The following is a 70,875-nucleotide window of genomic DNA, read 5'->3' as shown; positions in this document are numbered from 1 at the left end:
ATGAGGTATTGGATTGGACGTATTATTTTTTTAATGCTGGATTGTAATAAGGGCAACAATTGATCAAGGTTTTTTTTTTTGTTTTTTTTTTAACGGTGTGCAGTTGCCTTCTGGTATTCATTTTGAATATGTGAATCTCTCACCAGTAACTATGAAGTAACTATTTTGGAGGTGATATCGTCTTAAAATAAAATCACCAAATTTTTCACATGAATCCACTTTTAATTAATTTTGATAAAAGCAACTGATATATCCCCCCCTCCTTATTTGTGGCATTTGCTTCTTTCTTCTCGATACCAAAACAAATGTTCAAACTTTTTTTCCCTACAATTTTTGAGAAGTAAATATTATATTTTTTTAGATGTGAATGAAATGCTTTCTTTCAAAAAAAAAAAAAAAACACGTGCTTAACCATGGACATACATATTTTATATATATATATATATATTAATGTTCAACAATTTACCATCATAAAATGAACGGTCAAACTGCACGTCTCCATGCTTCTGATTGTCGCAAGCTGCAGAACATAATTACAGTTGCCTTGTGTCGACTGGTTTTGTGTGAAGAAACGGAGACGTGACAATATGTTTGCTTCATCTGAGGCCGGGCTTCACCTGGAAGGGTTAAACATCTCTCACCAGCGGCTTCAGGCACACGCACACGCGCAATTATTTCCCAATCCGGGTCATGGGTTCAGATTAAGTCCATAAGACATGGATAAGCTTTATTTATGTGTTGAACCATAGCTGAACACCGCAGGACTCCACTTACAGTAGACTCAAGCTGACAACAGCACGGAGTCCATTTGGCTTCAAAGCATATAGATTGTATTTTTTTTGCAATGTAATTTGATTTTAATTACTTTGACTTAACAGTTAAAGACAAGTTAACATTTGTTTTTTTTTTGAGGAGTGGCTATTAAAGTAGTAAGATAAAAATTTCACAATTCCCAAGGAAAACGTATATATTTATAAATGAAATGTCTAACATACTTGAGATACTGAAAGGCTGAAATAGTAAATCAGCTCTTGGTCAAGGCATGTCTCAATGTAATGCCACACAGTAAGTGAGAGTCCAGATTCCAGAGCGTCCACAGAACGTATTGGAAAGCAGTAAGTGACAGGGGCCGTGGTGAGCAGCAGAACGGTGTTTCAGCCGTGAAAAAGCTCAACAATGTCTCCCTAAATCTCGCTTAACTTGCCATTGTGGGGCTGGATAAGCGGCAGTGGCAGCTATGCCGATGGGAACGGTCTGCCAAAAAAGCAGCACCAGGCAGCGCCTTTGTTCTGGGCATAAATAAATGATTGCTTCATTTGGGCTGGCAGCTTCAATGGACTCTGTGAGAATGAGCATGATAATCAACAGTTCAACGGGAATAAACAGGAACATTTAAACGAGATGAGGACCTGTCTGTCTCGGCCTCTGTGAATAGTACGCCTCTTCAGATGTACCCGGCGCGGACACACAGCACAAGAAAACGACTCGCGCTTTTTTTTTTAAACTCGATTCTTTCCCACACAATGGGATAAAAGACACAGCAGACCACACTTCAGCACAACAAGTCGTGAACTCTCTCACACAAGCTCTCCGTCTATTGCGGGGACCTCGTGGCCCCGGGGTGGCCCTTCTTAAGCCTAGCAAGTTGGATTTTGAAGGACAGGCTCCACACTGAGAGAAAGACAAACACCGGGGGACAGTAGGGCTCGAAAGACTTTACACAGCCTGTCACTCTGCCACCGCCTTCTCCCGTTTAGTCCTTAAATTCACTTTGGGGTCCAATGCGCTAAGAATTATTTTTCATCCACTATGTCCTATTCCATTTACATTTTTTTTTCCAGGTCTCTGTCGTAATTCAACAATAGAAGCTTTTGCATTCGACAACAGTGCAAACCAACAAAATACCTAACGCTTTAAACTTGAAATAAATCAGGAGACTGGATGTACAGTATATACATTGTTGTGGAGATATTCTTAATAGCTGAAAAATATTCGTGAAAAAAAAATCGCATCCCTTAAGCTCTTTTGTCTCTTTTGTAGGTGGAGGTAATGGTCATGGGTGGTCTTGTGGGACAAGAAAAGACCTTTGGTATTTTTTTTTAACACCGATTTACTGCATAGATGCACACCTGTCAATCATCCATTTATAGTGTTCTTTTTTTATGAGCTGGGTTGAGAACTGTCAATTTATAGAGCACCTGCTCAGCTCCATCGTCCTAATGGGGCATCATATTTTTCTAAACCACATTAGCATGCCATTACTGTCAAATGGATACTTGTGTAGAATGTAACCAGAACCCCCTTGACTGGAAGGATGTCTGAAGTCGCTTGCACTAAGGTGTCAAGGTTGAATTTCTGCAGCTATTTAAATAGAAAAGAAAAAAACAAATCACTGGAGGTGGGAGAAAATAAGAATCGGAAGGAGGAGGAATATACATTTTGAGAATGTGCCAGTATTTCCAGGCACTAACAAGCTCTTGCGTCAAGACAGGATGGCAATCTTGCAAGACTTCTTGTTAAAGCGGAATTTGAGTAACTTAACATTACTGCTGCATGAAAATTGGGAATGCGTTCCATAATGTCGGCTCAAATAGGACGATATTTCACTTTCCTTTACAGCTACTGCGCTATGTTGCGTCAACCAAAGTGCAAGGCGAAACCAACCCCCATGTGTATGGCTAATGCCACAGCAGCCTGAATTAACACCTCACATCACATATTGAACATTTCTGAACTGGTTAAAAACACCGATAAGCAGAAGCGTTTTGACCAATTTTTTAATGTTGAATCAAAATTGCATAGGTCAATGAAATTTTACATTTGCATTGATCTATTCTTAAGGTGCCAAATTAGAGCTTTCAACTGGCGGTCCGAAAGAGAAAAATAAAACCACTTTAGTGATTGAATATTATGCTTGCTTAATTCTGGACTTCTCGATTTTGGACATACAAATGGGAAATTTCATCTCAGAATAAAATGTCAAGAGCCCAATGAAATTGAAAACGTCTGCAGTGCGGCACTTCAGAATGATCTACACGTCAAGTAGTGACTTAAATATATTCAGAACTGTATTTGTATCAAACATACAGAGTAGATTGCTCTACAATATACAATTAATTTCCTGAGACCTTATGCTTTTGTTGTCCCGTCTTTTTTGGGCGGAGCTGACTAAAAATATTTCATATAATCTAAATGCCACAGACTATTGGTAGTTATTTTGCGTACCCATAAAATGCTATTCCCTGTGCATAAATCAGACAAAAATACTCTCATTGGGATTTTTGTATCAGTAAATGTTTCTCAAAACTCCCATATGACTCAATTGAGCTGATCTTATTTTGCTGATTGGAGAAACACAATCCACCTAAATCGCCACCATAGAAAGTACATGGAAGTGAAATCCTGTCCCATCCACCGGGAAGCATAAAATCCTACGGCAGATGGATGGCTTGACCGTGGTGACGTATTCCCAAAGACAGAATTCCCCCATTTGCAGCCAGCCGCCATTATAGAGGCACTTAGCCTTTTAGCTTGAAGTCTCTTGCACTCTTTCGCTCCGGTTGTGAAGACTATTGTGGCAGAGGGGTGATAAAAAAAAAAAAAAAAATCAATGTCTTCATTGTGGAACACAGAGAAAGAGATTCGCAGCTAGTTAGCAGTAGTGAAGGATGGCAGCTGGCATCATTAACCTCGCCGCCTCTCTGACAAACACACACACGCGCACATACGCAGGGGAAGTAGCGGGATAGTTAGCAAGGCTCATCAGTGAAACAAAAGCACCGCTCTGTAAAACAAGTTGCATGAATGCTAAATAAATGGGGCTTAGCAATTTAATCAGGGGGAATGATCCATTTCGCCTCTGAAATCATAAAACGATTTAATAGACGGTATTTACAATTCATGCACTGAATACAGTAGGTGTGGCCCGATAATTTGAAGACATCTCACATTATGAAGACGAGGCATGAAATAACACATATATAGAGATACTGTACTTTTGATTTTTCACCAGGAGTTGAATTCGTAATCGTGGTGGAGCGGCACAACAATAACCTGTCACCACATCCGCCTCGGAAAGTGATTACTTCAGCTGCCATCAGTGGCTTTCAGTTCCAAAAAGACACCCGAAATGCTCGACAGCAATTTGTCAGTAGTTGTTTCACTCTTATGTTTCTAAAGGAAGGTGTGTGTGTGTGTGTGTGTGTGGGGGGGGGGGGTCAAAATGCATACAAGAATATGAAATGATCAATTGTTGGTCGAGGATTTCTTCTTGGGGGGGGTTAGTAGCCACGTCTTAATGAAAGCTATCTTTTCTTCTCTGGTGTGTTTGAAGAAGGCATTTCTTCCAGAAGGCTGATTCCATTAAAAAGTCACCTTACTACAAATAAAGACTTTGTGGATAATATTGTTCAAATAAAACTCAATGTTTGTGAAACTCAATGTCAGAGAAAATTATCTTGTGTTCTCAAGTTCTCATGACGAAAAACCATCATGACAATATATAAACATATCGAATGGGTAATGTACTGTAATTTAAATACCTTTTTTTTTCCTTTTTTACTTTCACTGGCGAACATACACTTGAAGTACAAGGGTTTAGATGGTGGCGGCAGACTTCATAACAAACTGCAGCTAGGTAACAATTAAAAAAAAAAAGGGTCCAAGCATGTGCTTCAGGCTCTAAATTGACACTCTCTGTTGTGATTCACTGTCAAACTAAACAAAACGAAGACAATGACACAATGCGACTTCAACCTGGGCGGCCCGGTGGTGCAGTGGTTAGTTACCACGTCAACCTTACAGTGCAGAGGTACCGGGTTCAATTCCAGCTCCCGCCTCCCTGTGTGGAGTTTGCATGTTCTCCCTGGGCCTGCGTGCATTTTCTCCGGGTACTCCGGTTTCCTCCCACATTCCAAAAACATGCATGGCAGACTGAGTGACCACTCTAAATTGTCCCTGGGTGTGAGTGTGAGCGGGGATGGTTGTTCATCTCTGTGTGCCCTGCGATTGGCTGGCAACCGGTTCAGGGTGTCCCCCGCCTACTGCCCGAAGACAGCTGGGATAGGCTGCGGCACGCCCCGCGACCCTTATGAGGATAAAGCGGATTGGAAAATGGATGGATTGATGGAAATAATATTACTTCAGCTTGTGACATTCTTTTTCATTTTTACATCATCAAATCTCTGTAATATGACCGTATGTATGCAAGTGGTTCCTGTGTTAAATGAAATGGCTTCATTCCTTAAATTATATTCACTTATATTATTTCTGTATTATTTTACTTACAATATCTTGCTAGTATTTTTTATTCATTCCAATGGGGAAAGATGATTTGAGGTATGAGTGTTACGAGGCTGGCCACAGAACGGATTAAACTTGTGAGTCAAGACGCCAGTGCAGTAAATTTCTTGTCACTTCTGACAAATGGTGCTCACAATTGATCAACAAGACCGCAATGTCCCCCACCATACGTCCAATTGTGTTTGAAAAAAACCAACGAATATTTCAGTAACACAAGATTACCTCAAATGAAGCGTAATCAAAACTGACTTAAGATATACCATTCGAAATCATGCTAAATGACTATATGTAGACACAACATGAGTTGTTGTGTAGCTCTTGCCCTCAGATGGGTATCCCTGAATGTCTTGCTGGGCTCCCAGCAGGACTACAATGTCTGGTCTGAACAGAGCTGAGGAGGAATTCTAGCAGGGTTCAAGTTGCGGCTCGGTCGTTTCCACAGTGCTGTCTCTATGGCTGGAGGGCCACAGAGTGTCTGTTACAAGGATACTTCGTCATGCGGGTCAAAGGGAGTTCATTAACAGATGCTCCTCACAGACTCCAGTCAGCCATGTTTGGACATGCCATTGGGGAATTAGCCGCGTTCATTTGCCGAGTGAAGTCTTGGACAAAGTGAAGAAACAAAGCGCGTAAAATACAGCGACATGCAATCCGGAGGACCCTGTCAGACTGACGCTCAGGTTTTGTGACTTCTCCTCCAAATCAACTGAAGTCGCGAAAGCATCGCTCCCTTTCAAACAAACGGGCCTCGCCTGCAGTACAGTCTCGTGTCTCGAAAGAAAGAATGCTTTTTTTTCCTTTGGTGTAAACAAATACTTCCTGCACAAACTGTAATTAGTGACTACTAATTAGCCACACACTTTTCATCTCCGGGGACTAACAAAGGAAGAAGTGCAAGATGATATTGCGGGTCTTTGATTGCACGCCACTCTCACAACACCAACATTTGGGTAGTAGTTGTTGCTCAGGCGGCGCTTGCGTGACCGTCCTCTACGCTTCTCATTCAAGAAGAATCATTAACGCTTCAGCGACTGCACGCATTCATCCATGCGTGCCTCTGGCAGCGGTAACATGTCGCTGGAAGACAACCGTAACATGACAAGGGGAGATCACCTGCTCTTTGATATTCAATGCCTGACTACGAGTATCTGTACAGCATATGCGCCTCCATGCATCCAGTTGCCTAGACAGTGTGATAACAGTTTCAGTTCGGGGTAAGATGTACAGGTAGTAAAATACAATCTGGTACAAAGGAGGTCTTACTTGAAAGTTGATTTTTGATTCTTTAATTGGAGTATAATTGGTTAAAGAATTAAACGTGATGGAAGCAATTTATCTGAAGAGGCAATATCAAACTTATCTTGAGCAACAATACACACAGCAGTTGTTTTGCCCATGAAAATTTTGGGGGAGATCCTCACGTATGCGCCTTCATTTTGAAGGCAAATTGTTTCTCATACTGTAACAAGAATGCGATCATTTTCAAAATGTCTCACTTTGAGAGTCGCTTTCTGAAGTTTGCATTTTCAGTCTCTAAAATTTTGCTGTCATAAAAACGAAGGGCTAAAACTACACCCGCCCTTCCATCTTTTGGGTTGCGAATGGTCCTGTTTAAACAGCATTTTGTTTGTTGTACACATACTGTAAAGTGACTTCCCATTTTGATTGTTCATTCTTTTAATTTTTGTGTTTTTCCAACCATGCAAACGCATTTAAAAATTTGAAGCAGTTTTACAAATAGTTCTGCTAATTGAGACTGATACTTAATCATGATATTTTATATCTACATACTTTTTTAAATATACATAATTTTGACTAATTCCGGACCCGTGTCCACAGACACACGCACACACGCATTTTGTGGTGTCTTTTTTGCATGACTGTGTGGACCTTTGTCCATCCACATTTTTGGGTTGAATGTTACTAATGTCTTTTTTGAAATCACAAGGTGTGATATTCAGAAATAGCTGCAGTGATTAGTGACTTCCATTTGCAGTGTTGTGTGACTTTGTACAGGCTTTGAGTGGGCTAACACGGACGGCCGTGCGGTAAGGCTTGACAGCTTGCAAATGTGTTATGTGGACAAATATATTTCCTAACGCTACTGATGTAGTCAGCAAGTCAAAAAAAACAATATCTGAATGGAAAAATCGTCAGCCTTTTTTGCTGGGCAAAGCATCTCTGTTTTCTCTAAGGATGAATGACGGATGATTTCATAGTGTTTGCAGAGGACATCACAATGCTTCATGACACAAATCAATACAGAGATGAAGACAACACCACAGTTCCTGGCAAACCCGGCAATTTGTCGACTATGAATTGGTTGTGGCCGCATTGTTGAGTCCCCCCCCCGTGCTTCACATGCGTAATCACATCTGAGCTCTTGAGCCCTTTTGTTTCCCTTCAGCAGGTGCGTAACACGACAATGTGAAACATTGCAGGCTGTTGCTTTACAGTTTTCAACAAACCTGCTCAGACGCTGTAATTACACCTCACCCTCCCCAATACCCTGCGGCGGCTATCCAATTTCGCAGGGCTCTGTGATACAAGCAAACAATGCCAACACAATGCACGTACCTCCATGGCGAGCGCGGCTGTCTGCTGGTCGTAGTGGTTCAGGAGGTTGGGCATAAAGGTGGTGTTGTAAGGCAGATCCTGGCACATTCGCAGTCGGATGGGCTCGCAGCTGAACTCGCTGTGGCTCTCGATGGCCTCCATGTGTATGGTCCCAGCCGGAGGAGCCGGGAATAAGAAGAGCAGGAAGAGCGGGATGGGGAAACGGGGAAAACAGACAGTTTGCCTGCAGGACATCGATGCAGTCTTGTAGTCTCTCATACATTCTTTTTCAAATGATTCCGGCATTGTTATGCAGCAGAGAGGCCAGACTACCAACTATCGCCTTGAGCGTCGCTGATAATTGGTTTAAGGCTTCTTTGCATTGGAGGCAACGAAGTCCACTCTCAGTGGGGATTTAAAAAGAAGAATCCCACCTCTTAATAAGAGGCACATTATGGAGGAAAATGGAGGCCCCACTGATTGGCGCACCAAGACAAAGCAGCGCGAAAGAAGCCGCCTCTTGTTCGCCACTATTTACTTTCAGCCTTCAGAGAGAGCCGTCGCTTGCTCCTTGCTTGCAGAGCATCTTGCAGCATTCTCCACCTCCTGGTTTATTCCATGGTGACAGCGAGGGAGAGAGAACAGCTCTTCTGGGTTGTCAGTCCCTCTTTTGTCTGCTCACCCTCGCCTCCAGCAACACCTCAACAAAACACACAAAGTCGCGATATCCATCTCCTCCTCCTCTGAGTGATTTTTCTCTATCTTCAAGGTCTCCTGCATTCTGGCTTCTTCAAGCAGGTCCTGCAGGTTTAGAAGCACGCACGCACGCACACACACAAACAAAGGTTGAATGATCAAACAAGCTGAATGGGCTTTGTCTCAGGTTGCATTCCATTGGAAAATGAACCTCTTGCCAATATTAGGGCTGAACAATTAATCAAATTCAAATCGAGAGCGCAATGCAGTTGTTTGTAATTTTCAAATTACAAAGGCTGCAATTTGGGAAAACAGAAACTGAATTTTGTTGGGTTGGTATGCTTTTTTTTTTTAATCTATTATACATACAGTCGTGGAAAAAAATTAGGAGACCGCCATACTGTATTCAATTTCTTGTTCATTTTAAAGTTTGGTGCCACGAGAACTGTATAAAATGACTCACCAACACAAATGCCTAAAAGCATCATTATATATAGCTATTTATGTAAGACCTTGTGAAATGATGTTGGTTATTGTCAGGAAAATATCGCAATCTGCACTTAATTCAACTCTTATGAGCTATTTTTGTTGTCAATAATACACTGGTCCAAAAAAAGTGTACCTTCAGGTGTACTAGGCATTGAAATTGAACAAGAAACTGAAGAAATAAAGGTGGCCGTTGATTTTTTTTTCCCATGATTGTATCTATATTGTATGCATTTGTTAGTGTCTTCAATTTAGTGCTCAAGCACAGTCCTTGCATTCATTTACCATTGTTTCATGAAACTTGAAGTGATAAATCCAGATTTGTTTCTACTGCTGTTTATGCCAGCCACATTCGGATGGCAGGATGCTCTGGAAGTTAACAATTCTAATTGAACGTGAACGCGCACGCCCCCACTGAGGTGGACACACACGGAGGGAAGTCGACTCGACCGATGCTGTTTCTCTAATTCATTGTTCATTTCACTTGACTTTACCGCAAGCCAAACCTATCAGACCAAAATATTTATGGATAGTAAATCCGATATTGTTAATTCGAATACTATTTATTCCTGTTTTGTGAAACAAAATACATGGGAAGACGATTTTATCAAACAATAATCGTATATTAAATAGCAATTAGACTGTTTTTCAAAATCGTTTATCCCTTGTGATTTACAAACTCCTTTTCAAAATAAGACGTAATCTCGCAGACAATTTGGTGACAAGCGTGATCATGGGTTAAGTCAAAACAGGCTGTTGACAAACACCTCTACACTGGAGGAGCAGAAATATGTTCAAAACGACTTGAAGCAGACGTAAATCACGTTTTAATTGCATTTTATTTTAAACTCACAAGGTTCCGTCTAATTACGTGGACACCCCCTCCAACACATTCGTGTTTGTGTGATGTCGGCCAGTCGACACAAACACTCCTCACGGATCCGTTTAGGTCATTTTAGCTTTCTTCCTTCCGATCATTTGTACAACGCTCACGAACCGTGTAGTAAATTCGAGGGCACCTGCACCCAACAGGCTTCCGTAGCCATTTCAGAGCGAAGCAACTTGTCCGGATAGTTAGCTACCTTTATGCTAATGATAAGAACACCTTTGAAAAAAAGCGCTACCTGTCGTCCACGTACGTAGGGTCAGCATGTCTATTTCGAAAGATGCGAATGCGGCGCCGCTTTCCCACTCGATGGTTTGAGGAGGCACGCTCTCCGCGTAGACTCACATCAATCGTGTGTGTGTGTGTGTGTGTGTGTGTGGGGGGGGGGGTCGCGCACGCAGGAAACCAATTTAAAAGGCATTTAGGGCGCCTAAGTAGACGGAAATAATCGCCAATAGACGCACTTTACCTCGCAACGATGGGCTGAGAGAAAGGTCCGGGTGCTCCGGTGTCTACATTCGCTGCATGCGGTGCTCCAGTCGTTGTCCGCCGCTGTTTGCCTGCTTGCAGCGAGAGCGCGCAATCAACGTGAACGCGCACTCCCCCACTGAAGTGGACACACGCGGAGGGAAGTCGACTCGGCCGATACGTCTTAATTTATCTTTAGCGCTACATTATCGACGTTATTTTATGACCGTTTCATTTTCTCAGTATTAAAAAGGGCGGGGGTTAGACAAGGGTGGAACCCTCAGGGTCAGCAAACTATTCTATGCTAGCCTAAAGACTATCAGAAGAAGAATTTACAACAATAAATATAATATTTATTTTTGGTATGAATGCTTTCTCAACAGTCTGTATCAGGGATGGGCAACTTAGGTGCTGATGAGGCCACCATTTTTCATCATCTCGACTGGGCGCCGCAGGGGATCACACACTTCCTAACCATATGTATGAAAAAAGTGCCACTTTAGAAATTTTAACAAATTACATGCTCTTAATTGATTTCATTTTCCTAATACATTTCTCACTGCATGTATAAAAGATCCTCTATCTGAACCCACATTTTCATAATACATTTCTCACTGTATATATAAACTATCTGAATCCAACAACAAAGGCCTGAAGCAAAGAAAAAAACAACCACATAGTGTGCAAAGGGCTGTCTTGCACAAAAATGACCATTCAATGATGACATAAAACTGCTGAACAGCAAACCAACATTTAGTCCAAGAACTAATTTTCGATGAAATGCAATTAAGACATGTATGATATCTCGTGATAAATGGTGATATTTCAACCTAAAACTACAGTTGCGTTTGCATACTCACTGTTCGGCAACCATGGATTCGCATAGTCACAGATTTATTTTATTTTTTAAAATATTTTGTTTTGTTCTGGTTATTCAGGGATTTCCCCCATTTTCAAAAAAGAAATGTAAATTTAATATTTTTCAGTGTTTTTTTGTTGGTTTTTTTTTTAAATATTCACTCAGAGTGTGGTCTGTATTCTTGCAGCTGCACTGGTAGGAAAATATATAAACATCAATATGCAATACTTCTACATATATCTCTAAGTGTTTACCATTCCAAATAATGATCTCTGTTAAATTAAATTAAAATTAAATTCTTACAAAATCACAATGTCCCAGTCTAGGAAATCACAATGTCCCATCATTCCCTGCGGGCACCATATTGGTGACCTTGCACTCGTTGTACAGTACACTTAAGAAAATATCAATACGATATGGCGCAAGATGGCACACTCTGCCATACTCTCTGGTTTTCATTTGATTGTTTTTCTAATTACGGCCTACAAGTATTTTCTCTCAACTGCATTTATAAGTTTCCTCTTGCTTTAGCACAACTTAGTGATAAACTATGACAAGTACTGACATACAAATTTGTGTTATACTGTATTACTGGTATAGGAACTGAATTATTGGATCTAATTCTAAAATGTGTATTAATATTGTGGACGATTAATTTTGTCTGTTCATAAATACATTGTTCTTTTGCAAGCAAGTAAAAACAGTTAAACGTAAATACTTGTGGACTCCTATGTTTCATCTAGTGCACAGAGACCACAGGGTTCTATAATAACACAAGCAATGGTGGGTAAAAAAATGCTTACAATGTTTTTTTTTTTTTTTTAATTGAAATGATACAATAGGAGCTGCCCTTGGCCTGGAAGCAACAATGTAAATGTCTTGATACAAATAAAAATATCTTGACATATTTCTCTTTGCTTGTCAACAACTTGAAATCAGGTCAGCGGAGCAAATCAATTTCGAAATTAATGGACAGTACATAATACATTTTGGATTTGCCTGCTAACTTGGTCATTGCAGGTTATTAAAAAAAAACATTTCAAACACGAAGGAAATGCGAATTTTCAGGAGCTGAAATTGATGGAAAATATTTACAAGGCACCGGTCATATTGGAGCCATTCGTCCTGATAGTACAAGGACCACATCCTCATTAGTGCTTGTGTTTTCATGGAGAAACAGCTATGTGGTGACCCCAAATTGAGCCTGATGGCACGGGCCTCACAGACTGATCACTGAGTGATTGTATCAGGCAGCACAATGTCAATATTTATCCCTCACACAGTCAGGATTAGTGCTGCGTGCTATGATTCCCTTCCACACGATTGAGCACAGCACTAGATTAACCGTTTCATGGCTGATGTGATGTGATCCTCTCTGTCACTGGGATGTATGTGTGTGTGTGTGTGTGTGTGTGTGTGTGTGTGTGTGTGTGTGTGTGTGTGTGTGTGTGTGTGTGTGGTCTGTGAATGCTAAGACTGCTGGCCCACATTCTGGTTGAACCTCTTAACATGAAAAATAGTGTTCAGCGAGTACTCAAATGTCTTCGACGTCATAACACTATATTTGCTCATGGACAAATTCAACTCTTTGCAGGCTAAAGAGAAATCTTTTTACTTGTATTTGACCATCCAAATGTCAGAGCTCCAATATGTAACCCTGTCTTTCAGTGTATTTCTTTCCCTTTGCTTTTAAACAGACCCAGCAATTTTGTGGTCAACACCCCTCGGGTTACATATTGAACAATAACATGAGTTTCTCTTTAACTTAACTTCCAAGGGAATTATGTATTTCCAATCACTGCATCTTAATGGGTGCAAGCTATTTTTAAGGGGACGTCAACTCCAAAATTGTCTTTGCAATAATGCGTCGCATGGAACCCAACTAGTCTAAATATGGCATTCTGATTAATAATGGGGTTGAGGATATGAGTTAAGCAGGAACATTTGCTCGTTTTTGTCCATCTCAGGGGACCAGCCATTTTGCCACTTGCTGTCAACTGAAATGACATCACAGTTGCTCAGGGTTCAGGTAACAACCAATCACAGCTCACCCGTTTTCAGACGCTGAGCCATGATTGGCTGTAACCTGTGAGCTGTGAGGTAATTTTCCACCAATCGAAAATGGCAAATGGCCGCCTCCTAAGATGGCGAAAAACGGGTTGATTTTCCTGCTTAATTCATATTCCACAAATGCTATATTAATCAGAATGCCATGTTTAAACTAGTGGAGGTTCATAGAACATATGATTGGGAAGAAAATATTTGAGTTGACTTGCCCTTTATCACAAAAATTGTGTCAGTGTGGTCCATAAAGGAATGAAACATTAGTCAGTAAAACATAATATACTGCATTATAAAAGAAATACACTAAGTCATACATGAGGTATACAATCCTCAATGGCATTGTATTTAAGGGGTGTTTCAAAATGTCCACCAAAAATACAACAGCATGGTCTAAACATATATATCTAAATGTCAAAATTCGAACAAGGCTAATAAAAGAATATTTAAACATGAATAAAAAAGTACAATAGGATAAGCGGCTCGGAAAATGGATGGATGGAGGGCTGGATAGTTTCCTTCATACTGAACAGGCCTTTCAGCACAAAAATGATATTGACAAGTCAAAGCAAACGTGCTACACACTTAAAAGTGGTCCTACTGTGACTCCATCAACACTGTGGCTCAAAAACTTTGAATGCATTTACTCTTGGTCAGGTTGAACGAAATGAATCAGGCCACTCAACTAAAAACTCTCTAACTACTTCAAGATTTAAGGACATGAAAGAATGGAGTGTCGTACTTCCAGCATTTTTCTTCCCTCAGGCATCAGGGTTGACATTCTGGCCAATCAAGCGTGTGCTGTGCGGCGAGCTCTCCACCCCTTCCTCCAACTGCGAGAGAGGAACGATGAGGAAGTGTAAAGGTGTGAGAAAACCAATAACCACACACACACACACACACACACACACCTGTTCTTTGTAGTAGGTCTTTCCACAGGCCAGCAGGCCCCTGAGAGTCAGTCCTACGATGAAACACCACACAGACAGGCCACACTCTGCTGCTGCCAACACAGCACTGGGGAACCATATCGCCAGGGTGGTGTCCTTATGATATATTGCAAAAAATTAATAATAACAACAACAATGGTGAAAAACAGCAACAAATATAAGGACACTTGCCAGAGTTTATATTAGGCTATAATGTCTTCTTTGTGTGTTTTAAATATTATACTACCCCCAGGTGGCCATGTCGCACAAATCGGAAGGTGAGTCGTGTTATATTGGTGATATTGCTTGTATGAAATTTGTCTGCGCATTATTCATTATTTGAAGAAATATGACTCCTGGAAGTCGAAGATAATTTCCCATTGGCATATCGATGGGATTTTACTTTGACTCAAGCATTAGCACTGGCGATGTTTCACAAAAAAAAAAAAACAAAAAAAAAAAAAAAAAAACATTTTGGTTAAATATACAATGTGTGTATTTCGATTGGTTGTGTGTTTAGATTTAGCATAAACTCAAACTGGGGTGTCATTAAACATTAAAAAACAACTGTATCAAAACTTAGAGAGAAAATAGATAGATTAATGCAACAAGTATTCAAGGATTCTTGAAAATGTCCAGGAAATGCTCACTGTAGCTGATTAACCCTTTACAACCTGAGCTATATGTGTCGGCGCTGACACGTGTCTGCGCAGACACGTATCGCCGCCGACACGTATCACCGCCGGCACATGTCCCTGCAAAAAGTGTCGCTGCCGACACGTTCTGAATTAAAGGGTTAAAGAATGGAGTGGGTATTATATGTGGTCCAGGTGTGATATTTTGCCCAACCCTGGTCTACAGTATAAGCTATCCATTCTTCTCATCATTATCCATGAAAAAAAAAAAAAAAGAGTTGAAACTTACATAAATGCGTGTAGTGTCGAACGGGCATTGTGCGCTGACGGGAGAGCGAGCGTTGGCAGGCACCACTGTGTCGTTACACCCTCGCATCAGGCCCTGACCATTGTGAGAGACCGTCACACCGATGGCCATGAGGAGGCCGACGCAGCACGCTGCTGACAGTAGGGCATTCAGGAACGAGGCTAGCAGAAGTCCAACGTGCTGGAAACACATAATGGCAACATCTTCAACGTGTTCTCAGTTATACCAAACAGTGACGGCTACGATTCAAGTTTGATTCATGGTGACCTAGAAGTCTTACCAACTTAAACATACGAAGGTTCCTCGACACCACAATGGCGATGATCCCAGTTGCAATGCTCTGAAATATCGAGACGCTTACATAACTCTCTAAGCAGAACAAAAACAACTGACCATATTAATCTACTGCCAAAAGCAATATATGTCTGGAGTACACACACACACATGCACACACCCACATGCACACACCCACATGCACACACACAATTAGGGCAAAGTTCACCCCGATGATGCTTTTCTGATTAAAGTCATTCAAACATTCAAGCCGACAACTGTAAATGTTCAATCTGCTCAATATTTCCGATTGCAAACATGCGCGTGGCCAACACAGAGTTTAGCTGAGCCAGAGACACCATGACTGTGACATGAAACACGATGCTAGATGTTGGTACAAACGTGATTGTTTTTTATGACATCGCCCCAGTCATTCACCACAATAATAATGACATAGAGAAGAATTTGCAACAGTAATGTAGTTACCTAAAAAACTAACAATCTTCTATTTCTTCTTCGATTTCTACTCTTTTTCGGTAAGCATGGATGCCTTAAAGTTACATCTGCTGTTGAGTTGATAAATTCCACTGGACAATATTTGAGGAAATATGGAAAGCATTGCACTGCTTGATATTATGCTGCATTAAAAGCAAATTTAAAAAAAATATATCATAATCACATATTTTTGTTGTTTCTTATTCCATTGTTGTTCTGTAAAGGATTGTTTACTGTGTAATTATTAAGTCAAAAATTTTTCCCCCCCAAAATTTGTCTCTTTTACTTATTGAATGCATGTTGAAATGCCCTATTATATAACATCGGTTAGGGAAATAAACTTGTCTTCTACTACAGTTCCACATATGATAACAGACAATGTATTATCTTTCGAAATAGTGGGTAATTGTGCCATCGTGATTACTTTCTGCTTAATGTGGCAGCACAACATAATGGAGCAATGTGACTGTACTGTCGAACTAACTCGTTACTAGGCAGGCTCCGTCTGGTTTTCCCCACTAAAGTAAATGCACTGGAGCAAAATTCATTAAACAGGAAAAGTTCTACCTACATTGTCTTAGTAAGTTTGAAACAATGCAGGAATGAATACTTGAACTCACCAGCAGACCTGAGGTGACAGAAATTATGTTAACTGCTGTGTATTCTGTGGTGATTTCTTGGCTTGGTTTAGAAATGTGTCGCAGGACACTGCCGTGGACTATAGCACCAAGGATGAAGTTAATATGGCCCACCAGGATGAGCGCTAAACCTTTTCGCATCAATCTCCTTGGTCCCTTTTCCTTATCTGCAAATACAACACAAGCCAAACGTGCGTGACATACTAAAAGTGTGCATTTAGATTTACTGTACTAACAAAACATTTCACTTTTTTTTGTATCTCTTTTGTGTTTCTTCAAGTGTCCGTGGCATGTACTTTATCATAAAGAATAAACACTCGCGGGCTACATTAGTTACAATTATCCATTCGTCCATCCATCACCCTGCAACCTCTGCTCTGTGAGGCTGACGTGCAAACCAGTCGACTTCCACGCCGCTCTCGTTACATCTACTGTATTGGGTGACAAATCTGACTGAACTTTTTTTTTTTAATTACAAAGAACACTTTAAAAAGACAAATCCTTTTTGTCCCTCTTCTGTTGCTAAATTAGAAGTTAAAAACATTGTCCACAGATATGAAATTAGTATGTGACAGAGTATTACAATTAAAATGTACAATTAGGTTAATGGTGCTATTCTCTCAACTCAACTGTATTTACAGAGCACTTTCAAACAGCCATCGCTGCATACAAAGTGCTGTATAAAAAATTCTCAATTAAACTTTCAATGCAGGAGGAAAAAAATATTTAAAAAAAAATCAAAAGGAAGTGTTGATGCTATATGTTGTTTACATTTTTTGTATAGGTAAAACAATCATAATAAATTTTGTAAATGAACTTAATATACATTGATCAGCCTTGTGATGAGGTTGCAGATAAAAACGTTCGGCTGGGGAATTGGAGCACCAGGAATTAAAATAAATAAATAAAAACAGACGTTACACATGAAAATAGATAAAAAAAATAACAATAAAATTATTCAATATAACACATTCATTTAACAACAGTTTTATTGTTGGAGTGTGCAGTAATGTGTGGAACTGCACACTAGATCAACCGAGAGCGAGAAATTATGTACGGTATTTTTTCCAAGTGGTCGGAAGACATAAAACAATTCACAATACACAAATTAGATTTGAAAAGTGACTCACTTACTTGCTGCATCTCCTCTTTGAAAGTAGGCCAATTATTTTACATGAATCCACATTCCGCATTACAAAGGAGCACTGATGAGATGTGAAGCTTTGACCACAGTGAAGCTTATTTGTTTTTACAGCCTTTGTCGTCACTCCCTGAGGGGGGGAACTCCTTTTTATTTATTGCACTTACCGTACATGTTTAATGATCAATATGCCTTTGAGCACTGTTTTAGGTAGAATGGATGAGTGAGCGGATACGTATAAACACACTATAAAGCAGGTCGACTCCACCATGCAACGTTTTATTGACCGACTTATTTCCACTTAGTAGGCCTGCTCGTCGTGAACGCGGGCAAAATATACCGAAACCGTCGAAAGCGATAGACACAAAGCAATAATAATAAGCAAAAATTACAATAACTCACCAAAAGCACACATTTCTTCTTTTCGGGAAGGTGGTTTCCTTTGAATCTGAGATACCGTAAGGATGTCCTGAGTTTACGAGCGACTTTTCACACCAGCTTCCCACAGTTTGCGCTGTCCACTTCCTGTATGACGTCACAAACCCACCTGACGCTTACCTGCTGAAAGCGCTTGCTTGAGATATCATTCGGTACACTTGCACCCAGTGAACTGTTGAGCTGCATTACAAGTTGTAACAACATAGCTGCTCCTCTTGTTTTATGTTGTCTTGAGAGGGAAGAAATTTCATCTGTGCTGTATACAGCACATTTGACAATAAAGTTGTACTTGACTTGCTAAGAAGTGAGTATTATCATTGTCAAAGGCAGACTTGAGTAGAACCTAAGTACTTGGGTCTCGGGTCCTCGCTATGGCAGGACACACGATGTTTCGCTGTTACGAACGGAAGATTTCACGCGGTATAAGAATGCTCTGTTCCCATTGTTTTATTCTACACTAACGACCTGGCTGTGCATGCATCATCGAGCTCAACATTAAAATTAAATAACATAGTAGGATTAACTGATGCTGCCAAACAAAACGGAAAAAAAAAGATACAGGTTTTGTTCTTATTAACTACATTACGCTTTATTATTTGCCATTTTACATCACAGTTTGGACATTTGGGTCAATTAAACTATTTCAATATCAGTTCGACTCAAATGTAGCTGAATAAGGGTTTTGATAGTTGGCGTGTTCCGACTTGTATACAATTACACGTTTGGACAGCGAAACTCCGTCGTAAACCGAGCATTCCTTTTATAGTTGAAAATATGCCATTACTGTATTGTATTGTTGCACCATACATAACGACCAGAGAAGCTTTTCACACATTTATTTGAAAGAGCAGTCATCATTTGCACATTCTGTCAAGTTGCACTTCGTAGAAAAAAACAACAACAGAGTGACGGTCTTGACATACACAAAACCCAAATGCAACAACATTTGGAGGGAAAACAATTCCCAGGTGAACACCATGACTCCACACTGAGAAAGATTACGTAACAAAATGAATTGAAGTACGCGTGATTCATTAATAGTGTTGTTGGACAGGTTCATCTTTTTGAACACTTACCGGTACTCTATAAAAGTGTTTGGTATTCGACCAACATTTTCTGGGGGAATATGCCTCACATTAAAACTTGGGAGGTGGATTCATCCAGAAACTTGAGCTCAGTAAGAAGGACACTTTTTTGGGGTTGAATTTTGAGCATTGCCACCACAGGAGGGTACCACTGGTGCTTATACAGAACGATATTGCTAATAATAAAAGAATATTGGAATGTGCACTGGAAAGGAACTCTTTAGCGGGAACAATGACAACCCGGACCCACACCACTTTACTTATTGGCCTGTGGAAGCGCATACTCTTGTGCAAAATAGCAACATGGTCGGTTTTTCCTCTACAGTCTGCTCCCCAGTACATTATGGCTAACTCAACAAAAAGACAAGAATGGTAGTAAAAAGAACACAAAATACATTTTGTGTCTCAAAGTTAAGGGAGACTACATATAGTATATTAGTTTTGTTTCAACAGAAGAGTACAGTTGACTCTGCACCATAATTCAAATGATAAATTTGAGATCATTAAAACAATGGATTGTTAGGACTTTGGAGGTAATGGCTGAACTATTTTCTGTGTTCTTACTGCCTCTGATGAGACTAAGCACCATGGAAAAAAATTGGAGGCAACAAATGGATCCAAATTGTGATTCGACTCGTGTCCCTGCCATGAAATGAAAAATAAGGGCAAACGCCAATAGAGTTTACAAAGTGCCACAGACACTTACCATGATGGTGTCAAAGCATACTATGTGAAAGAGAAACACACATTCTACACAATATCTGTAACACATCAAATGTGTGGAACTACCTCCTGAAAATGGGCGTACATTAGGAAAAGCCTTTTTTTAACACCAGTATCTGGCAGCTGATATCAGTGTAAAAGGCACAGGCGAAAAAAGTACTCTAGGTAAAACTGGTAAAACAACAAATAAGACAAAAGACGTGAATTGAGATGAGACGTTTTTTTTTTAAAGTGGAAGGACATATAAAAACAAAGAGCAAGAGAAAAACATAACACTGAGTTCACAGCCCCTCACAGTAACAGTTTACAGATACTCGGCAAGATCGGCAGCACACGCGCGACAAACAGAATCGTGCTCTTGTTCCAAAGGCCTGCTGAACAACTAAGCATTCAGGCATTAATGCTTGTTGCTTTCCACACTACAGTTGTGAGACTAATACTTTATATTGAACCTGACAGGATGGTCTAAGAGCTGGGAATGTGTTGTCATGTAAAAAGATCAATGAGAATCAATCAACAGGGTGCATCATGTGAATTGACGTTGCAGATAGGCACGGCGTAGCTCATTTGGTATCAATTAAATGCACTTGTGGGGTTCATCCTTGATGTAACAGAAACATAGGCTTTTTTTGGTCACATTCAATTTCAGGAATCCAGCATGGTGAGTGCTTGTAAAGGGAAAATATCGTGTAGCACCTGGTGCTAGTTAAGCGCTTGACTGAAGCTTTCCTGAAGGAGTGAGGCTATTTTGGTTTGGTCCATCTGCGTAGAGAACACATCAACTTAATCCATGATGACCATATCGACACCCGTGAATCACCACTGTGAAAATATCATCGTAAAACTGTTGGGAAAATAATGTCCAACTGTATTAGGGAGTGACTGTTGAAGATTCTAAAATGACAACTTTATTCCCGCAATATTGTGACTCACAACGTTGCTTCTTAATTCTTGGAAAAAAAGCAAACTATTCCCATGAAATGTTTTCTAAATCTTGCAATATTTCTCATGGAAAATTCTATTTACCGGTAATCTTTTTCCATTTTTTCCTTTCTTTTCAGTATGGGCATATTACCATGAAATCCTGTGTATAACCGGGAGCCGTGTATTAATATACTCCTGCACACCATTACTGATCATCCTCTGTCCACCGGGTGCCCAAAAGTACCGGTAGTTATTTTGGAACCTTTCCTGCCTACGAATGTCAACCAATGGAACCGATTGCGCTGTGTATCATCCTGCTGTGGAGAAACATGGATCCAAAGCCTCTCCACTCTTGCACGCTCAGATGAGTGAATACAGTGTGGGTGGCCAAGTGAGTCACAGTGTACGTATATGTAATAGCAATTGTGCATCAAATTCTTCAAGTGAAACACACGAGAGGGTTTTGCAGCACAATCAGCAGTCATTCATCCTCACAGTACACAGCCGGTGTAAATCTATTAAATAAAAAGGGTACACACCTCACAGATGAAGCCCAGTTGCACCAATTCACCAGCCAAATCGTGAATATTTTCTTCTGAAAGTCAAACCAGCAGTTAGTAAACATGTTACATCTCATTCACATGACTACCGGTATATGTTCACAAAATTCTGCTCAGATGTTGCTTTATAAACTTCCCACCCCCAAAAAATGTAGTTCTGATCCAGTTGTGATTTGAGATCATTCACTTTTATCAAATACATTTTGTTCTTCCATTATTATTATGATTAATGGCTAGGTGGAAATTTTGAATTTAAGCTTTAGTCATTTCAAGAAAAGTTTATGTACAACTTACAAGCAAACTATGAAACACCATTAGAATGCATTACCACAACTGAAATTGAAATATTCAAAACAATCCAAAATTTGTTTGATTGAAAAATGTAAAGCTATTTATCCAAAGTTGAAGTGCTTCTCAGACTCTTAAAGTCTTGATAACATGTTCAACAATTTCAAGACCCCATGACAGGCCTGCAGTGTGTTTCTACACATTGATGTGCACGTTGATGGGCACCAATTAGTTTGTTAATAATGAAGTCTGACACTGCGTTGACGTGCAGTGTGTGAAAAGAAGCGTTTGTGAGTACAAATAGAGAAGATTAAGTCGGTGATTCCCAACCAATGTTCCGCGGCACATTAGCGTACCGTGAGAGCTCGAACGGCGTGCCATGGGAACTTACCAAATTTCACTGAATTGGTGAAAAAAATATTTATTAATAATAAAAAATGTATCTTTGTCCCTCTATGTCAGCAATGTAGAATGACAGAAAGAACCAAGAAAATGATCTTCCATTAGATGGCAAAAAGCATGAAATTGACATAGGTATCCTCTTTTTATGAGAATTCTGTTCGGTGGTGTGCCGTACGATTTTTCTTAAACTTAAAACATGGCTCAATAAAGGTTGGGAATCACTGGATTAATTGTCCAAGTGTGTCAGTGACACACAAGAAACTGCAAGCCGCGAAAAGACGGACAGATTTTGACACGAGAGGTGACAGCTGTCAGCTCCAGTTGCCCCTCGGGGCCGGATCCTCACATACTTGTAACGTTACACGTCACACATACCTGTGTGTGCATTTTTATTATGACCATTAACACTGATAGGTTGTCCATTAGACATTTCCCTTCCGTTCTGTCAAATGAACACAACCGGAATGTTGCATATGCAAATGTGTGTGTGTGTGCACGACAGTTGGTGCTTTTAGCAATTATGATGTTCCAAACAGATGTGTTCATTTTGAGCTTTTGAAAGATTAAAAAGACTAGTGTCAAGAAGAAATATATATTTTTTAAATCCCACATGCGATCTGCTGAAACGTAAAGTGCAAGGTTCTGGGAGACAGTCTCAGCTGAAAATAGTTGGCACGCTCTGTCAGGCATCTCACACTCGCTTTCACACATGCCTCAGTGCACACATATGGACACATCCTCAAAATGAACACTGCGAGCTTTGGAATAGACAATGATGTCATAACCATCCAATATAACACTAACAGTAATTCTTTTTACTTCGACTTAAATGCACACTAATCGTTACTTTGTGTGTTGCTCGAGGTGTGTGGCTTACGAGGTAACATGTCACAGCTTAGATGTCTGTTCAGCTTGTCCTCCAGCTTCAGCAGCAATGTCAGCTAAACAATCAGGAATGGTTGAGCTCATTATATTTTAAAATCATCTTGTATGGACAAGAGAGCAAACCACAGAGAGTACATTGCCAACTTGATAAATGTTGTATCATGAAAGGCTTTGTTTGTGTCAGGGTACATAAGCTTACATGATATTTGGGTCCCTCTTCAATCAGTTCAACATTGCACTGCATATGAATGACCTGAAGGAGACAGACAGAAAATCGAAATCATTTCCTTCTAACATAATAGGCACTTTCATACTCCTATTCAGAAATATGCATTGCATCACACACACCCGCCGCGTCTCCAGCTCCACAGGCTCAGGCGTGGGGGACTTGACCAAAGGAACGACAACGAGAGATTTAACATTCTGCTGTCGGGGCTGCTTCGGAGAGGAACGGCCAAACGCCGTTAGGGGATAAATCCCGTTTCTGATTGAGGGAGATCAGGACAGAGATGGACTTTCAGAGGCTTTGACAAAACAGAAGAAAGATTACTCTGTTAAGTATCCACCTATTGCATCCTAACCCACCCTGTAAGCTGCAATCTAAAAAGAGAGTGACAGAAGGGAAGGAAAATAAAATGAACAGAGAGCAGGTCAAGGAGGCTTATTAATATGTGAAGAAGTCGGCTGCACCATTTGAGGATAACAAAGGGGAAACAAAACAGATCACTTCTGCCCCCAAGTGGACACTTGAACAAAACAACCTGATAAAACCATTTGATTTTCATTCAAAACAGATATACTTTTCTGCTTACCGAACATCCTCCAGGAACTTATCGAGTTCCAAGGCGGGAAACTGTGAGAGTCTGAATGGAAAAAACACAAACAAAAGCAAGGATATGAAAAATGATCTGTTTGCATATTTATGAAGTCATCAATTATGTTTTTAGCAAGTTATTAGCTGATTAACTGCCATTAAAATGCCAACTCGATGTCGTTATTCTCAAAGCCAAAGACAAAGATGGTGAACAGGTGTTCTTACTTGAGCTGAACATCATCTTTCTTGTCAGCGATAATGAGATTAGGGTCCAAGTTTTTGGTTATTTCCTCCAGGGCGTTCTCTGGGATCATGTCTGGACAATTACGAGCCATCAACAATCAATCTGCAAAATCTCGGTTTCTACAAAACATTTCCTATTTAACTGGGCCTGAGTCATGATGCAAAAAAGCTAATATCTGTTATGGCTCCACCACCATCTGCTTGGGTGTCAACCAAATTGCTTTTGTTTTGTTGTTTTTTTAGGTCTTGTCACACAACACAACAGAACACAACACAGTCCATGTGTCAGGGGGGCTCACATTGGTGGCTGACAATACAGTGAGCAGCAAGCAGCTTCAGTAGTGGCACTTCAAACAGAGCCTGGTGAAAGAGCAGCTCTTGGGCGGTGGGCCTCGTACATGGATCACAATCCAGACACTTCTGAATTAGCTCCTAAAAAGCACACAACGCACATTCTGCTCAACAACGTTGTTGCCTATCATTTCATGAAGAAGTCTGTGGATCTTTGTGTAAAGGTATGTTTAAGTGTTACCAAAGCTTGGCATTGTAACTGACCCTTGTAAAATTATCCAGACCCAATGCGAAACCTTGGGTGTAAAATCCATACATCCACCCACACATCCATTTTCTACATCTCTGGTTGTATATCGACAAACAAACATTGTCACGCACATATTCATGCCTACGGAGAAATTAAGTCTTCAATGAGATATCCATAAAAAAAAAATAAATAAAAAATAAGCATGGGGAGGAAAAGCAATCTCCAGATAGGAAGACCACAGCAAAGATTCAAACCCCAAAACTCAGAACAGGCAGATGAGGTGAATACTAGTTTCCCACACTGTACTCTCTTCATTCAGTCCATCTGACTATGATAATTTTATCAAAATGAATGCTTAGCTTGTTTTGAAATCAGCATTCATTAAAGTAGTGGCAATCAGTCCTATACAAAATTTGAAAAGGATTTTGAAAAACAGAGTGAAGAAAAAAACGCACAGTAAAAATATACTGTCAAAATTAGAACTTGGGTACAGAAAGAAAGATGAAGTTAGCAAATGTCTGTTATTTCTGCTTAATGGCTATAAGGATCAAGTTGAGTGCATACAGTATTTTCAAAACAGAGTTTGGCATATTTCCATGGTTTTTCATGGGGCTGTTCTAGGCCGCGGGCCTCGAGTTTGGCACCTTGTAGATAAACGTTCACACAGTGTTTCGGCCTTACTTACCCTCTGTAGAGGGTCCTCCAGCAGCTGTATGGCAGTATTGACAGCATCCTCGGACACATATGACGACTCCCCGTTTCCCTGGATCTCCGAAAGAGCCATCTGCGGTGCACGCACAGTATATGAACATCTTGTACCGGCCTTGAGCATGCTTCATTTTTCATTCTGTTTGTGGGTTACTCCAGCACCTCGAGGGCACACATGCCGAATGAGTAGATGTCTACAGCTGTGCTCACGTCAGTGACAGCTGCATGGAGACAAGCAAGAAGACAATAAGAGTCAAAAAGTGTCCCCCGTAAGCCAGGCATCTGCAGGAGATGGAGGAATAATCGGAACATTGTCACAGGGACAGTAAATTAATTCACGTTGGAATTTGTGGTGCCAGTCGCTCATCTGTAAGAATTTGGGATTTGAAACCGGGGGGGTCACTTTAGTCTCGCTGTGGACAAAATGTGAAATGGCAGCTTATTGGAAGTGAGATCCTGATGACAGAGTGTGTTGTATTTTCCTAATGAGTGATTACATAAATTAAAAAAAAAAAAATACACGGAAATCTTCACCTAGCACCCTCTGCTGGTGAAGTTAAACCAGACAGGTTATAAGTGCAAAAAAAAAAAAAAAAATGACCACATCTGGACCACACAAAAGTATTTATCCACCTTTGCCTTTTTATGCAGTAGCACAATAGAATGACAACAAAGGCTACTCTATTCTATTCAATTGCCTTAACTGTATGAACTTTCACACTGTGACAAAGCATCGCACATTCAGATCGTCTGGTCTGATTTGTCCCTCATTCAGTATTTCTGACATTTACACAGGGCAGTTGTGTTGTTTAGCCTTTTCTGACCTCCATATTCCGGGGCAAAGAAATGCAAGTTCTTCTGTTCCTCATGGCATGTCTTCACATGGTTGTTGATGGTGTCTGGACCAACTGTGGTACAAGAGAAAAAAAATAACTTGAGGATCGATAGAAACATTTCATTGAGTTGGGTAGAAAAAGTACGAACAGGAGTAGTAGCTTGTTCTTTCAAGCAGAATGTGTTTTGTGTATCCGGATTAAAGTACATTTTCGAACCACATTACACAATTATGCAGTGACAATCAATGCGCAAGCTTGTCTTGCAACTAATGAAAACAATGTGAGTGTCACTTGGCTTGAGAACAAACTAAAGAAAATGAAACTCGTTTTTTTTTTTTTTTTTTTAAATACCCGATCCGATCTTGATGAGGCCATTGTGCTGGATGAAGATGGTGTCACAGGTCAGGTTGCCATGGATGATGGGGGGATCACATGAGTGGAGATAACTGCAGGACAGCAACAACAGACTCGCGTACATTATTTCCCTCATTTTCATGTGACCATGAAAATGTAGGAGCACGAGACCAACCTAAGAGCTGACAGGATCTGCGTGCACCATCTCTTCCAAGCCTGTCAGAAGCACATGCCTTGTCAAAAGACTTGTTTTAGCTGTGGTTTGGATCTACTGTGCGTAAACACTGGAACCACTGCGTAAAATCACGGTCTAAATCTGCAATTTATCACAACCAAAAGAATCTAAGCTTTTTAAATTTGTTTTGAAAAATATATACAGTATCACATAGATTATATTAAAATTCAATACCATTACAACAATGTTCATTTTCCTTCTGATACATAATCTGTTGCAACATTTGTCTTTGCGCTTCTGCCCAATTGATAGGAAACAGTGTGACAAAATTCCATGCCAGTCACCCTCATACAGAGTTTCTCAGACAGTGACATGACAAGCTAGGCTGGACAAAGACACAGAGCCACTTACAAGGCGAGACTACAACATCTGAAACACTATGTCAAAGCCGTCAGGTAAACAGAGCTGCACTGAGTTTTGTTGGATGCTCAGATTAGCATTTGTTTCTGATACGTGGCACATACTGTACTTGGCTGCCTGGTAAAGTTGTCAATGTGGTGGGGATGTGGAGGTGTTTTTGTTTGGTGACGTGTCCATGTCCCACATATACAGGTTTGCACGGCAATTGACAAGTGAAATTCTGTGACTTGGTCAGGAAGTGTTGCATGGAAGAATGGGCCAAAATATCAGCTACAGTGTGTGCAAAGCTGGTGGAAACCGACAAAAACTATTTGAGCTCTGTTATTGCCAACAAAGGTTATATTACAAGGTACAGGGCAGCCTGGTGGTTGACTGGTTAGCGCACCAGCCTCACAGTACGGTGGTGCGGGGTCTGTTTCCGGCTCCGGCCTCTCTGTGTGGAGTTTGCATGTTCTCCCCGTGCCTGTGTGGGTTTCCTCCCACATTCCAAAAACATGCCTGGTAGATTAATGGAAGACTCTAAATTGTCCCTAGGTATGAGTGTGAGCGCGGATGGTTGTTCTGTGTGTGCCCTGCGATTGGCTGGCAACCAGTTCAGGGTGTCCCCCGCCTACTGCCCGAAGACATATGGGATAGGCTCCAGCACGCCCCGCGACCCTTGTGAGGATAAACGGATCAGAAAATGGATTATGGAACTTACAAATAATTCTTTTAAAATCCTACAATGTGATTTACAGGATTTTTCCCCATACATTCAACTCTTACAGTTGAAGTGTTCCTATGTTGAAAATCACACACCTCTGATGTGGTTTTAAGTGGAAGAACTTGCACAATCGGTGGCTGACTAAATACATTTTTGCCGCACTGTAAGTCTCCTTTCAAATCACTGCATTGTGTATTTGGCACATAATAGCTGTAAATATTTTCCACATAATAGCTGTGAATATGTCTGTGCTTGTACTGAATCCCGCAGGTCTTATTCGGCACATATTAACTCGCATCCCAAAACCGGTTTCCATCCCTGACGTTGTGTTCCAATTCTTGAGGCGCACTAAATATTAATTTTTAAACATGGGCCAGGCCTAAAGTTCCATAAACCAATATGGTCAATGTTCAAACAATTTCATGTTCATATGTTATACCTTTTGAATTCTTGCATTGTTCTATTAGACATCACAATTCCACAGTCAGTTCTTACCTTTTCATTCATAGCTTTGTGATTCTTTTTGGTCTTCTTCAGAAACTGCTTCAAGCTTCCTGATGACATGTACTCAGTAATAAAAATCACCTAAGAGAGGATGTTAGGTCTTAGTGATGTTTGTATGAACATTTTAATAAAGAGCAGATATAAAGTAGAATATATACAAATTAAGTATCCACTATTTTACTTTTATTTTTTTTTATTCCGTTTATGAAGCCACTGGAATGTGTATTCAGTTGACATGACTCACCCGAGCTCGGTTCTCCTTGGTGTCAATCCAGTATTTGTGAAACTTGACAATATTTGCATGCTCCAAATGGATTAGGTTATCAAAAACAGCCTTCACTTTCTCCTGAACACAGCATGCAGATATGAAGTTTTAAAAATAATTTCACAACTAACAATCTACCGATTATTTATTTCTCATGTATTGAGGCCTGACCTCCAGCAGCTTGAAGTTCTTCCTCTCTGAGAACATGACTTCATTCCACACCACCTCCACCCCTTCCTCGGTATCCATGGCTAAGTATGCTGTGTCTATCCCGGGAACATTTCGCTGATTCACCTAAAGAAAGAAAAAAAAAAATCACTCACAAGATTCTATTTTAACTGCATGACAACAGCAACAATAATGGATGAATAATGCATTGCATGAATATTTTTTTTGTGGAGTAATTGAGTAATTGATTCTAATTACAGGAGTTGAAAATATTAACAATTAAAGGATTTTTAAAATTAAAATTACACAAAATAAAATAAAAATAACACAATTTTACATACATTTTCCCTGTATTTATTTTTACTTTCTGTCCACTTTAAATGTTAAATCTGGACCTTGAGCAAAAAAAGTTTCCCCAGACTTGCTCTAAATTTTCTGTAGGCATGAATGCTACTGGCTGTGTGTTCCTGTGTGTCCTGTGATTGTGTGTGAATGCTGCACTTCAAGTGGACCACCAAGATAGAATTCAATTCACATCACATTCGCCCATCTTGCCAATCCATCTGTCTGTCTGTCTCGTGTCTACTTATCACTCATCTGTCGATCCATCCAGTGGTCCAGCTATTCATCCAGCCACCTGTCTTGTCTGTCTGTCTTCCTTGCTTCTTACCTCTTCTCTGCGCTTCTGCCAACGGCCACAGGGACTCTCCTCCAGGATGTCAGACTCATCTTCACTTTCATCCTCCTCCTCAGTGGTGGTGGAGGCAGCGGGCTGTGTTGGGGCCCCACTTTGTACTGGCTGAGCATTACACGACATGTATCCCGCCGCGGAGTCGGTTTTGTTAGCCTCTGCAGGCGGGGGTCCTTTCCCCTCTGCCTCCGCAATCATGACACCACTTTTCCAGGCTGGATTGTCCTCCTCTCCTGCTACTGAGCTGTGTGAGCGACGGTGGGTCTTGTTCTTTTGAGTTAGTTACACGTCCATCTTCTCAGAAGGCTTGCTTTGAGATTCGCCGAGGCTGCAAAAACACATGACAGTTAGGTTAAAAGTGGGAGGAGTTAATTAAAAAAAACAATCACACAGAAGCCCTGACACTTCTGTCTTCTCTCGACGTCCTAAAAATCTGGTTGTAAGCATAGAACAAACTTTGCTCAGACACAAGGCTGAATTAAAAAACACACACACTTTACGACTCCAGTCCATTTAATTCACTTCTGTCTTTTGCTAATGCTCACCTTTAGCGTTTAAGACGTTGTCTTGCACTTCTTCGCTAACTTTCACAGCTAACGAGCTAATAAAGGTAAATAAAAAGCGTGCTAGCATGACATTAGGACGGCGTACACGAAAAAGTTTACCGTGTAGCACAAAGTTGACGCCACGACAAGTAATGGAGGGTTACATGTTGGTGGCAAAGGCGGCGAAGGGAAAAAAACGGGACAGTTAAACGACTTCGTCATGAAATTCGCTGTCGGTTTTCAAGTCTCTCAGTGGCAGGAGTGGGAGGGGCAGGGCAGCACTTGAGGAGCACCTCTTTGCGCTTCACGACGCAGTGTGACGTCATTGACTTAAAACAAATCTTAATTTTCGGGCATTTAAAACTTGAAATTAATTATAAATAATCACATAATGTTGCTTGATTGTAATTGTAGTGATTATATAACATAGTGTCAACTCTTTCATGGCATGTGAAAGCCAAATTAATGTTAAAATACATTTAGAACACGTTTTCCCCACAGTTGCCATGTCTTATAAATGACCATTGGGCCTATTGTATTAATCAAAAATAAGTATTTTTTTTTCACATTTTATTTTTATGAGAGACAGATGGGCCAAGTCATTCGTACACGACGTTTACAAAAAACAAAGAAACAAACAAAAACAACAAAAAGTGAAAATGTGTATGCTGAGCCGTTCATGTCAATAATAAGACCGCTATTTTCATTTTTTTAATTTGTTATTTATGATCAATTCTAAACAGTTTACAAGCAGTTCTAACTGTACAATTGATCTAATTATTATGAATCTCGTCAATATTGCAATTTCCATGTAAATTATCCATCCATCCATTTTCGAATCGTTTATCCTCAAAGGGTCGTCGCGCGCTGTGGAGGCTATCCCACTGTTTTCGGGCAGTAGGCGGGGGAACCCCTGAACTGGTTGTCAATCGCAGACATATGAAATAGTATGATCATGAAAGAAAAAACCAAATAAAAATTCATCACAAGTAATTAATCTAATAGAATGAACAAAATGTTATGTATGTTTATAATGTTATATGTATGTGTACAATTGCTCATTTACTAATATGTTTTACTTCAACATTCTAAAATAATGCAACAAATATCACAGAACTAGGGAGATCTAAATGTTCGGTGTCTTTTCGCTGTACATCAACCAATGTATAACCTTATTTAGTACCGGTTAAACTTAGCATACTGAACATGAAATACTGTACTTTCGGAAAACACGAGCTCTCTGGCACGCGGAAGTGTCTTCAGACGAAAGCGGAAGTTGTCAAAAGATATTGCTCTCACTCTAGATATGTACTCTCGGAATAGATGTTCACGTTGCAGCGCAAGATATTATTTACGATGAACACGAGAGGCTGTTGGTGATGCGAACGTGCCTGCTGGACGATGAAAGAGTCCTGACACTGTTACCATTTTGGATCTTAAACGTCCACAGTGTTTGATAGGATAGAAAAAAGGTCGGCCACATTTCGGTTGCGCGCTTTATTTAGGGGTGATTTCATGGAGCGGGCGGACGCGTCGGAGGGTGTCAGGCTGCAGGGTCCGGACACCAGATGAACTACAGTAATACATTTTAACGTGACGTTAGCATGCTAGCTGAGGTGATGAAGCACTGATTGTGAAATACTTTGAATCGCTCACATCATGGCGACCAACGGCTGCGACCTGACGACAGGGATGGGGGAAATCATCCAGCTGAACGTGGGTGGGACGCGGTGAGTCTTGTTCTGTAGGCATGATGGTCACCGTGGGCGTAATTTGAGAAACTGGAGTGTAAAATGAGATGTGCGTGGATGCTGTTTGCACATAATGCACTGCGTTTTTATTTTGCAGCAGTGCTCCTTTTCTTGGACCATGTTCATGCATGCGTTCAACTAGTCATCCTGCATTGGACAGCGTATCATATTATTAATAATAAGGTAACTATCTCTCCTGTGTTGTAGGTTCAGCACCTCCAGACAGACCCTCATGTGGATCCCTGACTCTTTCTTCTCGAGGTAACAACATTGTCATTATTCCTTCGCAAATTCGAAGAGATTGTGGGTTATCTGAGGAGAAGCATAGTCGTCATCACTCTCCCACAATACACGTCAGCTCAGTTAAGCGGCTTGATTATTGCAGAGAAGTAAACATGTTTCATTATCTCATCGTTGCCGCACTCTGTGTGTCACTTTTGGCTTCGGTAGTGCTATTGCTGGGAACACGATGCAATAAAATTGTAATCAGTTACGCCCCAAGATGATGAGACATTACTACATGAAGTTCCAAAACTAACTTTGACATAGTTCCTTACCACCAAGATACCCAAAGATGGTGACAAAACACTTCAGCATTGTTGCTTGGCACCAACATGCCACAAGATGACACCAACACAATGCTACAAACACACTAAATAACGAAGGATAGCTTTAAAACAAATAAATCAACAAATCGGCCATTTCAAGAGTGCTGAGCTGTGCTGTGGTAATGGAAAAGGGAATAATCTGTTCTTGGGTCACATTGTGGCCATCATAAAACTTTCAAGACATATTTTTCCCTGAAAACTATGATTTCTGTATTGAATAGCGTTTTACTTCAGGGGTCTTGTGGTGCACTTTGGAATTTAAAAAAAAAATGTCACGTCATTGAAGTTTTTGAATGTTTGGCATAGTTGTACTATCTTGTCCTGTTCTATCTCAGCCCAGCTGGAAATGGACTGCAGCGGAACAACTCCACACAAGGAACAAATATAAAACAGCATGTGAAAAGTCTCTTTCAGTCACATTAAGTGCCACTGTTTTCCATGAACTCATTTGCAAGTTGTCTTAACAGGTTACCGTTGAAATATTCATGACTGTTCTGCTTATCAGGGCTGCAGATATGTCTGACAATGCAGATGCACGTCAATGGGTGCATGCTTGTGTTAACTGATGTGTGTGTATATGTTGCAGTCTGCTGAGTGGAAGAATATCCACTCTTCGGGATGAAACTGGAGCTGTAAGTACAGACTTTGTTTACGCATCCAAAACGAGGACAGATCATTTTTTTTGATGATGCAGCATACTGGTGAAACCCAGAGTGTTTGATAATCCAAATACGTATATATATATATATATATATATTATATATATATATATATATATTTTTTGTCTAAGTACCTGGAAACTGTTTTTATTTTGTGTAGAAAAATGCATTATAATGTATGCCTCCTTTTGAATTCCATGAATGTAACATTCAAGGCAAAGGTCATAATTCTCAGTCAATGTACCATAATATATATTCCTAATATTAAATCAGTTAAATCAATCTCCTTTTTTCCTTGTATAGATATTTATTGACAGAGACCCCATGGCCTTTGCACCGATTTTAAATTTCCTCCGAACCAAAGAACTGGACCTGCGGTCAGAAACCCACTCAAACGTTACACTCAGATGTACAGAAATTAATCAATCAACTTAGTATGTTTTTTTTTCCTTTTTTTAAATTTGTAGCGGCGTCAACATCAGTGTTCTGCGGCATGAAGCTGAATTCTATGGCATAACTCCCTTAGGTAAGTATTGGCGGAAAAGCGGATTTTCTAGTTGTCTTTGTAGTAACTGGCCCATCGTCTATTGAGTGTGCTCCTGCGGCCGATATGCTGTCATCTCATCATTTGTCAGAATGAGCACAACAACTGCAATAGAATTTGATTTATATTAACTGAAGTCAGCACTCCCATGAACGTGATTGTTTTACTTCCTGTTCCACTGTTGGAACTTCCCGTCATTGTCATTGTTCTTGAATAGAAGAGGTTACCTTTGTGGTCACTAATCGAGAAGTGTGCCGACGTGTCTCAGCGGTTTATGAATATAATACAGTAAGAATTAAAACAGTGGGCAATTGATTTAAATGACCATGATTACCCCAGTTTAATGCCGATCGGGATACAGTTATGGATCCAGATTAGAGATGCTGTTTAATAGCATCTTCAAAGTCTGAAAAAACATGTTTACAACATTGGATACAAGGGTTGCCATTTTTAGCTCTTGTCGCTCTTACAAGAATGGGACATATTTTGGCTAATTCTGGCTTCGCGAAATGCCAGAGTACCTTTCTTGATGAAAAAAACAAACAAGTAAGCATTCAGCAACAATATGCTATATATTTGATTTCATTACACAAAGAACACTGAATACAATAATCATGTCTGTATTTTACAGGCACATCTTCATAAATTAGCATATGGTGGAAACCAAATGAAGTTTGGTTTTTCAACTCAAAAACTGAAACTTCTATGAATTCACAATGCACAGAGTGAACATTTTCATGAATTTCCTCTTAAATATAAGTGAACCTGTACTTAGGCAGTGATGTCAACAGACTTTGAGGAATCTCTGGCTTGGAGCTAGCAAAAGCCGCAAATTCAACATCTGAAGGACATTGCTTCAAAACAGGCTGAATATTGAAATTTGATCGGAATTGGCCTTCTGAAAAGTATTTCATATGGTTCATCATTTGAAGTGAACTACTTGAAACTTTTTCTGGGATATTCAAATTGATGTAGACACTTCCGGATTAAAAAGAAATGAGTTTGTGTGTCTAGTGCGGCGCCTTCTGCTGTGTGAAGAACTGGACCGCTCATCATGTGGCAGCGTTCTTTTCCATGGTTACCTTCCGCCTCCAGGTAAAACCCACTTACGCCTGTTTGTTAGATCATAAAAAAAAAAAATTTAAAAAAAGTTGGCACAACAGTGTTGCTTCTTTCTCAGCTATTCCTGGCCACAAGTCAAGCGCCACCTCTTCCTGTGACGAACGTTCAGATCCGAGTGGAGCAGAGGGATTCAGCTATGTTGGTGCCCTTCCTCATCCTCCCCTCCCCTGTTCACCGGGATTAGATGAAACTCATAAACTGGGTGAGTGACTCAAAGAAGGTCCGCGTGTTTGCGCATGAGGCTGTTGGATATCACGTGGGCCGTTCCCTGTTCAGGACCAGACCCTCGCAAGGTGCTGATCATAGCCGGACACCACAATTGGATTGTAGCAGCGTATGCACACTTTGTCATCTGCTACAGGTAATTCTGCCGCAGCAAAACAAGTAAGACACTTATAGGACCGGCTGCAACTCGTTCTATCCCGCACCATCAAGCGGTCTCAAACGCTGACAAGATGTTCTTTACAGGATAAAGGAATCTACCGGATGGCAACAGGTGTTCTCCTCTCCCTGCCTTGACTGGACCATTGAACGCATCGCACTGAATGCCAAGGTGGTGGGCGGCCCGCACGGAGACAAGGACAAGATGGTGGCCGCCGCGTCCGAAAGCAGCATCATCCTCTGGAGCATCCAAGATGGAGGCAGTGGCAACGAGATCGGTAGACGAGGGGACAACAGGAACTGAACGATGCTTGATAGGCTTGATTGAATCCAGACTCTTACCGGTGTTTTGTATTTCATGTGTCCCCGCCAGGCGTGTTCAGCCTGGGAGTGCCTGTGGATGATCTCTTCTTCATCGGAAACCAACTGGTGGCGACGAGCCACACTGGCAAGGTCGGAGTGTGGAATGCTGTCACGCAGCACTGGCAGGTATGTTGAGTGGACGTCGTTGTGTGCTGCTCATGGACTGTACTTATACGTGTCCTGGAGGGACAAATATAGTTTTATTACTCTACATTTGTCCGCTAGTGTCGCTGTGTTTTTTTTTTTTTGTGCAGTGCAAAAAAAAACAAAAAAAAACCCTTTATCGCGAGGATATAGTAAGCAGTTACTAAATCCTAGCGATAAAGTTTTTTTTTTAATGTTTTTTTTTACAGTGTACACTGTTTTCCCGCATATTCACATTCATTGATCCGTTTTTGGGTGCCTATCCTTCATTATCCACAGAAAACCCACCTGTTTGCTATATTTGTGCTCAGGCCAAAACAGTAGTGCTGCTTTCGCGTCATCTTCACTACAAGAAACTATGTTGAAGTGAGTTGAACAGCTTCATCTTGACAAGCGTAGTACTTTGGGTGCCAAGGGATAATGTTGAAGTGCATTGAGGAGTTTCGTTGAGGCAAAAAAAAAAAAAAAGTGATTTGCCGCCATCTTTTGCCACATATAGGCATTCATAGTTTTTTGTGTTGATGGAGGTCAACAAATATCGGAGAATGTCTACCATTTCAGAGACAGAAATTTCAGAGGTGTATTATTCATCGTCACAACCGTTTCATACTGTATATGTACTGTACCTATAGAAATATATATTATTTATGTTGACATATTTATATCGCATATTTAATCAGCTTCTGAGGCACTTCTAGTTAGGTGCGATTTGAAGTTTTTGTTATTTCACGTGTGTGTATTGAGAAAGTTTACTCTAATTATAGCGAGGTGACTGCTGCTTTTGTGTGCACGTGCCAGGTTCAAGATGTTGTTCCCATCACGAGCTGCGACACGGCCGGATCCTTCCTGTTACTAGGTTGCAACAATGGCTCCATCTACTACATTGGTACACGCATACAAACACGCAAGTCGTCTTCCGACAAGTTGCCAAAATGTTGTCTCTTGAACTGTAACACAAATTCCTTTTGTCAGACATGCAAAAGTTTCCACTGAGGATGAAAGACAACGATCTCTTGGTGACGGAGCTTTATCACGATCCCTCAAACGATGCCATCACCGCACTGTCTGTCTACCTCACGCCTAAAACCAGTCAGTAATACAATATTACACTAAAGAGGAATGAAATAATAATAAGCAACATAGTCAGTAATACAATATTACACTAAAGAGGAATGAAAAATAAGCAACATCGTTTTAGGAGTCTTTTTTCTTAAAACTACAACTTCCAAAACCCAGAGAAATGTGCAAAGTTACTGGAAATTTGCAGTTATAGATATAAGACACAAAGGCTGGAAAATGTGCAACCACAAAGATGCATAAATATAGTAAGAACATTATTAATACCATGCACAAAATACATATAAAATATATGGAAAATGTGCAATGACAGGAAGCATATGTAGTTTTATGAAGTTGACTTTTTGCTTACCTCTTCAGGTGTGAGCGGGAACTGGATTGAAATCGCCTACGGGACCAGCAGTGGCGCAGTGAGAGTCATCGTGCAGCACCCAGAGACGGTCGGCTCGGGCCCTCAGCTCTTCCAGACTTTCACCGTGCACAGGAGCCCCGTGACCAAAATCATGTTGTCTGAGAAACACTTAGTCTCAGGTGAGTGGGCGTAGTCACAATAGCAGACCCGAGAGAATAATGAAGGCGAAGATCACGATTGTTACGTCCTCTCCTGTTCATTCTCCGCTGGCGACAGTGTGCGCCGACAACAACCACGTTCGCACGTGGACGGTGACCCGCTTCCGAGGGATGATTTCCACCCAGCCGGGTTCCACACCCTTGGCCTCCTTCAAAATCCTCTCGTTGGAGGAAACCGAGAGCCACAGCAGCTACTGTTCAGGAAACGACATTGGTGAGAAGAGCCATTCTAGTACCCTGAAGTTCATTGAAGTCTTCATCCGCACGAGGTGACGCGTTGTGCTCTCAGGTCCATTTGGAGAGCGAGATGATCAGCAAGTATTCATCCAGAAGGTCGTCCCCATCACCAACAAGCTCTTTGTGAGGCTCTCGTCCACTGGGAAAAGGTGTGTTCATCGCCGAAGAAAAAGCAATAGATGTGAAGGCTGTGCTATTACTTGGTCGAGTAAAAATGTATTTGTCAGTGGGATTTTACTTTTCCAGTAGATTATTTTTAGTGGCAGTTCTGCTGACTTGCACTGCTTACGGTGACAACATGATGCCAACATCGAGGGGCTTGTTTAAAAAAAAAAACAAAAAAAAAACCACACACACATTACAGTCAGCATTGCCAAATTAGCAGTATGCTCACCAGATTTAGCAACTTTTCAAATGGCTCTAGTGATTATTTTTGATCAACCCGACTAGCGAGTTTAATACCCGCTAAGAGACAAACAAGGTGAAAAATAATAGAATCATTTTCATGTTGTTTGTAGTGTGACAAAAAGGAGCTCTGTGAGACAATCACAGTCAATCGTGCTGGATATTGGCCAAGAATTAGTGTCCATTTAAATGTTGCAAAAGCAATAAATTATTATTTTTTTATCATCGTTGTTGGAAATTTTTGACTCTTATTTTTCAATGTTACATTAAAAAAAAAAACTCGAAGAAACAGTTTCATAGTTTGGTATCGGGAGAAACAAAATTAAATGAAACAGTAATGCCATTCTTTTTTTCAGTGAAGGGGGGAAAATGATACTGTACGTTATTATTACTTGGTAACTACATTGCCATGAGAAACTCTTCCTGTCATTTTTTTTTTTTTTTTTTTGGGTGAATGACTTATAAGACACGATATAAAAACTCAACGCAACCAGTTGCGCCGCTATTACTCTACTGTTTTCAAGCAGATCAGGGAGGAAAAATCTCTCGAAACAGCCCTTGCCACAAGATAACCACTCAACGATCATCTTTCTGAGACATCTGATTATTTCATTTTACACCGCCTTTTTTTTCCTGTTTTTTCAATTTTGAACTTGAACTTCTTGTGTCCTAGAATCTGTGAAGTGCAGTCGGTGGACGGGACCACCATCTCTTGCTTTATGGTGCGGGAATGCGAGGGTTCAAGCCGGATGGGCTCGCGACCTCGCCGCTATCTGTTCACCGGTCACGGCAACGGCAGCATCCAATTGTGGGACCTGACCACCGCCATGGACACTGCCAACAAAGGAGAGGAGAAGAAGAAAGACGGCAAGTGTTATGTGATTCCGTGGTGGCTTACTTTGTGCCACATTGCTGTGTCATCATGTCCAAAAATCTGAGAAACATTGTCGTAGAGACACCGAGTTCAATGTGAGGCGAACTGAAAATGGGTCTGTTGCGTAGATGTCGGCGGTCCCACCGAGGAGGAACTTCTGCAGCTGTTGGACCAATGTGACCTGAGCACGTCCCGCTGCGCCACGCCAAACGTTAGCCCCGCACCCTCGGTGCTGCACAACCCACGCCTCAGAGAATCTTGCTCAAGGTAAAGAGAAGAAGAAGAAACGCAGCCCTTTCACAAACCGTCACATCACCGCCGGCGTGGTCTGTCCTCCGTCAGTGTGCAATTACAGGCTCAGGAAGTCATTCCCGAGAACCAGGTGACGTATGGAGCTGTGCGGCCCTACAGGGAGAGCCCCCTTCTTGCCCGCGCCAGAAGAACAGAGTCCTTCCACAGCAACAGGTCTGTCCATCATAGCTGTTAGCATAGCTAGCATCCTCCTGTTGCCCACCTCCTCCAGACTGTCCAGTGAGCAGACCAGGACAGAGCTGGCCCTCCTGACCAGTCGGTCCAGTCTCTCCCTGTCCCGGGCTGAGATGCTGCCTGGATCGGCAGGACAGGCAGTTTTGAAAATAGATGGGTGGACAACTTATTCAAAACTAGCTTACTCCGTTCAGTAAACTAGATCAAAATTGGCTTACCTCCATCTTTGTCCACAGAGACTTCCAGAACTTCAGCCTGAGTCGTGACATCTTGGACAGCACAGATCAGAGCTCCGGTCATCCCGCGGACGCCCGCCGTTCCCTCTGTGATTTTGGGTCCGAGGAGGGTGAGAGGAGGTTGTCCGCCATGGAGCTGTGGACCTGCCGCAGCAACAACGCAAACAACGCACACGCTTCGACCGCTCCCGGCAGGACGAAGGCCGACGGCGGGAGTCAGGAATGTCCACGGCAGACCCCGGACAGCCCCGTCCCCGGAGGAGCCGACGTCAGACGGAAAGTGCACCTGCACCCCGAGGAGGGGGACTGCGCAGGAGCCGCTGCAGATGGGGCGAAAGCGGAGGGAAGCGCCAAGAAGAGGGGAGTGCTGGAGGTGGGCTTTCTGGGAAGGAAGAGGGCGCCCCCGGTCCCTCTCCTATCCTCGGGATCCGAAGGCGGCGGCAGCGACTCCTCCGCCAACGCTTCTCCTTCCCCCACCAAACTGACGTCCTGCACGTCGCCACGACACAGGAAATTCACCGCTGAGCCGTCTAGTCAGGACAGCAGCCTGTGACCGATTCCTCCCACGGTTCAAAAACTTGCGACTGACAGGTGTTCAGTCCAATATCTACCCACTATCTCATACGTAGGTTGGATTCACATTGCAAGGTTTGAAAAGTTTGAGTTATGCAATTCCATTCAATTAGAATTCTTCAATAGGAATAAATGGGAATGAACAGGAATACAGGTAGATGGAAACTAAAAAGGAATTGAAGGTTGGCTCTTGAGAGGGAATTCAAATATATTTGGTGAAAATATATATTTTGACACCTTAAATAGAATAATTAAGGTACTGTTATGTCCTCGCATGTGGACAAGGAACGCTGTCGAAGATCTAGGTTGCATGGATGTCTGTCGATTTATGCTTCAATATGATACCTCACCATTAAGTTACCAGTTCGTCTAAATCGAAACTACAACGAAAGCATCCCATATGGTCTAAATCTGTGACATCAGAGCGTCATAGAACACTAGCTAAAATATCTGCTGTAAGCGGCTCCTGGTATAATGTGGAGGTTATCCTCAATTAAATCGAATGAGCCAACTAAAACACTAGGTTTAAATAACTGTATTATTTGTGTATTATTCATATGTGATGACTTGAAATGTACATGGAAATAGTTAGTCCAAACAAATAGGCTGCAGTCAGTCTGAATTGGGCACTTGGAACTGCAGCGTAAATCCAGCCTAAGTCACCAGGGTGAAACTCCAGCTAAACTGCGAGCCTGAACTGGACGAGCCGATGTTAATGGAAACGGCAACATAAACTGGAGTCAAATGGTACAAGACATTCCCATAAAAGTGAATACATAATATACAGTGTTCCCTTGCTATAACGCTGTTCACCTTTTGCGGGCTTGCTGTTTCGCAGATTTTTTTTTCAGCATATTATGCTTTTTTTAACTGTAAAATACAGTCCTGCGAATGGAAAAAACCTCCATCCTTTTTCTAATCTGCTTATCCTCACAAAGGTCACGGGCGTGCTGGAGCCTCTCCCAGCTGTCTTCGGGGAGTAGGCGGGGGACACCCTGAATTGGTTGCCAGCCACTTGCAAGGCACAAACAATCATTCGCACTCACAGTCACACTGATTGACAATTTAGAGTGTTCAGTTAACCTGCCATGCATGTTTGTGGAATGTGGGAGGAAACGGGAGTACCCAGAGAAAACCCACGCAGGCACGGGGAGAACATGCAAACTCCGCACAGTAAGCCCGGAGCCGGAATCGAACCTTGCACCTGTGCACTGTGAGGCGGACATTTATGAAACAAAAAAAAAAAAAAAAAAATCTACCAAGCAAAAACAATACCTCCCCCATCAACCTTTACTTCGCAGATTTCACTTTTCGCGGGTATTTTTTTGGAACATAACCCCTGCGACAAACGAGGGAACACTGTATTACGTACAAATTTAGAGCAGTGTAATGTCCTGAAAGCATTTTACCGACAGTAAAACAAAAAGGGTTTTACAAGATACACATCAGCAATGTGCAGACAAACAAGATGGTCACATAGCGACGAGAAATGCAAGGTGTCTGCTTCCTGCTTCCAGTCTGCATTCACCACTTGTTTGATCACTTGTTTTCTCATGCTTCATTGCATTGAAAGGCACATACAGGACATTCGATACACGTGCTAAGCATGCGTCATTAAAAAAAATACAATAAAAATAAAGTAAGTATATTGTGACTCACGTTGATAAAACAGTTTAGGGAAATTGACTACTTTAAAAGTGTTTGCTACCTTTTAATACTAATAGTCTAATACATTATTTTAATGAAGCTTTTTTTTTTATATTTAATGTTTTTCACAGTGGTGCCTGCCTGTGCAAGATTACACAAATAATTTCTATTTTTACAATTTCACAAGGATCCTACACTGCATCACTTTATCATGTTTTTCTCATCTTGTGTGTGTGTGCCTTAGTCGACCTGATTTGACGCTTATTAGCCTGTTGCTTTAAAAGACAATAGTTGTCACAGCACAAAAGGGCATCAGCATGAGGCGGACGGCATGAAATAATTGTGATCAATATCAACGATCCGTGTTGTAAATAGTCGATTATAACTGGAAAGCGTGACAGTTTGTGCAGCCATTCCAAGGTGACTCTTCACCCTAGTTAGCTGCATGTGTTCTGTTAACAGTATGCACCTACCTATATGTCGCACTTGGTGTTTTTACCTAAAGCCTTGCATCATACTGGAAAATACGGACAAAAGGCTAAATACGAGTAAAGAGAAGAGTCATGTGCAACATCCTTGGAATACATTCAAAGAAGTTGTCGCACTAAATGAAATCCTACTATGATGGATTCATACCTGCAATTTTTTGGTCGTCCTGTGTATTGTTGAGAATCAGATCTATATACCACACACACACACACACACACACACACACACACACACACACACACACACACACACACACACACACACACACACAACTGATGCTATTGGACCTGACTGCATTTGCACTATGAACACATATATTTTATATACAAGTATATAATAAATGTATCAATGTGTTACCATTCAAGTTGTTCCCTGGTTGTGTTTACATGCTGAAATCCGTGTGTGTTACAATAATAAATCATTGTTCTTGAACTGTCATATGGAATACCACTTCCAGTTGCCTACAGCTGTGTCTCCTCAGTGGACATTTTGGACGCTCCAATAAAGAATTATCATGCAGTCAAGTTGTTTGGTCATTGGGTGTCTTGGTCTCGACTCTATTCTCTGTTGGGCCCAATTTGACAATTTTTTGGGATAGTTGCCATTTGTCCTGAAGCAGAAATGTCTGATAGCGATCACTATTATTAGCCGAATGGAGGTTCAAATATGACCAAGACAACTATGCTATTAGGCCAGTGCTTATTTTCTTTTATGGCACCAGCCTCGAAAGAAGAAAACATTTCCCGTCCCCAAGAACTGTCCGCCGTGATTCTAAATTGAATCGTTTGTCAATAAATTTGTTTTAAGTGCAGCTGTATGGCATTGTAACCTTATTAATATAAATGAAAGAAAATGGGGGGGGGGCAACTTTAATATTGTTTTTAGTCTGTAACACAAGATTTTTGCCTGGAATTCAAACAAACATTAAATTCCCATTTGAACTATGAACATGTTTTGACCATATGATACTGAAAAATACAATTAAAAAAAATCAATAAATTGTGAGTTCAAATTGACTAGTAATTTTAACAGGGATGTGTCCAAGGACCGGCAACCCGAGGCCAAGGCCAAGGCCAAGGACTTGGAAAATTTTCCGAGGCAAGGCCAAGGCCAAGGACTTGGAAAATTTTCCGAGGCAAGGCCAAGGCCAAGGACTTGGAAAATTTTCCGAGGCAAGGCCAAGGCCAAGGACTTGGAAAATTTTCCGAGGCAAGGCCAAGGCCAAGGACTTGGAAAATTTTCCGAGGCAAGGCCAAGGCCAAGGACTTGGAAAATTTTCCGAGGCAAGGCCAAGGCCAAGGACTTGGAAAATTTTCCGAGGCAAGGCCAAGGCCAAGGACTTGGAAAATTTTCCGAGGCAAGGCCAAGGCCAAGGACTTGGAAAATTTTCCGAGGCAAGGCCAAGGCCAAGGACTTGGAAAATTTTCCGAGGCAAGGCCAAGGCCAAGGACTTGGAAAATTTTCCGAGGCAAGGCCAAGGCCAAGGACTTGGAAAATTTTCCGAGGCAAGGCCAAGGCCAAGGACTTGGAAAATTTTCCGAGGCAAGGCCAAGGCCAAGGACTTGGAAAATTTTCCGAGGCAAGGCCAAGGCCAAGGACTTGGAAAATTTTCCGAGGCAAGGCCAAGGCCAAGGACTTGGAAAATTTTCCGAGGCAAGGCCAAGGCCAAGGACTTGGAAAATTTTCCGAGGCAAGGCCAAGGCCAAGGACTTGGAAAATTTTCCGAGGCAAGGCCAAGGCCAAGGACTTGGAAAATTTTCCGAGGCAAGGCCAAGGCCAAGGACTTGGAAAATTTTCCGAGGCAAGGCCAAGGCCAAGGACTTGGAAAATTTTCCGAGGCAAGGCCAAGGCCAAGGACTTGGAAAATTTTCCGAGGCAAGGCCAAGGCCAAGGACTTGGAAAATTTTCCGAGGCAAGGCCAAGGCCAAGGACTTGGAAAATTTTCCGAGGCAAGGCCAAGGCCAAGGACTTGGAAAATTTTCCGAGGCAAGGCCAAGGCCAAGGACTTGGAAAATTTTCCGAGGCAAGGCCAAGGCCAAGGACTTGGAAAATTTTCCGAGGCAAGGCCAAGGCCAAGGACTTGGAAAATTTTCCGAGGCAAGGCCAAGGCCAAGGACTTGGAAAATTTTCCGAGGCAAGGCCAAGGCCAAGGACTTGGAAAATTTTCCGAGGCAAGGCCAAGGCCAAGGACTTGGAAAATTTTCCGAGGCAAGGCCAAGGCCAAGGACTTGGAAAATTTTCCGAGGCAAGGCCAAGGCCAAGGACTTGGAAAATTTTCCGAGGCAAGGCCAAGGCCAAGGACTTGGAAAATTTTCCGAGGCAAGGCCAAGGCCAAGGACTTGGAAAATTTTCCGAGGCAAGGCCAAGGCCAAGGACTTGGAAAATTTTCCGAGGCAAGGCCAAGGCCAAGGACTTGGAAAATTTTCCGAGGCAAGGCCAAGGCCAAGGACTTGGAAAATTTTCCGAGGCAAGGCCAAGGCCAAGGACTTGGAAAATTTTCCGAGGCAAGGCCAAGGCCAAGGACTTGGAAAATTTTCCGAGGCAAGGCCAAGGCCAAGGACTTGGAAAATTTTCCGAGGCAAGGCCAAGGCCAAGGACTTGGAAAATTTTCCGAGGCAAGGCCAAGGCCAAGGACTTGGAAAATTTTCCGAGGCAAGGCCAAGGCCAAGGACTTGGAAAATTTTCCGAGGCAAGGCCAAGGCCAAGGACTTGGAAAATTTTCCGAGGCAAGGCCAAGGCCAAGGACTTGGAAAATTTTCCGAGGCAAGGCCAAGGCCAAGGACTTGGAAAATTTTCCGAGGCAAGGCCAAGGCCAAGGACTTGGAAAATTTTCCGAGGCAAGGCCAAGGCCAAGGACTTGGAAAATTTTCCGAGGCAAGGCCAAGGCCAAGGACTTGGAAAATTTTCCGAGGCAAGGCCAAGGCCAAGGACTTGGAAAATTTTCCGAGGCAAGGCCAAGGCCAAGGACTTGGAAAATTTTCCGAGGCAAGGCCAAGGCCAAGGACTTGGAAAATTTTCCGAGGCAAGGCCAAGGCCAAGGACTTGGAAAATTTTCCGAGGCAAGGCCAAGGCCAAGGACTTGGAAAATTTTCCGAGGCAAGGCCAAGGCCAAGGACTTGGAAAATTTTCCGAGGCAAGGCCAAGGCCAAGGACTTGGAAAATTTTCCGAGGCAAGGCCAAGGCCAAGGACTTGGAAAATTTTCCGAGGCAAGGCCAAGGCCAAGGACTTGGAAAATTTTCCGAGGCAAGGCCAAGGCCAAGGACTTGGAAAATTTTCCGAGGCAAGGCCAAGGCCAAGGACTTGGAAAATTTTCCGAGGCAAGGCCAAGGCCAAGGACTTGGAAAATTTTCCGAGGCAAGGCCAAGGCCAAGGACTTGGAAAATTTTCCGAGGCAAGGCCAAGGCCAAGGACTTGGAAAATTTTCCGAGGCAAGGCCAAGGCCAAGGACTTGGAAAATTTTCCGAGGCAAGGCCAAGGCCAAGGACTTGGAAAATTTTCCGAGGCAAGGCCAAGGCCAAGGACTTGGAAAATTTTCCGAGGCAAGGCCAAGGCCAAGGACTTGGAAAATTTTCCGAGGCAAGGCCAAGGCCAAGGACTTGGAAAATTTTCCGAGGCAAGGCCAAGGCCAAGGACTTGGAAAATTTTCCGAGGCAAGGCCAAGGCCAAGGACTTGGAAAATTTTCCGAGGCAAGGCCAAGGCCAAGGACTTGGAAAATTTTCCGAGGCAAGGCCAAGGCCAAGGACTTGGAAAATTTTCCGAGGCAAGGCCAAGGCCAAGGACTTGGAAAATTTTCCGAGGCAAGGCCAAGGCCAAGGACTTGGAAAATTTTCCGAGGCAAGGCCAAGGCCAAGGACTTGGAAAATTTTCCGAGGCAAGGCCAAGGCCAAGGACTTGGAAAATTTTCCGAGGCAAGGCCAAGGCCAAGGACTTGGAAAATTTTCCGAGGCAAGGCCAAGGCCAAGGACTTGGAAAATTTTCCGAGGCAAGGCCAAGGCCAAGGACTTGGAAAATTTTCCGAGGCAAGGCCAAGGCCAAGGACTTGGAAAATTTTCCGAGGCAAGGCCAAGGCCAAGGACTTGGAAAATTTTCCGAGGCAAGGCCAAGGCCAAGGACTTGGAAAATTTTCCGAGGCAAGGCCAAGGCCAAGGACTTGGAAAATTTTCCGAGGCAAGGCCAAGGCCAAGGACTTGGAAAATTTTCCGAGGCAAGGCCAAGGCCAAGGACTTGGAAAATTTTCCGAGGCAAGGCCAAGGCCAAGGACTTGGAAAATTTTCCGAGGCAAGGCCAAGGCCAAGGACTTGGAAAATTTTCCGAGGCAAGGCCAAGGCCAAGGACTTGGAAAATTTTCCGAGGCAAGGCCAAGGCCAAGGACTTGGAAAATTTTCCGAGGCAAGGCCAAGGCCAAGGACTTGGAAAATTTTCCGAGGCAAGGCCAAGGCCAAGGACTTGGAAAATTTTCCGAGGCAAGGCCAAGGCCAAGGACTTGGAAAATTTTCCGAGGCAAGGCCAAGGCCAAGGACTTGGAAAATTTTCCGAGGCAAGGCCAAGGCCAAGGACTTGGAAAATTTTCCGAGGCAAGGCCAAGGCCAAGGACTTGGAAAATTTTCCGAGGCAAGGCCAAGGCCAAGGACTTGACTCCCAAGGCCGAGGCCAAGGCCAAGGACCAAGGACCGACCTTCGGTCCTCGAGCCGGTCCTCGAGGCCAAGGACCGGCTCGAGGAACACATCCCTGAATTTTAACTCAGCACACAATATTTAAAACACTTGAACCTACAAAAGTCAGGATTAGTGGCTACAATGAGCACGTTTCAGAGTCCACATCTTTTCGAAGCTGATTTAGGGAAAAAAAAATGTTGCGGAGTTCAACTACAGTCCGGCGATACTCCCTGCAGTCTAACAACGGGAGCACCACTGCCACCCACTGTTACAGTAAAAGTAGTGCAATTACACTTACCCATTATGGAAAACATAAATAAATTTTTTCGCCGGTGTCAGACATAACCCAAACTATTTGCCTAATTATTAGGCTACCGTTATAGATTTCAAACGAAAAAATGTCAAGGTAGCTGAAATCATACATTTATGAAACTTTTACCCATGTCAAAGGTCAGCTCAGGCCTCCGTTGTTGCCCACACTGTAAAAATGAATCCATTATTACAATATAATGACTAACCAATACAGTAAAACAGTTGATCTTCAATAATTTTTTATGGAGGCCTATCAATCCAGAAGCCTTACTGATGTTGAACAAGTTCAGCTGGAAGATGATGAAGGTGATTGGGGTCAAAGGTGTTCATCTGTGAGTACATTGTTGGACCATGTAGTTAACCAACAAAAACAAACAAAAAAAAAAAATCAAACAATAACAGCTGAATTTCCACCTGAACACGTGGGGGGTGGGTGTATCTTCATTTCACTAACCTCCTCGTTCAGACTGTCTCCTCTTTTGAGACAGCGCATGTCGTCACAATGATTTATGACTTTAATAAAACTCTGTGTGTGTGTGTGTGTGTGTGTGTGTGTGTGTGTGTGTATGCGTGCGTGCACGTGTAGCTCAGGGCCACACTGTCCTTTACAATCACTCCACACGCTCTCATTTCACCACCTCTCTCTCCTCCCTCTGTGGCTGACAGTAGCTGTGAACAAGCCCATGAGTGTGTGCGTGTGTGTGTGTGTGTGTGCGCGCGCGCCCTTGACTGGTGACCTTGAGTGAGGCCGTTGTTCTCACTGCCACTTTCCTCCATTTTCCAACTTGCCTTGATGCTCCCCGAAGGGATACGGGGGGCAAAAAGTAAATTAACGCTAAGTCTTTTCGTATAGTAAGACCAGCTCCCGTGTGTGTGTGTGTGTGTGTGTGTGTGTGTGTGTGTGTGTGTGTGTGTGTGTGTGTGCGTGTGCGTGTGTATACAGTACACGTACAGTACGCGTGAACTAAGCCAATGTTTGGTGAACTCAGCAGAAAATATCATTGGTTTGATTGAAAAAAGTTGCAGGTTTGGTCTCCATGAAAAGTGTTGATTATTTCTACTGCTCTCCTCCTCTAAATACAGTTTTAATGTTGGTCCCCATGACTTAAGTGTAAACATGTCATCATTTTACAAAGTCAACGGATGGATAACGCATTAAAGTGACGCAACAAACTTTCAAAATCACGATACGTTCATTATTGTTATCTTTGTAATGGAAGAAATTACGGTAAATCATTTGAATATCGGGGCGCTATGGCAACTCAAACGGTACAGTTAAGCAGTTACATTTATTTATATTTTTATAAACACATTTTAACCATTATTGGATAACATATGAAATTACTGGTAAATTAAATATGATGAGGTAGCCTTGTTTCAATGAGTGTTTTAGTACTTTTCTGTTGTGTGTGTGTGTGTGTGTGTGTGTGTGTGTGTGTGTGTGTGTGTGTGTGTGTGTGTGTGTGTGTGTGCGCAGTAAATAAAAGAAAAATAAGAGTGGCGAGTGTATTGGCCACATCGCTTATATTTGACGTCATCTATACATAATTAATTTACAGCAAACATAAATAATACTGCCACAGTAAAAACAAAAAAAAACATGTCATAACATTATACAGGTATTATCTTTCGTTTTGTCCAGAAGTAAACACTGGAGTCCCGTGTACACACCATAATATGCAACGTAGCTAAGTTGTAACTGCTTCTAAGCTACACAAAACCTTTGCACAATAAAAATAATGAGTTCACTTTATGTCAATGAAAACAGCGCAATAATGCATCCCGGGAACACTGCGAGAAATAGTTGGCATTCAAAAACTAACAGACAAGGAAGGCCTTGAGAAGCAACGTCAGTCCGCTCCAGGACGACTGGCAAGTGTTTCGATGAGGCACAGTAACTTGCGGAAGCAGCTAACAGGAAGGCAATCTACTAAAAACTACACTAAAAATATAAATATTAAATACATGAATGAGGTCAAATTCAAGTTCCATACACAATATTATTTTCTATGAACTAAAAGGTGTCCATGCGTACACCATGTGGGTCTGCTTCGGTACATACTAGAATGGAGGTCATCTAATAACCATGAATTAGTCTTACGGTACTTGACTGGGCGTGGTGTCTTAAAGATGTGTGTCAGTGAAGGTGGCCTGCTCCTTTCTCACGCAACTTAAAGACTTGATGGCATCTGCAAAGTCTTCCTCCACATACTGAAACAACAATATCGCATCTTCAGATTACCCATCCAGCGTGGATATTAAAAGTTTTCACACTCCTGTTCAAATGCAATGATTTGGGGGTAAATCAGAGGTAGTATGCTCACTCCCACTTAACATCTTGAAAATATATATTTTTTTTCCATTTGACTTATCCTATACCTAAATTTAGCTGGGGTTGATTGATCCTTATGAATGGCAGAAAAGGTTTTGATACCATTTGGCTTTTTTTTTTTTTTTTTTTTTTTAATGACAAATATCATGGGATTTTAACAGAGGTGTGTGGACATCAAGCTATCGATGTCATCTCACCAGAGGTGGTTCCAAAGGGTTGTCCCAACAGCCCTCTTCCGTTACCAGAGCCTTCCTGTCAATCAGCTGGCTGAGGCTCTGATGCAAGGGATGATGGGAGTAGGCTTGGTTCAGGTCTGATTGCCTGGGGACCCTCAGGACAGACATGGGGTTGAATGCAGAGCCGCCGCCCACTAGCTTGGTGTCTGACAGGCCCTGAAATGTACATTTGGAATGTACGGTTACTTAACAATTCTGTTGTATGCATGAAGCAGCGTTTCTCAGTATTTCGTGAGCCAGGGCACAGGTTTTACATGAGAAAAATCTCAAGGCACACCCAGCAAACAAAAAAAAAATAGCACAAAAAGTATCTTCTTCAGGATAGTCAGCTTGCTTATACTATTGATTAGGTTCATGGGAAGTTATTTTTAGTTTGTGTTTAATAATTTAATCACCAAATACAGTTTATGTAACATGGGCTCATGATTGTGTACATGCTAGATGGATTGTCTAGATGCTTCATGATCCTTTCCGTCTTAAGTGCTTTGTCATCTTTTGTGGGAGGGCCTCAATTATTCAAAGACTTTTGCCAATCGCGGCAGGGCTTGGTCTCAGTAACAGTCGGTTCGCTGTAAATAATATGAAATTATTTAATTGTGAGATGGTTTTACGTGTGGTATTCACACACAAAAAAATCAAGTCCTTCACGTTATGTACTTGTTGAGTACAAACCTTGTATGTGCACAGATTGCCGAGTTGACACACAAAGCATGCACACACACACACACACACACACACACACACGCACAAAGACAGCATGCTCGCTCAGTGCTTAGTACCTCGGTGTACACAGTGTAGCTTTTAAGCGTTACGTTGTTGATCTCAACACAGTCTGCTACAGTGTCAAACTGCAGGGGAGGGAAACAATAAAGTGGCCATTTAGGGTTAGCCCACAGTGGGAGGAGTCTTACTGTGTGGCGATCAGAATGAAGCACAGAGCCGGAATGATGTTTGGAACACAAGTCGGGATAAGGCTTCTGAGGGAGGGACACAAGAAAGATGGAGGACGATCATGTGAGCGAAAGAGTGGCTCAAATCAAGACACAGTTTAGAAGCAATGTTTGAATTCAGTGAATGATGCAACTGAGAAATGGGAGAGAGAACACAAGTAAACATGAATAAAAAGTTATGATGTGTGTGAGCAGCAGATGTGAAAAGATTGTTTTTTTTTTTTTTTAACAGTAGACCCTGAACATGAAGCACACAAACTCAGCAACTAAATTGATTTCCCACATTTCTGTTACATTATTATCAGCATCATCTTCATCATTAACTTCATATTGACATATATTATGGGTCTCATTAAAGGTAAAATTCTGATTAGAAATGAAATATAGTACATTTTGATTTCAAACATTTTATTTTCTAAATCCAACCCCAGTGCTTCCTCTACAGGGATGATTATTTCATCAGCTTCCTCTAGTGGCGCTAACGTAAACCGGCTGTACAACGATTTGCTATCCCAATATGCAGAGGTTGCAAAAAATAACAAAATATATCTTAAGGCCATACCTTCATAAATACAAATCAATTCTCTCTCTGTCACTCACTGACCGTGTAGGTCTCTCCTCCAGCGTTCCTGCTCTTCTGAAGCATCACCAGAGGAGGGCGCTCTCTGGCTGACGGATTCTTCCTCAGAGCTCTGTGAATGGTGGAGAATCAAAACATTCTTGTGTTGTTTGCCTTTGAGGTAAATGTAACTTTTTTTTTTTAATGCACTTACCTAGCTACCTGTCTACCTACCTACCTAATCTATCCATCCATCCACCATGCTTTATATGAAGACAGATTGGGTTACAATGGTGAGAGTACCTTTGCAGCAGCAGGCCCAACAGGATGGCCAGCAAGAACAGACCCAGCAGCGCCAACAGCAAAATGAACCACAGCTCCGAATAGACTGGCGCTGCTGACAAGCTCACTCCCTCTTTACTTCCATCGTGTGGATCAATGGGACCTGTAGGGTCAATGCCACACTATTTATTTGGACAGAAGTACAGTATTGGGACACCTGCTCAGTGCAGCACCTGAAATAAGAAAGTGATAACTTGGACCCTCCAAAGTTGGTGTCTACCAAACTTTGGAATTAAATTGTCCAAAAAGTTCATGCTCATGTAGATATGTGTGTTCTTTTTTTTTTTTTTTAATTTTTAATAAAAGACATGAAACTTGGAAGCGTGTGTATGTGTGTGCTACCTAGGCCTGATGTGGGGCTATATCTGACAGTGGGAGTGGAGGCACTGCCACTGTCTGTGGTACAAGTCACCTGGAATGACAGCGCTGCGGAGGACAAGGAGAGAAAGACAATGTCGTTTGAGAATACTGGTGAATAAAGCTGCTTTTAACAGGTTTGAGAAATGACACACAAGGTGGGACAAATCCTCCTTGTGAAAGCAGAGAAAACAACACCAGGTTGATCCGAAAGCAAGGCTATTGTTTGTCGTGCCTCTTTATGATGGCAAGCTTATAGGCAACGCATAAAAGCATATTTCATGTTTTTTGTTTTGAAGGCGCAACATTGTGCCCGAGTCAGATCTGTGGTACAAAAATGCTCAGTTTGATTGACACTGTAAAAGGGGTCCTAATTTAACAACAGGTGAATTATTTTAGTTGTATTTTGCGGTGTTGTCAAACGCGACTGATTCAGAAGTATTTTTAATATTTTGGTTTGGTTGTGTCCTCACTTTTTTGTGATGTGCGTGGAACATGGAGGAAGCTGTGGAAGCCGCTGTAGATCCTGAGCTGGCTCTCGGTCACCGTATACTCCCTCAGGTAGTCGTTCAGGGAGAAGGAGCCGGTCCAGTCAAGCCAAATGACCGTCAGGTTGCTGCCCGCTGACAGCTGCGTCACATACTGCGGAGCTGTACAGAGACAAACATTTGGTTGCATTTATGCAAACAGCGGATATTAATGGAAGAGGTAAACTGAGAGTGTGCAGAGAAATGACAAACCTTCCGTGAGTGTGACAACAGTGGTCCAGTTGGAGGCGGTGCTGCCCATGTTGTTAAAGCAGGCGACTCGAAGCTCGTAGGCAGAATATGGCTGAAGGCCTGCGTAAGCATGTTGACAGTACTCAGATGTGTGCGCAATAAAACGTTCTTAACATTTACTTCCGACAATTTGGGCATGAAAATATGCTAAAGCTGTAATATACACTGACTGGTGACAATATGATGTGAGAGATCCAATATCCAAACATTATGCCATCAATCACATTTAAGTTTTGACTGAAACGGTCAGTGTTAATATTGCATCAAACTGATACGTGTCCCCCATAATTTGCCATTATCATGCAGCTATTTAAGCTAGCATAGAAAGAATCAAAGAAAAACATGATGAAATGCATCAATTGTATGTGCATCAATTACAGGTGCATCTCCATAAATTTAAATATTGTGGGGATAATGTATTTCAGTAATTCAATTCAAAAACAGAAAATCATATTAAATTCACTACACACAGAGTATAACATTTCAAAATTTTATTGATATCAATTTTAGGACTGCAGCTAACAGCAACCCAAAATTCTCCATTAAGAGGCTGATCATAATGATGCGAGAATTTCAAACAGTAACCTGTCACATTGTAGCTGCGCCGCTTGCCAAAGAACGTGATGTCTGCCGGGCCAGTAACACAAGGGTGGCTCACAGGCTGGGGGGGCTGCGGGCAGGCGGTTCGCCGATGTAGCTCACAGCTGCATACAGCGAGCGTAAGCAGAGTGACAAGTGAGGTGACATCATTGATATGATCCCCGAGCTGCACCTTTCTTTCAAAGTGCAGTTTCTGTCCTCCCCTCACCTCTCGATGATTCCGTTGGGTTCCAGAGGCTCAAACCAGGCCAGTTGAGCAGAGCGGGAGGTCAGCATGACGGCACGAGGAGGCGGCTGGCGGGCTGGGGGAGCGGCCAGGGTGCGCAGCTCAACTACTGGTCCCTGGCTACAGCACTACAGTTACAGTCGTATATCATAACTGTTAAGTGGAAACGATGTCCTAATTTGGTCAATTTCACTTTTTTTTCACCCACACAACATATACAATTGGTCAGTCCTCACAAGGGGCAAATAATATTAAATGATTGAGCAGTCTAAAGTGTTGAACATGATTTGCTCTCTTTGGCATCCAATGCAACTGCTTAACCAAATGTGACATTATTATTATTATTATTATTTGCTTCCTGAAAAGTGATGATTTTGGAGATATAATTACATCTCATAGCATTCAGCTAATTTATGTAATTTTTTTTCAATCTTTTGTTGGATGACTGCACTGCTCATATAAATGAATTTGCTATAACGTTGTGCACTTGTGTTCCATCAGAAATACCACACGTTTTCGGAATGATTTGCATCACTTCAGTTGTGTGTATATATATATATATATATATATATATATATATATAAACACACACACTCAAATACAGACTTTTTGAAATTAATTTTGTGAAATGTTGTGTACATTGCCTTTGTCCTTCAGTATTCATCAATAATTATTTAAAATTGCTCATTTTCCCCCTACATAGTTTTTTTTCCTTAAGTTACAGTGCTGTAGTTAGGTTTGTACTAAGCATATCATCACCTTCTTAAAATGATGGCCTTCATCATATTTTGACCAAAATATACTTTTTTTTTTTTTTTTGCCTTGTACATCTCCTCCTGGTGCTAGCCACCTTTGCTAAAATCGACTACATGCTTTTAATCAAACATATCATTCAATTCTACCCATGAAATGAAATGAATGCATAAAATAATCAGCATTTCGATGATCCGACAAGCATCTTGAATCTCGAACATACAAAACTGAATACTGTTATTGATGTAAGTTCTGAGTTCTAGTGTTCTAATTAGGTTGTGGAAGAGTACCCATGTTGTGTCCAGGGCAATTGCATGTCAGCAAAATGAAAATAACATTCAATCATATCGATCCGATTTTGCATTCTCTTGGAAGAGATTATTAGCCGTTGTTCTCTTTTCTATTGCGTGTGTCCTCATGTGTGTACACCAACGCTGATACTTGAATGCTTTCAGGATATTTTGGTTAGAGGTTTAGTGGGACTTTCTCCCTTGTTCCATGTTAATACCTGAAAACAGGTGCAGGCCTCCACTCCGACCCTGTACTGTGTGTAAGGCAGTAAACCATGAAGTGTCTGTTGATGGGATGTTCCCTCTGAGAGCTGGGGGTGGGGGAACGGAACAGAGTTTGCGTTCTTTCCACTTTAGGGTTTCAGACTGCTGAGGAAGTAAGGAGAGGAGGGAGAGTAGTTCCATCTTTACCAGAGTGACGTGGTCGTTTGGGTCCAGTGAGAACACGCGGTAAAGGCTGACGATGCCGTTGGGCTGCGCCGGGGGACGCATCTCCACCACGGCCGTGGTTGCCGAGACATGTCGGAAAGTGGGCGGAGCGACACCCTCGGGTGGAGCAGGGCCGGTTCTGCCTCTGACCCACGGACTGGAGGAGCGGCCGGCTGAGTTCACTGCCCACAGCTGCCGGTCAACAACACATTAGAATTTCAGATGCATGTTATCGGCTCTTAACGAAAGTGTCTCTTAATTAGCCGACATGCAACAGGATGTACGTCAATGTATCGGCTCATCCATCAAAACTAGCATCGGGCGTGAGAGTGGAACCTTTTCACCGTGCAAGCCAATGCTAACATATCTGCATGACAATTACTTTTCACCTTCATCAAGGAGTTAGTCTCTCACACACACACTCCACACACACACATACACACACACGCACACACATACACACACACACACACACACACACACACACACACACACACACACACACACACACGCGCGCACGCACACGCACACGCACACACACAATAATCTTATTTGTGTGCTTGTGTTGGCTATAATTAGAGGGTGTACACAATACAGGGTCACGCGGGGTGGAGATTTGCATGTGTAAGTCATCTGTTGCCTGTCAGAAGTTGCGCACCAGGCAGATGGATGGGTCTGAGCTGAGTTGTTCAAAGTGTGTATGTGTGCGTGCCGAGTTGTTTGTGGCCAGAGATGGCCAGGATGGAGCGTGTATGTGTGCGCACTTGCATCATGTTAGGAGTGGAATTAACCTCAATAATAGTCAATTAGGGTGTGATCAATCAGAGTGATTGATCTAAGTGACAGCACAGATGGACTGGGAAGTGAGAGGAGGAGGGAGGATGGACAGACTGGGCACGAGGAGGAGGAAGAGTGGCTAAAATATCGGAAACAAAGAGAACTTGCACACACAGAATTATGGCCCATAGATAAGATTGCTTTTGGTAGAGGAAAGAAATTTCATCTGTGCTGTATGTTGCACATACAGCACATATGAAATGTTGCACATAAAGCACATTTGACAATAAAGTTGACTTGAACTTGAACCTTAACACGCACTTGGTTTTTCGGATTTTTTTCCTTATACATATCAAAGATTGTTTATGAGGGAAATAGTCACAAAAAAAAAAAAAAAACCCACAAAAATTTTAAATGATTTTAAATATGATATGCTTCCCATTGGAAACAGCAGCAATTAAAGAGACTGAAGTCACTGTAGCTGTTAGGTAGTGGTGACACAGTATAATTGCAGACAGGCATTAACCTTGGAATCTGATATAAACTCAAAATGAGACACATTTGGTTATGAAGGCCCAGTAGGGACACCATATTGAATATAAAACGTAATAAAATAGGAATTGGGAACTTGTGTGTCGTGCGATTGTGCTCCCAGGTTCTCCATGAAGATCCACTCCATTCTCCATTAAAGTGTGTGCACTGTTAACTGGGCTGTGATGTCCATTAATCTCATACATTTGGCTGACAATGCACTTATATTGATAAATAATAATAAAAAAATGAAATGTGGGCTAATGTTTTGATTGACACGGTCAGAAAGGTATTCATTTAAAATGCACTTTGTATGTTGATTGTAGGTTGTAGAATTGTACTGTACTGCGCTTCTCGTATTTTTGTTATAGGGCAAAATGCTTGGAGATTTTAGAAGTGCTCTTATTACTTTTTTTTATCAGCTTTGAAAATATAAATAATGACAATATAGTATAAACAGTTATCTTGGGGTGTGCTTAATCAAGATACGTAGTTGTTCCCCATTTGTCACAATGAACCATGCAAAGAATATTGTCAGTTATTCAGACTAAAAATGAATCTGAATATTGATTATTTTTAATTAGCTATTCTTAAGCGATGTGTCTGGGCTTAACAACAACTATACTTTTGCATTAAACTTATTGAGGTTTTATTCATGAAATGACTGACGGCACTTTTCTGTAAACTTGGACCTTAAACCTACTGATCATTTACTTCTTCTGGAATAGCCAGCAAATCAAAATGCTTTAATAGTTTGCCCAGCAACAATGCTCTGAACAAGGGAGCAACACTGTCAAAACGTCTTGCGTTGCAAGAAGTGATTAAAAAGTTGCTGTCACACAGATGTAACAGCGAGAAGAAGTTGCAACCTGAAGCACGAGAGATGACATTCACCTTGATCAATCTTGTGGTCCTTAAATCATGAACAGACTCGTTACTGCTTCCACTCATCTCTTGTTCTCTCCCCTCCTATTGGGCCACCATTTGGCTTGTTAGACACAAAATAAAAATACACTCCGTTTGCCGCCATGGCAACAAAAGACTACGGGGAACTTCCCGGCTGAATTTGAGTGCTTTTATTGGCCCGTTGGATAGCACGCGCCGTGGAAGTGCTCTGATAGGCCGGCAGAGCGACTTGGCGGGTGCATCTAGTTGGGGTGAAGGGGCTAAGTTGTGTGAAAGTGGGCAGTAATTAAAATGACGCATAAAGCTGTCAATAGGAGCTTATGACCCAGTGTAATTAGCCTAATATGATTTCTCTCTCTGGCACGGCTAAACTGAGCTGACGTATCGTCCTTGTGTACGTCTGAAACACTAAGACAAGAGACGGTAACTGCCAGTAAACACAGCAACATTGAAGTGGCTGCACACGAATCATTGTGATACGGATGATAACTCGGTGAATGCGAATGAAAAAATGTGACATCGAAAAAGAGATTTAGTGTGTGTGTGTGTGTGTGTGTGTGTGTGTGTGTGTGTGTGTGTGTGTGAGTGTGTGTGTGTGTGTGTGTGTAAAACTTCGTAGTGTGACTCAAACAAACTCACGTGGAACACCTCTGTGAGTGCATGTGACCATGGACAACACAAACATAGCAACACCTCGTCCCCCGTTGGAAAATCCCCAGGGGACATGTAGCGGTCACCATTAAAAGGTCTTTCCAACACAAGCACTGTTACCAAGGGGACTAACGGCTAACTCGATTGGCTGGCCGGTAATCAGGAAGTGGGGTACTCTGAGGGCGCCGTGATTAATGGCGCCGTTGCCCGCCCGTCATCTCCCAAAGCTCCTCCTCTCCCTCCTTCTTCCTGTCATAAATTAGGACCCTCGTAAATAAAAACGGCACCACAATCAGGCAAACTCAATCAATTACACAGGTTCTCTGGCCTCGGCTCGTGCATCTGACAGGCGGGGATGCTAATGTTATTGTTGCTTCCAAAGGGCTTGCTTGTCAATTAACATATCAACACGCAGCACAACAGGACGAATATGAAGCCTTCTATTTACCACCTGTCTGAATACTTGGCTTATGTGTGAATCAGTTTTTCCCAAATAAAATAATGATAATCCCATTTTACCAAGAGTGACATCCGAGCCCGTACACAGTAGTTCAACACCAAGCCATTATTGTGTTGTATGAATGGCACCAGGCAGATACACAAGTAAATTGTACGTTTTGCCATCTAGTGGAAGAGCACTTAATAGTTCCGCCTGTCACTCTGCGTTGCTGGCATAGATAGCTGAACAAAGATACATTGTTTGTGATAAATAATCATTTTCAAACCAATTACATAAAAATTCATAATTTCCTGCCACACACTGAGCAAAATGGCCGAACGAGACTGAATTTTTATTTAACCACAAACAACATGGAATGACTGTCAAGAATGAATGGGATAGCACGGGCTCTGTTGCTATACTCTGTGTGTGTGTGTGTGTGTGTGTGTGTGTGTGTGTGTGTGTGTGTGTGTGTGTGTGTGTGTGTGTGAGAGGCTTTTGACAATGATCGCCCCACTCATTGACTTGACTGCACTTGTACTTTTCAGTATCTGAGACTCTCCACGCTTCACTTTTTCATCACAGCTACATATGAAATTATACGTATAGCAAAGTATTGAGAGTCATGCAACGAGTTGCATAACCCTGCACACTATGCGGAAGATGTAAGCTTAATGTGGTGCGGCACAGATTGGAAACAATGTTGTGTAGCTGTTTGCAAATACAGTATGTGTTTGTCTTAGTGTGGAACTAAGTACAAGATACCTGGTACTCATAAGTGGTGAATGGCAGGAGCCCCTCATCCTTGCAGTTTGTGGATGAGTAATTGTAGACAAGTGTTGCTGCATCATTTTTGCGGCTATCGGTGGTGTGCTCCAGTCTGCGATACACCTCGTAACGTGGGGTCTTCCCATTTGGCTGATCCGGTGGGGACCAGGTAAGCAGGAAGGTTGTCTGGAGGCCCGTATAGCTGTCAGGTTGCAGGTCTAAGAGTGGCGCCGTCTGTCCAGCTGGGGGAGCCTCCGGCGTGAGGATGGATGACCAGTCACTGGACGAGCAGCCCAGCTCCGTGCATGCCTCCACCCTCACCTCATACCTGTACGCAATTAAACATCACTCATTTGTGTGTACTAATGATAGGAATGGATAGACATTTGAAATACTAATTTAAGATTTATAATTGTGGTTGTAGTGTGCGGGTGTGGGCTAAATAAGGTAACCAAAATGTCAGAAACAACTCTCAGTATGATGCAGCATTGTTCTTCACCACTGCGAACTACAACAATGACACTTTTGGGAAAGCCTGTACCCGTATTAGACTTTGCGCGCGAGCCTAATGTTGTGGTCAGTGAGTGTATATTGCAACATTAAATACAATATTTTATTGGAGAACGGCTATAAAATCCAACAAAACCAGGAAGGCGTTAATTTAAGCTTGATTCAGCAGTTCTGCATGGTCCACATACTATTTTGCATGAGTAATTTCAATTTGGCATCCGATATCGTGAAGGGCATTCTGGTCCACGGAATTTTCAGTTTAACTTTGTTATACTGTGGGGAGTGATAACGAAAGCAACTAAAGCGTAAGACCTGTTGTAGAGAAATGCAAGGCAGCAGGATAAAGACTGTGAAAAGACACACATCATGTGTGAAGTTCATTTGGACAAAGAGAATGAACCCGTGTCAATTCCCAAACAGGATATTAGGAAAATAGGAAACAACTGCTCAAAAACCTGTGGTAGGGAGCGAGACCCTGCAGAGTCGTATGTCTCTTGGAGAAGACGCCATCTTTTGGAGTGTACACGGTGCTGTTCCCACTGAGCTGGACAGGCTCTCTGCGATATATTGTGTAGCTTATAATATCTCCATTAGGACGGGCAGGAATATTCCACTCCACTTTCACCTAGACAGGACAACGAAAATGCAGGTCAAGACTCTGAGAAGGACGATGCAACCGTAAAATAACCTCACTGGTCATAGGATTACCGGTAGGTCCATCAGCTAATGACGCCCAATGCAATTAAAAACAAGCAACCCCATTCCTGAACATTTCGACGTATGAGTTATTCGCTTGTTTTGAGGCAGCTCTTGTGTTGGATCTCATGAGATTGTAACTTTGAGGTCACTGAGTGTAAATCTTTATGGAGATTTCAGTGAGTTTGGGTCAACCTGATCGGGTCCCATAGGTGACAGCAAGGGGGGGCCGACACCCGAAGGGGCCGCTGGGTGAGTCTTTGCTGAGGCTGCGGCGCTGTTCACCGCTCCCCTGCTGTTGTTGGCTCTGACAAAGTAGCTGTACTCCACACTGGGCAGAAGAGTGAAGTCGTGGTAATGAGTCTCTGGGCCCACGTAGATTACTTGGCCATCTCTGCGGAGTTCGTAGCCTGTGATGACGCCATTGGGATTCTGTGGTGGTCCCCAGCTTACTTCTACTGACTCCGGACCAGTGACCTGAAGTAGAAAAGTTACAGGTTGCATTAAAATTATTTCCAACACGGAAATGGCCTTGAGAATTGTCAATTGTCACTGGACAATAGTGCCACATGCAGCAGACATGAAATATTGACAAAGCAACCACAGTCAGGAGCATATGTTGACTTTGTTCCTTGTGAAATTTGACGTTGAGGTGTTACAGCTGAGCACAACGCAACTACCGGTATATACTTTTACTGAGTGGAACGCATACAGATTTAGGTTTTTAACGTTTATTTGCTGGCAGGATGATATATTTCATTTCATTTTAACATGCTAATGTACCTTTAAAGTGGGGACGAGCATATCCAAAGGAGGGGCCTCCTCCGTCACAGCAACTATTGTCGCACTGGCGGTGCATCCACCACGAGTACACGCCAACAGCACAAGCTGGTAGGATGTGTGAGGATGAAGGTTGACCAGAACGGTCTTCAGGTCTCTTCCTCGGTAAGCCTCTTCATTGTTCACCTCCAGTACATACTGAGTCACATCCCCATTCTGGGTGGGCGGTTTAGTCCAGGAAATGTCCATACTGCTGGATGTGATGGAGTTCACTGTGGGAAGCTCCACGGTGGTGGGGGGAGCCTCTAAGGTGGTAATGTTAGTGTGAGGGCTTGTGATGCAGCCCTCGGGTGTACAGGCTGTGATTGAATAGCTGGAAGAGAGGAGAGAAAAATAAACAGTTCGATATTTTGAATTGGTCATTGTCGTCATTTAACATACTGTTCAGTTAACATGCACAAGTTCGGGGTAGATTTTGACCGAGGCCAAAATGTCCTCTTAAAAATTGTCAAAATCATGTAACGGAGTAAAGATCAAATTCAAATGTATTATTAGCCTGTTTGATATTGAGAGATGGGTGATTGCTGTCAAGTGCAGACCCCTGTATGACTTCTGGCCCTTACTGTATGTTTAGTGGTTATAATCAGTGTAACGCTGTTTTAATCTTAGATTTTTTTCGAGATTGCTCCACGATTCTTCACAAGCCAAAAGGTGCACTTTGCTGCGCGAAAAATATATGACTTGGACTCTTTCACCGTTTAGAGATTCCTCATGAACTCAACTGGTGACTGTTTAAGCGGGAACACGTGGGCACACGTGAGACCATTTCAAGCTCCCTCTTGAACACTCTTACCATTGTTCAATAAAACAATTCATACATTTATGGCAGGCACAGTTTTAAGATTTCAACTATTACCACCACTTTCCATCACACATTGGTATATCTAAAAATCCTTTTTGTAGACACAAATCAAATCCGCCCCAGAACCACCAAAGCAAGAATGACATTTTAAAATATTTCAATTTTTGTGTACTTTGTGTCACTTTAGAACAGTGATCACATTTCAGGGTGGACAAGGAATGACATTTAGAGTATTTTTGGTATAGTACATGACCTGAGCAGTATGTTTAAACCAGCCTTACCTATAGCTCGCAAAGGGAAGAAGATCCTCGTCGGTGTAGCTGAGCACCGTGGGATCAAAACTGAAGGAGAAGCTCACGTTGTTTCTCTGGATCCTGTAAGACTGGAGCACGCCGTTGGGTTCGAGAGGAGGAGTCCATGACACCAACAATTCACTGGGTCGACCCTGAAGGTGACTGACGGTCGGTGGGCCTAGGCCGCTAGGGGGGGGCCTGCTTGGTCGTCACCGTTGACCAGGAACTATGGGCGTGACCGGCGGGGTTGTGAGAACGCACGGCGAACTCGTACTGAGTCCAAGGAAGCAACCCAGTCACTGTGTAGGAGAAAGTGTCATTTTCTTGTGGAGCTAACTCTCGGAAGAGCACCTGTTTGTGACAATGCGGGTGATTGACAGAGATATTAAATGACTTGTTAGGAAAAGAAATAAAAAACAAACCAGGAGCAATATTTCCACATACTTTCTCTCTTTGCGGATCCTCCTCTCTGCTTCTTCCCCTCCCCACCTGATCCAGACTTCTTCCCAGTAAGTAGTACTCGCCGATGGGTCCGTTCGGCTGAGCGGGAGGTCCCCAGGTGAGCCACACGTGGTCTGAACCGACGGAAAGTGGTGTGGGAGGGGGCTGAGAGGCGGGTGGAGCGGCCGCAGTGGTGACATGCTGAGGGGGGCCACGCGTGCACCCTGCTGACGTGCAGGCTTCAAGAGTCAGAGCGTACGTGGTCCAAGGCTCCAAGCGCCGAAACAGGAAGCTGCGTGACAGCCCGCTAAACTCCAGGATGCCCTCGCTGTACAAATTGTACACCTGATGGGGAAGAGGAAGCGGGGAGGTCTAGCAAACATTGGGAAAACGATAACGTCTACTTCTGTATTTATGCCAAGTTCGGCTAAATCATCTATCATAGCAGTTTGTCCTTTTTCGGCCCATAAAAACAATTTCACACTTACGGGCAACAAAAGATAACCATAAAACACACAAAGTACAAGGTGGATGGATTGAGGTTCTCCAGGCTGTAGAAGTTAGCAAATCAACTTAATGCATCAACTTAACTTTTATTTTTTGTCATTAGCATTAAGCAGGTTGTTTCCATGTGTCATAGTCATATTTCTCACTCAGAGTTGGTAGCCCACAGCTACTTTACTTGGAATATTTCTGACTGAAGCTGTCTCACTCTGAAGTTGCCATTTAATTCATCTTATTCTCTGGCACAAAATCCATGCAGGGATAAAGCTTCTCATCAACTATAATTATTACTAAAAACATTTCAGTTAGATGTACGCAGCTGGCATCAACTTGACCCAAGAGGATAACCCGTATGGTGTACCTATCCAGTTGTTTGGTTTTCTATTATTGTGCAGCATATACCGTGACAACTCCATTTGGAGAACTTGGTGGATCCCAGTTGAGTAGTAACGACCTGCCCTGCTCTTTTTGTTCCACACTGAAGTTAGCCAGTCCAGCTGGAGAGGCCTCAAGAGTCCTTGTGTCAACCCACTGGCTTGACACACTGCCTGAAGGTGTTAAAAAAAAAAAACATTCAAAATGGAATCAGATGTTTCTTTTGGAATGATTCGAAAGTAAGTAGTCACAATCAAACCTGCTTCATTTGCAGCTTCCACTTGTAGACTATAGTCGCTGTAGGGCTGAAGGCCAAAAATGGTTGCTTCGAGAGTGAAAGCCTGAAGATGAAAATGGTCAAAAACGTAAAAGACTGTCATAGTAAAGCAAAAAAAAAAAAAAAAAAAAACGCAAATATTTCCCCACAGCAAGGAAAGACTGAAACAATGACGAGCTAAAATAATGTGTCATGTGGATTTGTGATATCAACATTACAACATACGGAGTGAGCAGGAAGTGGCAGCGGCAGACTGGCAGACGGCCGTCCCTGAAGGCTGCGTTCAAAGCCTGCTGAGTGTTTGTATCTCACGTGCATCCTTTCATAGCTCTCTCTCAAACAAACAGAGGCACAGCGTGTCTGCCAGTAGCTTTAGGCAACGGGCCCCAGCCCAAAAAGCTGGCACTCAACTGCGACAGCATGTACGTCACATCATTTACTAATTGATAAGGGGCGCACAGATGTCTGGAGAGGGATGAGATGCTCGTCTGGGATGGAGCACTTAAACACGCAAGACTGAAAGCAACTTTGGTATGTGTGTGCACGTTTATGAGAACCAAAAAATGAAATGTGTTTCAAATATTCAAGCTGCAATTATTAAAAAAACAAAAAACAAAATGAACAACAACTCTCTCCTCAGGCTCTCACATAAAGAGATTAGCTGTTAGGCCAATTCCATGCAGCGGCGAGGGGATTCAAATGGCCCCAATTCAAACGGATTTAAAGGAAGACCCAGACAAATCAGCGTGGCGTGGCACTAAGGATGAAGTGCCTGAACAATGGGCCCAATGCATGTCTTGGCTGTCTCCATGTCTGCCAGCCAACATGTTTGTCATACGCAGTGAAATAGGATTAATAAATCCCTGGACACCCCTAGACGCAAACTAAATCCTCCTGTAAATCACACAAGTTCAAAGTGTAAAGAGAGAGGCAGGGACATGGAAAAAACAAAAAAACAAAAAACAAAACACAGTACATAAGTTAGGATATAGCGGGCAGGGAATTAGGCAAGAGTGCGATTGGCTGGCAACCGGTTCAGGGTGTGCCCCCGCCTACTGCCAGAAGACAGCCGGGATAGGCTCCAGCACCCCCCGCGACCCTTGTGAGGATAAGCGGATCGGAAAATGGTTGGGTGGATGGATGATGGAAAAAAAGGTAATCGGTGAGTAGGTAAGTAACAGGTGACGCAAATAAAAAGCGGACGGAGACACTGAACGACTCAACCGATAAGAGGTGAGAGAGAGAGAGTGTGTGTGTGTGAGTGGGGGGGGGGCATAGATGTTACAAAAGAGAGAGACAGATTAAGTGAGCGCGAATGAGAGCTCTCTCCACCTTAAAAGCCAGTGAAATATGTGAGGCATGTGGCCTATAAAGCGCTTAACATATGCACATTGTCAATAGCAGCATCTGGCGCTGGCAGCTTTTATAGGAGCGCAGAGACTCTGCTACACGCCTCTAGATGGCAATACATTCAAACACTTTATCGCTGCAACGCAGCGCGTTAATGGCCTCCTCGCCGCGCGCACGCGGACGCGCGAGGAAATTGAGCACGTCAACCCGCTAACTGCTCACGCACACACGTACACAAGCAGGCTGTAATCAAATGCTTTAACATGGAAGCGCACTACTATTACATTCCATTAACAGCCCCCTTCATAACAATTTGTCCCAAACACACACACACACACACACACACACACACACACACACACACACACACACACACACACACACACAAACACATCAAGAAATCAACAAGATGAGGTAACGCAAAGTTTTAGGTGGGCAATGGCAACAGAGAAATAAAAGTGATGACAAGCTGAACTGCGCTGTGAAGGACAACACAAAGGAGGTTCACCTTGTTACCGATTTAATATAGTGCTGCATGTTTGCAATTTGCAGTTTCCTGTTGTGTAAACGTGTTATAGCGGGACGGTAAACCCCAGCCGATTAGAGATTCGCTATTTACAAACTCACCTATTTAGCAAATTAGCAGTGCAAAAAAAAAAAAAAAAAAGACTATCATTTCTCAGTTATACTGTATGTATGTGGATTTTGGAATGTGCGTCGTTTGTAACCTCGAAATGATTTTTGTTAGGACTGTCGTAAATTGAGGACCCCCTGTACACATTTTAATGTCCCAATGCCTTTTCACACTTTGTTACGTTGGTTCAATTAAAACTGGTGTTATGCTGGCCACAGTTTGACCTGGGAAGGGAGTTGAAATAGTTTGGAATGTTTCAATATGGTTAGTTTCTATTTCATTTTGACTTTTGTTTATTTTTTTAAACTCAGTGAGTTTTCATTACTTTTTAGAGCCATATAGTTTTTATTAGTTTTAGTTTTTTTGAATGTGGTGTTTGTCAAGTGAAATATGGAGATAACACGGTCACTAGATACTGTGCAATAAACTACAATTCTCAAACGATTGTTTGACTTCGCTTCTTCTGTACATCGATAACAAAATAAATACACTTAAGAATAACCCTTAAAGTTCGTTATATTAACAAAAATAAAAACAAAGGACATTTTTGCTGTTATTATAGTTGTACAAACAAAATATGTAATTTGTTTTGAAGCTTTTCCATGTTTATTTGATTTTGTAAATGAAAATGTTTTTGCAATTTTATCTGTCGCTCTTTTGTTAGTTTTCGTCAACTATAAAAACCTTGCCTGGGAACAGATTCTATTTCCATTATCTCATATGGGAAAATGTGTTTCGGATGGAATGGATTACGGCCAACCTAAGAGGTTCCACAGCATATTATATAATCACATGTATAAAGTGAGTTACAGTTATGGTAATTATAATCAAAGATCACAGGTCAGTGTGAAGAAAACCCGACTGCCTTTGGTGTGAGATATGAAAAGAAAGGTTCAGGTTAACCTAAAATCAATGTGCCAAAGCACATGTATGTGGGAATGACCACAACCCCCAGTTAATCATGACGACGGCAGGGGAAGGGGAAGAGAGTGTGAGAGACCGGCGCAGATAGAAAGGAAGGGGACAAAGTGCAAGCGATAGAACGTTGGAGGATGCAGCATTACGAGAAGTTCATTCTGTCTTCTGTTTGGTGTGTCTGAACTGCCACGTATAAGGCATTTAATAATCGTGCCTGCATGCATACCCTAACAAGCCAACATCTGTATGCATCTTGTTTATGCGTCTGTCTCCAAAAGTGCACATCTGTATGTGTGTGTGTGTGGGGGGGGGGGGTGCATGATATTCAGGTGGAGAGGCATTGTGCGGCCGGGGGGACCAGTGTGTGACACTAATTAAGAGTAACCATGTGTATTTGTCAAAAGAATTATGCTGATTATCTCACAAAAGCCCCAGCACCGAGCCCTGCAGAGACGCGGGGACAGAGCAACATTAGCATATGGCCACGCACTCACATGCGCACTCTTCCTCTCTCTTTGTCTCGCTCACTGACACACGTGCACAGGTAGAAGTCAAGTGAGTGATCATACATGAGAGAGCCGTGTCTAATGAATGTGGACCAACTGGTGGACCTCAGGTATGTCCCGCTCCACAGGCCACCTCTGCCCTCCCTGCTCCATTATATTAAGTCCCAGACAGATAACAAAGCACCATGCCGGGGCCGCCCCTTCTCATGTGTCGCGCTTCTTTGTTGGTCTGGCAAAGCACGGGCACGGATGACATTCAGCTTCAATTCAACTGCGTCCGATGAGAACAAGCTGTGGCCTGAGCGGCTCTGGGAGAGCTTTAATTGTTTTTTGAGGTTTCTGAGGTGAGCCAGAGCACTGCATGCTGCTCTTTCGTGCCCCATGCCAAGCTGGCAAGCCTTCTTCACCTGTGTATCTGTGTGACTGTGTGTGTGTGCGCGCGCATACACATTTATTTGTGCATGGCTAATTCAATGTTGCTCGAACAATTGCCCCATGTATGCTTGCAAATGCCCTGCATGTGTGTCCCTACTAGTCAGTGCGAGCTCGACAAACTGTGAGACACACACACACACACACACACACACACACACACACACACACACACACGCACACACATTTATGCCATACACGACCAGACCCAAAGAGTGCCATTAGGCACGTGTTGTGTGGGTGGCCAGCACGGAGGCAGAGAGGGGCTGCAGGGGTCTGGACCAGGCATGCCCACTTCACACTGACATTCATGATTAGCTTTGGCGGCTCCCAACCTCGGGAACACAACATTTAGAGTGTACATGCTATTCTGACTGTGCCTGTTTGCTTGTGACATGTGGTTAAAGACTAGTCAACGTCAGTCGGGTAAAATGGGAGGGATGGTATTCCAATATCCAATATGTCAGAATACTCAAAATACTCAGTAGAAGGTTGAACACAATATGCTCCGTAATGCTGGCAGACTTTGGATTGATTGGGATTTCTAAACCGAATATTATACATTATAATTTAAAATCCAGAAAATGTATTGTTTGTGGCTTGTGTCTAGTGATGACAAGAAACCCCCAAATAGCCCAATACCAAATCTTGTTCAGTCTTTTTTTTTCATAGTGACTACAATTGTACATCATTGCAATTCTAATCTAATGCAAAGACGTTTTCAACCAGGTTTTTACGACTCTCATCCATCCATTTTCTGAACCGCTTACAGTAACTACTCTCAAAAACATAGATTGCCTGTCTTCATGTCCACACACAGACAAGGAAGACTCCTCCAGACCAGACTGTGCAGACAAGGAGCATTCAAAAAAAAGAAAAAAAAAACAAAACAAACACGCTCTCACTCTGAAGTGATGATCATCATATTGTGGCTGCTATCAGTACAAGCGGACCGGCAGCGAACTGGATGGTGTAGGCCCTTCGCAAACGACACAATAACACCCAACCTGTTATTACTGGGAGCACGAGAGAACGAGCGAGCCGGAGAAACAAGCAGTATAAAACCTCTCGAGAAATTATCACTCGCATGAGTGTTGAGCGGCGTGGTGGAGGAGAAAGACATAACAACTGTTATTTTTGAAAGTGAGGTATAGAAAAGCCAGATGGAAATGCATGGCTGCAGAGGGAGGAGTTTGAGAACACATGAGAAGATGGAGATTGCGGCAAAGGAGCCTGATTTTTTGGCTGCTTATGCAAAACGTCGAGAGCCCTCCAATCACAGTTGAAGACCTCTAAAGAAGGGGTCTGATAGGCCGGAGGCCCTAATGAACTCCGCATGCAAGTCCTCTTCTCCCTTCTTCTCTCTTCACCTGTCTTCACCCTCCTTATTGCTCTCCTCGCTCGCCTTGCTACCTCTTCTCGCCACTTCTTTATGTTTGTGGCTTGTTAGAAAAGTAATGCAAGGGCAAAAGCCTGGTCATTCTTATTCTTGCAGCGAGCATTGATCCCCGCATGCTTCTGCGCTTCGACAGTGCAAGGCGAGGCTACGACGGTTAAATGCAAAAAGTGAACATTTCTGGATGGAAGATTGAATTGCAATTTTTCAGACAGATATTGCAATTTCGATTCAATTCACACTTTTCTTCAAATGACATTTTTGTGAAATATTCAGAATGGACATTTACGAATATGAGAGACAATTATATCATATGTACCATCAAAACATGACCTGCTATTTAAGCATGTACACTATAAAGGCTGTGTGGGGGATGGGCATGGCACTTAAAGGATTGTCAACTAAGCAAACTTGTAGATTCGTGACTATACTAGTTAATACGCACTACCCCTGCTTTATGCTACGTTAAACCAACTGGCTTCAAGGTATACACCCAATTCATCCAATTGGTCACATTCAGACTGACATTTAGAGCAACATTTGCCCTGCAGCCACCCAAGTTTGTTTGTGCTCAGGTTATGGCATATGCTTACCACTATCATTTGTTTAGCTGCCACATCTTCTACATCTTCCAAGGGTGTATGATTAAGTAGACACGGGTGCCATATCTGAAAGCCCATGTTGGCTTGAAACACACTTGGCTGGCTGGCCCCGTGTTCTCTGATGGGCCCTTAATGGTAAACTAACAGATTGTAAACATGCTGCTTGCTCTCTCTCTCTGACTTCACTCCCTTCCATCAATCTCTTCCTCTTTTCTTTCCTAATTCCACTTCCATCACCACTTGCATTTCTTTTCTGCTCTCCTCACCTAGCTCTTCCTTCCACCCTGACATCCCCCGTTCCCTTCTTGCCCCTTTTCCCATCCCTCCCTCTTTCCCTTTCTGTCCGCTGCCTTTCCTGGGGTGTTTTTTAAACAATGTGTCCTTCATGTACGGTTGGTTATGGGGCGTACAGAAGGACATCATTAGCGCTGGTGGTTAAGCTGTAATTTACACCATTACCGAGGTAGGGGCCATTTTTATTGCCTAGTAAATTTCAGCTCTGAAATATTTAGACCATATGGCTCAATTTGTGTAATAACCTTAATTTCCAAGCACCCTTCAGCTCCCTTCCGCGCCGGCTGTTGTTGGCGGATGATGTGTGTGCCCGTTTGCCTGTGTGTGCACGGGCGGCATACATAGACACATGCGCGCAGAAGCAGGTGCATGGCGAAAATGTAAGCACATACACTTGCACTTAATCTCTAACATCCACATTAAACAATGTCTTCCACGCGCGCGTTCGTTCACGGGGACACACAAACACACACGTACACACGTATGTATGCATGCCGCTAGCAGATTAATAGGGTGTCAGCTTGTGTTTGGGTGAGGCTGCGTCAGGCGTCGGCCAGATGGTTCTCAGGGATGATGACTGTCAGGGGTCCTGCTCTGATCAATGGCATGTATTAATACGGCACAAATAAAGAGAGAGAGACACATTCACATATTGATGCACAAACACATGCAAAAAAAAAAAAATGTCATCCATGCACATGGAAAGCCATAACCGCATGGAGTAAATCCACAGAAACGTGTGCACAAATTCACACATACATACACATGGTCTCCTTTACCCAAGGGGTCCCGAGGGCCAGAGTGAAACATCTGGAAGAGCCGAGGGAGGGAGGGAAATAGAGGACGGGACAGTAAAGAGGAGATAAAGGGAGAAAACGACTGTGTGTAAAAAAAAAAAAAAAAAAAACGACAGGAATGAGAAAGTTGATCAATTTAGTAAA

General features: G+C 42.3%; 5 protein-coding genes across 8 annotated transcripts in view; 1 reads left to right on the top strand and 4 right to left on the bottom strand.

Moving 5' to 3' along the window:
- The window catches only part of LOC109528579 (frizzled-3-like), a 22,940-nt gene extending 12,390 nt beyond the window's left edge, over positions 1-10,550 (bottom strand). For both annotated transcript variants that reach the window (XM_019891380.1, XM_019891370.1), the window contains exons 1-2: positions 10,395-10,550; positions 7,879-8,658 (exon numbers count right to left, since the gene is read on the bottom strand). In XM_019891380.1, the coding sequence (XP_019746939.1) occupies positions 7,879-8,163 (285 nt within the window). In that variant the 5' untranslated portion in view covers positions 8,164-8,658; positions 10,395-10,550. The remainder of the gene's footprint in view (positions 1-7,878; positions 8,659-10,394) is intronic.
- A 1,504-nt stretch (positions 10,551-12,054) lies between these two features.
- On the bottom strand, positions 12,055-18,278 carry krtcap3 (keratinocyte associated protein 3). Its single transcript, XM_019891426.1, has 6 exons — positions 18,134-18,278; positions 16,573-16,757; positions 15,465-15,524; positions 15,167-15,364; positions 14,225-14,359; positions 12,055-14,146 (listed from the first exon to the last, which is right to left on the bottom strand). Exons 1-6 carry the CDS (start codon positions 18,144-18,146, stop codon positions 14,075-14,077), a joined length of 663 nt encoding a protein of 220 aa, XP_019746985.1. The 5' UTR covers positions 18,147-18,278; the 3' UTR covers positions 12,055-14,074.
- Positions 18,279-18,988: 710 nt separating this feature from the next.
- LOC109528592 (nuclear receptor-binding protein-like) lies at positions 18,989-30,279 on the bottom strand. 2 transcript variants are annotated; one of them, XM_019891403.1, is made up of 18 exons: positions 30,004-30,279; positions 29,438-29,786; positions 28,771-28,893; positions 28,579-28,680; positions 28,326-28,415; positions 26,708-26,748; positions 26,530-26,624; positions 26,167-26,250; positions 25,505-25,563; positions 25,320-25,418; positions 24,393-24,525; positions 24,076-24,166; positions 23,849-23,899; positions 23,385-23,520; positions 23,236-23,289; positions 23,029-23,092; positions 21,441-21,496; positions 18,989-20,739 (listed from the first exon to the last, which is right to left on the bottom strand). In XM_019891403.1, exons 2-18 carry the CDS (start codon positions 29,654-29,656, stop codon positions 20,680-20,682), a joined length of 1,557 nt encoding a protein of 518 aa, XP_019746962.1. In that variant the 5' UTR covers positions 29,657-29,786; positions 30,004-30,279; the 3' UTR covers positions 18,989-20,679. The 2 variants fall into 2 exon arrangements, with proteins under 2 accessions (XP_019746962.1, XP_019746972.1); XM_019891413.1 differs by having other exon boundaries at positions 20,021-20,739; positions 30,124-30,279.
- Positions 30,280-31,292: 1,013 nt separating this feature from the next.
- kctd3 (potassium channel tetramerization domain containing 3) lies at positions 31,293-40,104 on the top strand. 2 transcript variants are annotated; one of them, XM_019891901.1, is made up of 19 exons: positions 31,293-31,733; positions 31,962-32,015; positions 32,949-32,994; positions 33,325-33,398; positions 33,489-33,547; positions 34,580-34,660; positions 34,746-34,889; positions 34,964-35,048; positions 35,156-35,346; positions 35,442-35,557; positions 36,374-36,461; positions 36,548-36,664; positions 37,013-37,183; positions 37,281-37,436; positions 37,512-37,608; positions 38,538-38,731; positions 38,867-39,005; positions 39,081-39,203; positions 39,461-40,104. In XM_019891901.1, exons 1-19 carry the CDS (start codon positions 31,663-31,665, stop codon positions 40,011-40,013), a joined length of 2,559 nt encoding a protein of 852 aa, XP_019747460.1. In that variant the 5' UTR covers positions 31,293-31,662; the 3' UTR covers positions 40,014-40,104. The 2 variants fall into 2 exon arrangements, with proteins under 2 accessions (XP_019747460.1, XP_019747470.1); XM_019891911.1 differs by lacking the exons at positions 31,293-31,733; positions 31,962-32,015; positions 32,949-32,994; positions 33,489-33,547 and having other exon boundaries at positions 33,383-33,455.
- Positions 40,105-48,643: 8,539 nt separating this feature from the next.
- ush2a (Usher syndrome 2A (autosomal recessive, mild)) overlaps positions 48,644-70,875 on the bottom strand; it is a 152,944-nt gene continuing 130,712 nt past the window's right edge. Inside the window, 21 exon segments of the mRNA XM_019891922.1 lie at positions 48,644-49,350; positions 49,669-49,863; positions 50,487-50,555; positions 51,262-51,349; positions 51,520-51,661; positions 51,901-51,984; positions 52,389-52,565; positions 52,656-52,754; positions 53,280-53,398; positions 53,503-53,648; positions 54,782-54,874; positions 54,975-55,184; positions 59,062-59,392; positions 60,030-60,199; positions 60,466-60,747; positions 61,054-61,423; positions 62,194-62,399; positions 62,401-62,556; positions 62,650-62,991; positions 63,553-63,698; positions 63,785-63,866. Coding sequence (XP_019747481.1) covers positions 49,264-49,350; positions 49,669-49,863; positions 50,487-50,555; positions 51,262-51,349; positions 51,520-51,661; positions 51,901-51,984; positions 52,389-52,565; positions 52,656-52,754; positions 53,280-53,398; positions 53,503-53,648; positions 54,782-54,874; positions 54,975-55,184; positions 59,062-59,392; positions 60,030-60,199; positions 60,466-60,747; positions 61,054-61,423; positions 62,194-62,399; positions 62,401-62,556; positions 62,650-62,991; positions 63,553-63,698; positions 63,785-63,866 — 3,594 coding nt within the window. The 3' untranslated portion in view covers positions 48,644-49,263.

The sequence above is a fragment of the Hippocampus comes genome, unplaced genomic scaffold (assembly GCF_001891065.2).
Source record: "Hippocampus comes isolate QL1 unplaced genomic scaffold, H_comes_QL1_v1.1 scaffold275, whole genome shotgun sequence".
Classification (NCBI taxonomy): domain Eukaryota; kingdom Metazoa; phylum Chordata; class Actinopteri; order Syngnathiformes; family Syngnathidae; genus Hippocampus; species Hippocampus comes.
This window is presented reverse-complemented; position numbering and strand designations above follow the sequence as displayed.

Coding starts and splice junctions, on each gene's coding strand:
- krtcap3 (XM_019891426.1), bottom strand. Junction 15,525..16,572: donor CTGTCACCTCAGGTCTGCTG/GTGAGTTCAAGT, acceptor TCGATATTTCAG/AGCATTGCAACTGGGATCAT. Junction 14,360..15,166: donor TCGACACTACACGCATTTAT/GTAAGTTTCAAC, acceptor ATATATCATAAG/GACACCACCCTGGCGATATG.
- LOC109528592 (XM_019891403.1), bottom strand. CDS start 29,656: ATGATTGCGGAGGCAGAGGGGAAAGGACCCCCGCCTGCAGAGGCTAAC. Junction 24,167..24,392: donor CTGTATTGTCAGCCACCAAT/GTGAGCCCCCCT, acceptor GTAATTGTCCAG/ACATGATCCCAGAGAACGCC. Junction 23,900..24,075: donor AAAGATGATGTTCAGCTCAA/GTAAGAACACCT, acceptor TTTTCCATTCAG/ACTCTCACAGTTTCCCGCCT.
- kctd3 (XM_019891901.1), top strand. CDS start 31,663: ATGGCGACCAACGGCTGCGACCTGACGACAGGGATGGGGGAAATCATC. Junction 32,995..33,324: donor TTCGGGATGAAACTGGAGCT/GTAAGTACAGAC, acceptor TTCCTTGTATAG/ATATTTATTGACAGAGACCC. Junction 39,204..39,460: donor GAGTCCTTCCACAGCAACAG/GTCTGTCCATCA, acceptor CTTTGTCCACAG/AGACTTCCAGAACTTCAGCC.